Source organism: Elaeis guineensis, chromosome 1 (genome assembly GCF_000442705.2).
Source record: "Elaeis guineensis isolate ETL-2024a chromosome 1, EG11, whole genome shotgun sequence".
Taxonomy (NCBI): Eukaryota; Viridiplantae; Streptophyta; class Magnoliopsida; order Arecales; family Arecaceae; genus Elaeis; species Elaeis guineensis.
In genome coordinates this window covers 151,749,800-151,821,888 of record NC_025993.2, presented here as the reverse complement: position 1 = coordinate 151,821,888, position 72,089 = coordinate 151,749,800, and the positions used below count along the sequence as shown (strand labels likewise).

General features: G+C 37.0%; 4 protein-coding genes across 5 annotated transcripts in view; 3 read left to right on the top strand and 1 right to left on the bottom strand.

The window, feature by feature from the left end:
• LOC105033444 (probable phytol kinase, chloroplastic) overlaps window positions 1–2,620 on the bottom strand; it is a 4,131-nt gene extending 1,511 nt beyond the window's left edge. Inside the window, 2 exon segments of the mRNA XM_010908263.4 lie at window positions 2,238–2,356; window positions 2,359–2,620. Coding sequence (XP_010906565.2) covers window positions 2,238–2,356; window positions 2,359–2,533 — 294 coding nt within the window. The 5' untranslated portion in view covers window positions 2,534–2,620.
• A 10,561-nt stretch (window positions 2,621–13,181) lies between these two features.
• Window positions 13,182–20,288, top strand: LOC105033443 (PI-PLC X domain-containing protein At5g67130). The gene is made up of 8 exons (XM_010908262.4): window positions 13,182–13,505; window positions 13,595–13,717; window positions 13,827–13,964; window positions 14,088–14,186; window positions 14,310–14,613; window positions 19,439–19,662; window positions 19,742–19,825; window positions 20,040–20,288. Exons 1-8 carry the CDS (start codon window positions 13,413–13,415, stop codon window positions 20,217–20,219), a joined length of 1,245 nt encoding a protein of 414 aa, XP_010906564.1. The 5' UTR covers window positions 13,182–13,412; the 3' UTR covers window positions 20,220–20,288.
• Window positions 20,289–41,916: 21,628 nt separating this feature from the next.
• Window positions 41,917–42,910, top strand: LOC105033442 (ethylene-responsive transcription factor ERF011). Its single transcript, XM_010908261.4, has one exon. It carries the CDS (start codon window positions 42,086–42,088, stop codon window positions 42,572–42,574), a length of 489 nt encoding a protein of 162 aa, XP_010906563.1. The 5' UTR covers window positions 41,917–42,085; the 3' UTR covers window positions 42,575–42,910.
• Window positions 42,911–45,931: 3,021 nt separating this feature from the next.
• LOC105033441 (CBS domain-containing protein CBSX1, chloroplastic) lies at window positions 45,932–68,725 on the top strand. 2 transcript variants are annotated; one of them, XM_010908258.3, is made up of 9 exons: window positions 45,932–46,253; window positions 48,845–48,932; window positions 49,012–49,076; window positions 56,387–56,435; window positions 62,882–62,934; window positions 67,753–67,868; window positions 67,957–68,014; window positions 68,092–68,206; window positions 68,375–68,725. In XM_010908258.3, exons 1-8 carry the CDS (start codon window positions 46,050–46,052, stop codon window positions 68,170–68,172), a joined length of 714 nt encoding a protein of 237 aa, XP_010906560.1. In that variant the 5' UTR covers window positions 45,932–46,049; the 3' UTR covers window positions 68,173–68,206; window positions 68,375–68,725. The 2 variants fall into 2 exon arrangements, with proteins under 2 accessions (XP_010906560.1, XP_010906559.1); XM_010908257.3 differs by having other exon boundaries at window positions 68,372–68,725.
• Window positions 68,726–72,089: the final 3,364 nt, after the last annotated feature.

The following is a 72,089-nucleotide window of genomic DNA, read 5'->3' as shown; positions in this document are numbered from 1 at the left end:
TTCCGTGCGAACCGATAAGGCAGAGAAAAGGAGAGGGAGAAGAAAGAGAGGAGGGGGAGAGAATGAGAGGAGAGGAAGAGAGGCCTCCGACGGCCGTCGGAGGACCCAAGGGCGACCGAGGCGGGAGGAGGGCGGAGGCTCTCCTCTCATGCAAAACAGGGGTTCACCTCCGCCCTCCTCTCATACGAAACAGGGGTTCGCCCCTGTTTCACAATTTTTTTTTGGGTTTTACCATGCGAAGTTGGCAATTGCCCTCCTCTGGCCTCAGCCACCCTCAGATCTCTCGGCATGGGCTCACTGGCCATTAGAGACGTTGCGGCGATGGTGCTGTCGAACAACCAATAAGGCTCTCCCCCTCTCTCTCCTTCCCTCCCTCTACCCTTATCGAGCTCAACAAGATCTCGAATGGCCTTCAGCAGCTGCCAGAAGCCTTATCTTTCCCTCCCTCTCCTTCTCTCCCTCTCTTTCTTATCCCTCCGTTCGAGACGGCTGCTGTGCCATTTTGTATGCTGGAACCAGATCGATACGATTCGGTACAGCCTGTCCAGTTCGAAACGGTTCAAAGAACGGTGCATTAAACCCTCAACTACAATGGTGCATTAAACCCTCAACTGCTCTATAGGCCAAGGGGATAAAGCAAAACTATGATTGGCATTTGTTGAAATACATTATCTCAACACCATTGACAGAATTTACCATGTCTTGGTGGCTCTTGTCGAAGAAACTTAAGAAAGACCACTTCAAGGCGATCTAACTTCATAAGAAGAGTATTAAGCTTCAAGTGTCTCCAGTATTTTGTTCTATTTTTGTCAGCAGCTGCCTCTATCAACAATATCTTCATGAAAGCATCACTTGATCATATTTTACAATATTACCATACCAGATCGTATCCTTTTAGAAAAGATATAAATGATGTACACCAATACTTTCAAATTAGCAAGAATACAACATTCATAAAGGTTATCAAAACCCCTGGATATTGCAGCATTTATTGATCAAATATTTTGGTGCTGTAACCGCCTACAACATGTTTAATTTACAAATAATATTTAAAGAAAAATATATAGGTAAATTATGCATCAAGTTTGTGCCTTTCTGCTTGGCATAAGTAATTAAATTCTCAAGTGCTTCTTTCATACACAATACCAACACCTAGACTGAGAACCAGAAAATGACATTTGGAAAGAGATCTGTGCCAGTGTCACTCACTAAAGAAGGACATTTTAATTTAATGGAAAATCTTAGTAAGTCGGTAATTATCATACTAGGTTAGGAGGAGCCTGTGGTGCAGGGTTGAGGTGATGGACACATACTTAGGTATTGCACCAGAGTACATGCCTGTGCTTGCTCTTGAAGCAACACCAGCTATATATATGGCACTGGAAATATTCAGCACATGATATATCAAATATGTTATGTTTCCAATAAATGTATAAGTGACCAACAGAAATCTTAGAATGACAAAGTGCTTATAGAGAAATTAGTGAGTCCAGCGAGTCACAGAGGGCACTCTCCAGAATTTAGCCTTACAGATGCATGAATCACTAAGTAGAGTATCGGCATGAAGAGGTACCTAACATGACGGAATCAACCACCAAGGATTCATAAAGCCTAAACCAAAATAAGTACTAACTCAAGGTTCATGGTTTCATTGCCATGGGTCATAATAAATACTGATATACACAAGAAGGCTTCTTGGTACATGTTTTTTATAAATGGAACAACATCAAACATTAGCTTATGGAAATCAGAGTACATGGCTAGAATATTAATAGGATAACATTTTGAAAATTAGTAAGACAAAAACACAATGCACAAATATAGTGTAATTCCTCAAACAAGTTAACTTGACAGCCTTAACCTCCATCCTAGTTCACTGCAAAAAAAAGATTAGGATAATTGCACCAAATATAACTGTGGATGCAGCAAGAACAAAGCACTTTCTTCATTTCTACACATTACTTCTTTCTTCTTCCAACTCTTTCCCAGTGTCTCTAATCACCACATCAAACCGAGCCCACTTCTCCACACAAAAAAAGAACTCTCTTAAAATCTGTTTTCTCAAAAATAAAAGGCTAATATCTAATTAAGCTCCAACAAGTCCGCTACTGAACTAGCAAATCACTAGCAGCAATTCAGAAAGACCTATTACTAAAAAAAGCAAACTTAACCAAATTTATAAGTTGCTATGCCATTAAAAAGGAGACAAAAAGGTAAAGTGGAGGAGAAACGAAGACCCGTTCGATGAGGTTCCGCTCGGTGAGGGTATCGAAGGCGCGGACGAGGGAGTAGGCGCCGGCCAAGACGAGGGCCGTGGCCCCGCTATCCTGCATCAGCGCCGCCTGCGCGGGCGCACGCCGCGCGGGCGGAGAAGGCGCGCGGGAGGCGAGATGGGCGAGGCTTTCCGGAGGAGTAGGGAGGGAACGGAGGAGAACGGGGCGAGGCGGAGGTCAACCGGGAAGAGAGGCGTTCCCCGGAGAGCTCTCGAGCGGAGGAGAGGTCGGGGAGAGGATACGGCGTCCCCCGACCACATCGCTGTCTCTCTCTCTCTCTCTCTCTCTGTTTGCGTGCTGGCTGAGCCCCCGCATAAACTACACCACTCAGAGAGCCGTTGGCCAGCATCGTCCTTTTTTTTTTTTCCTTCGCAAAGCCAGCATCGTCCTTCTTGTCAATTTTTGTTTCCCCCAATTTAGAGAATAGATCCGTGAACATGATACGGATAATATTCATTGAATTATTTTTATATACGAGTCAATTCTAATATAAATAAAAATTTAGAGGATCAAATAATATTTATATTTATTTTTTATATTCATCAAAATAAAATAAATATAAATATAAATAAATAACTATCTGATCTATAATCTAATGTTTAAATTTATCTATAATTTTATATAATTATATATAATATCTATTAATATTTTTTAAAAAATATAATCATATAGATATGTTATTAATTGATTTATCATCTATTTAATAATATTTTTAATTTTTTAATCATATAATTTGATTATTTAATTTATATTTATAATTATATCTATAATTTTAATATCTTAATTGTATTAAATTTTTACATCAAAAAAATATTTATATCTTATTTATATTTATCAAATATATATATATATATATATATATATATATATATATATATATATATATATATATATGTTTTGTTTGTGTTGTTGTGTGTTGTGTGTATTGATATCTGATTTGATATCAACCATAAGATCCTATGTTTTGTGTAACTATGTTTGACCATTATTAACAGATTAATGGCTATCACTAACACCATAGCTATACACGGTGCATTGCTGTTGATAACTGTCCACAGCTTCTATATTTGTGATGTTCATGAGTTGCAAACTTAGGAACCAAAATATCCTACTTTGTAGCTTGATGTTGCCTTTGAGTCCGGCTGATCTTGGGGGAAAGAAAAAATCTAAAAAAAGTAAAAGGATAAAATGAAAGAACTCCTTGCATGGACCAGAAGATTATATTTTGGATGGAAGATAAGCCATTAAGCGTCATTCTCCTAGCGCTATTCATCTATATACACTCGTAGTCATGTAATGTCCAAGCGTACCAATTGGCTCAAGCTCAAGTTTTTACCATGTAGACAGCTCACCTACCTCACATTTATTAGTCTTCCTGAATCAAGCGGTTATTGGCCATCTACAACAGGTTGCTCACAAAGTCATCGTCCTCATTAAAAATATGCATAAAAGTTGTAGAAGTTACTTATCCATTAAAAATATATAAGTTTTTTTTTCAATAAATCAGATACATTACATCAAATTAAATATAAATAAATATTGATAGGTAGAAGATAAGATATTTAAAAATCAAATACGAAGATTAGCAGACATAATATTGATTCCATATGGCTCACAGCATAAGACACCATCCAGTCAGCAATACTATTAGCCTTTTCTGTAAATACGTGAGACGTCACTAGAGAATAATGATCATATTATTTTCCAATAATTCTACAACAATAGATACAGACTATCACCAACAAGAGATGGATGAGAAAGTCATTGATAATTGTCATAGAGTCATCCTTTAAATAAGTTTACGAAGCCCTTAATGTATTTATAGTATAATTCAATCTATCCCAAGTTGCATGCAATTCTTCATCGGAACTATGGTTTTAAAAATTCTAATACAATCTGTTGCTATGAATTTACCATTAGCAATCTAATAATAAATTCTATTTTATAAGAAGTATATTTTTTTCGAATATTATCATTAAAATAAATTTTGAAAAAATAAGAAGGTGGTAGCTCCCAAAAGAAGTATGTCACTTGAGAAGGCACGGAAGCTGCAAAAAGAGAGTCACCTAGTGCTTCTGCCAGTAAAGATCCCTCTATAGTCTATAATAGTCAAGTGAAGGGCTTGAGCCTACATGGAAGCTTTTAGAAGTATCAATCTAGTACTTTGTCTCGAACCTTAAAAGATGCAATCATTTATTGCCAATCAAATATCGTAAGTAATGTGATAAATCAAAATCGCTTCCTTCTTTTATCATTACAGAAAAAATCTCCTTAATAGCTTGTAGAAACTTATCTAGGGATTGGGATGAGAGAATAAAATGAATTATGTAATGAAGCTTGTCTCCATATGTAAGATGCTACTCTATATCAAAGAATCACATAAGATAAAAGATGACTCCACCTCTGGAGAACATATTACAGTAACTTATGAAATCTATGTCGAAATATTAAAGTCTTGCAAGGTAGCTGATACCATGCTGATTTTCACATAAATAGAGAAACTCTGGGATGAACTTCTAACTTCTAAACCTAAGAAGCATTCTAAACTGATTGGGGAGTGATAGAAAAACTCAATAAAGATCAGATTCCTTAATAGTTAAACCAGAAGATACACCCTAATCTAACCCATCTCTAAAATTGCCATGAGGTATAGGAATAGAAAAAATTCCCGTCCATTAATTCCTCCAAAGAAAGTTAGACAAAAATTAGTTGATTTCACTTTCTTTCATTCGAAATACATGTTTTTTTTTTTCACCATGTTGTTTAACTCTATCTTAAATAAGTTGCAAATTACAGTTTTGGTGTGAATAAAGTGCTCAATTAAAAGCATGATCAAATGAAAAGAAAGTAATATTTGAGATATTGGAGTTAGATTGGGGATTAAAAGGCAGAAGGAAATGGTAGAATTAGCTCCACCGGAGGAGTATCCGAGGATGAGTGTGAAGGTATGATCATTTAATTCAATATATAATATTTGTAACAGCAACAATTTCAATTAAAGAACTATAATAGTGAAATCTAAGATACATGTCCTCTTGACTGGAACAGAAAAGGAACCACCTTGAATTTTTATTACATACAATCAAGAAAAAAACATGTCCTCTTGACTTGAGCGTTCATGTTTATGAACTACAAAATGCTGAGAGCATCAACTGATTCAATTAATAAAGTTGCTAAGAATGAAGTACCAGAGATCAAAATTATAATTTTTAATTAGGTAAATTATGTTTTTATTCTCAGAATTAAGTCGGATTTTCTTAAAAAATCCTTGAACTATAAAAAGTTAAAGTTTGGTCTTTGTACTTTTTGAACTGTTTTAATATGGTGGTTTCTCCGGATTGCAATTACTTTCTCTCACAAAAAATCTCAATTGGTGATAACCAGTGAAAATGTTGGAAGTTATTGTAAATCAAAATATATGGAGTTAAGTTATCAGTTTTTTATTTTTAGGTTAATAAGTTGTCAGGTTTTGATTTTGGGATCATAAGTTGTCAGTTTGTTTTTGTGGAGTTAAGTGGATGGTAATGAGGTTTGTCCATTTTGCATTATATTGCCTATATAAGGCTGCCTAATTTTTATTTACAAGTAAGTGAATAAAATATATTTCAAAATTTGTGAGTTTTGAAAAGAGTGTGGAATAGTCTGTAGACTCTTTTATCATTGGTATCAAAGCTTAGTTTTTTCCTCCCTTTCTCTATTTTTCATAGCCTCCAATATCCTTGTCAATTCACAAGTATCTAAGTTATCGCAAGATAACTATAAGAGTTGGTCAATCCAGATAAGAGCTTTATTTGGTTCTCAAGATTTATGAGAGCTAATAGATGTTGGGTTCACGGGACCCACGCAGGAGGAAGAAGCAACCTACAATGCTGAACAAAAGAAGACTCTTAAAGAGCAAAGAAAGAAGGATAGTAAGACTCATTTCCTACTTTATCAAGGGTTGGATGAGTGTACCTTCGAGAGAGTTGCTGAAGCAACAACGAGCAAGAAAGTATAGGAAATCCTTGCTACAATTTACAAAGGAGTTGAACGGGTTAAGCGCATTCGTCTCCAATCACTAAGAAGCGACTTTGAAGTTGCTTAAATGTGAAGAAAATATTTCTGACTATTATTCATGATTAATATAATCATGAATAAAATGAGGAGAAATGGAGGATAGATTGAAGATATATGAGTCATGGAGAAGTTATTCTGCTCCCTCTCATCAAAGTTCGAGCACGTGGTGGCAGCAATTGAGGAGTCAAAGAATTTGAAGGAGATCTCAATTGAGGAGCTTTTGGGATCTCTCCAAGTTCATGAGCAACATATGCAAAAGAAAACTATCTCCATCACTTTGGAATAAGCACTAAAGTCAAAATTGACTCTAAGTGATTGAGGCTCACATGGTAGAAGCCGTGGTCGTGGAAGAGGCAGGGGACGTTGTCCCCAACAAAGAACCACTCAAAATCAAGTGGAGTCCCATTGCTTCAAAGGCTGAGGATGAGGTAATCGGGGTAGATTCACATCTGGACGTGGGAATATCAAGAATGTTTAGTGCTACAACTATCATAAGTTTGGACACTATGCATCAGATTGCTGGCACAAAATCGAAGAGCAAATCAATCTCACTGAAGGAACAAATAATGAGGGTAACATCACTACCCTTCTTCTTGCTCATGATGATTCAAATGTTCGAAATGATGTTTGGTATCTTGACTTGGATGCTAATAACCACATGTGCGGTAAGAAAAAATTTTTCATGGAACTCACAAAAGGAGTTCATGGAACTGTGAGTTTGGGAGATTCTTCAAAACTCCTGGTTAAAGGCAAAGGAAAAATCAAAATCTATCAAAAGAATGGTAAGCCCGAGTATATTTTTGATGTTTACTATATACCTAGCATGAAAAATAATATTGTTAGCATCGATCAATTACTTGGAAAGAGATACACAGTACAGATGGAGAAAAACCATCTTTGGTTGAAAAATGCAAATGGCATTCTCATAGCTTGTGTTAAGATGACAAAGAACCACATGTTCCCCTTATATCTAAATACATAATTTGAAAAGTATTTTCAAGGACTCATTGAGAATAAGTCATGGAGGTGGCATCTTCGCTTCGGCCATCTAAACTTTAATGGCCTAAAGTTGCTTTCTTCAGCCGGCATGGTACATGGCCTATCAGCAATTGATCCACCAAATCATATGTGTGAAGGTTGTATACTTGGAAAGCAACCACAGCTTCCTTTTCTTAGTGGAAGGTCATGGAGAGTGGAGGCACTATTACAACTTGTTCATACTGACATCCGCAGATCAATTGAGCCGTCTCTTTGGAAGGTAATAGATATTTTATTACCTTCATCGATGACTTCAGTAAAAAATTATGGGTGTACTTTTTAAAGATAAATCAGTTGCTTTCACTACATTCAAGTATTTCAAAGCTCTATTTGAAGCAGAGAGTGGGTATAAACTTTTAATTCTCCATTCTGACCGAGATGGTGAGTACACATCAAATGTATTTCAAGATTATTGCAAGGAGCAAGGCATAAAAAGGCAGCTTACTACTGCCTACACACCACAGCAAAATAGCATCGCAGAGAGAAAAAATCGGATCATCTTTAATATGACAAGAACCATGCTCAATGAAAAAGGATTGCCAAAGTAGTTCTGGATGGAAGCCGTGGCATGCTTAACTTATTTACTCAACTGATGTCCGACAAAGATAGTGAAAAATATAACACCTCAAGAGGTATGGAATGGTTACAAGCCTAGTGTGACACACCTAAGAATATTTGGGTGTATTGCATTTGCTCAAATACCTGGCATAAAAAAGAAGAAACTTGATAATCATAATGAAAAATGCATTTGTATCGGATACAGTGAGGAGTTGAAGGCACATAAGCTCTATAATCCACTAACCAAAAAATTAGTGGTTAGTAGAGATATCATCTTCAACGAAGGTGAAGCATGGAACTAGAGTATTGAAAAAACTGACGTAAAGCAATCTGTGACTGATTAATCTGATGAATCTTCATAGGAGTTTCAACCACTAGCTTCACCAACATCTTCTCAAACATCTCCTCAACAAACTACATCTTCTCCTGGAAGAGATCTTTCATCTTCTGGGAAGGATAGTAGTAATAGATCGGCCATCATCAAGGTCCCATCAAAATGAGAAGCCTCAAGAAAATTTATGAGTAGATAGAAGATAACGATGAGCTCAATTTTTTCTATTTATATACAGATCACAAGCCTCTCAGTTTTATAGAGCCAATGAAGAAGAATATTGGCGATTGACAATAGAGGAAGAGATTTGAGCCATTCAAAAGAATAACACCTGAGAGTTGACAACAGTTCCACAAAATCATAAGGCAATTGGTGTTAAGTGGGTATACAAGATTAAGCACAAAGTAAATGACGAACTTGATCGATACAAGACGAGGCTTGTAGTGAAAGGCTACGAACAAAATACGGCATTGATATGAAGAAGTCTTTGCCCTAGTTGCTCGATTGGATACGATGAGATTCTTGATTTCTCTTGCAGCTCATCATAGGTAGAAGATATACCACCTTGATGTCAAGTTAGCATTCTTCAATAGTATACTAGAGGAAAAGGTATATATACAACAACCAGAAGAATTTCTGGTAAAAGGGCAAGAGAACAAAGTTTACCATTTGAAGAAAGCTTTATATGGCTTGAAGCAAGCTCTACGAGCCTAGAATGCACAAATTATGAATATCTTCATCAAAATGGCTTCACCAAATATCTTTATGAGCAGACGGTCTACATAAAATAAAATCATCAAGGCGAAGTTCTAATAATTTGTCTTTATGTTGATGACTTACTATACACAGATAATAGTGCTGAGATATTTGCAGAATTCAAGACATATATATTCAATGAATTTGAAATGACGGATAATGGATTGATATCCAACTTTCTTGGCATCGAAGTGAAGCAGCAACAAGATAGAATTTTTATATCCCAAAAGAAGTACATGAAGGGATCTTGGAGAAATTCAATATGAGTAACTACAACCCAATGAACACCCCAGTAGTCATAGGAATGAAGCTATCTAAAGAAGGAAATGAAGGTTTTGTGGACTTGACTCTTTTTAAGAGTCTTTTTGATAGTTTGAGGTACTTGATGATCACTAGGCTCGATATCGTTTATAGAGTCAGGCCTGTAAGTTGCTTTATAGAGATACCAAAGGAGTCTCATTAGAGCTACAAAGAGGATTCTAAGGTATGTTAATGGCTCTCTTAACCTTGATCTTTTCTATGCCTATGGTGAAATTGCACAACTAATTGGTTATTCAGATAGTGATTGGAGAGGTGACCAAGATGAGAGGAAAAGCACCACAGGATATGTTTTCTATCTTCGATCAACTGTATTTTCTTGGACCTCCAAGAAGCAAGGAGTTATGGTCTTATCTTATGTGAAGTAGAATATGTGACAGTTTTATCAGTCATTTTTGAAGCAATCTGAATATGGAATTTGTTAAAACAGTTGTTTCATGCACAAGAAGAACCAACGATGATATATGTGGATTACAAATCGGCCATAAAGCTTGCAAAAAATCCAGTTCAACATGAGAGAAGCAAGTACATTGACACTCGATTCTATTTTCTAAGGGATCATATAAAATAGAAAACTGTGGAATTAAAGTATTGTCATTCAATGGAGCAAATAGCCGATATTTTCACCAAGCTATTGCCGATTAAATCCTTCAAATGATTAAGAGATATGCTTGGATTGAGAACGTTTTAATTTGAGAGGATGTGTTGGAAGTTACAACAAATCAAAACATATAGAGTTAAGTTGTCAGTTTTTTATTTTTGGGATAATAAGTTGTCAGTTTTTTTTATTTTAGGATAATAAGTTGTCAGTTTTTTTTGTGGAGTTAAGTAGATGGTAATGAGGTTTGTCCATTTTGCATTGTATTGCCTATATAAGGTTGCCTAATTTTTATTTACAAGTGAAGAAAATACATTTCAAAATTTGTGAGTTTTGAAAAGAGTATGGAATAGTCTGTAGACTTCTTCCATCAGAAAAACATCTGACGAAGATGATGTGGCATAAATAATATAACATGTGAATGATGATGCGACATAATGGATTGAAATTTTTATTTTTACTGATATTGCATAGGTGATGATATAACATCTACGGTGAAATTTTTTCAAAGTATCTAATCATCAAGTGACATATCAGTACTCATAGATGATATGTGTGGGTGATGATGTGATATTTACTATGAAATTTTTTGAAAGTGTTCAATTATCGAATGATATGTCAGTACTCATAAGTGATATGGCATGGATGATGATGTGGCATCTATCATGAAATTTTTTAAAAAATCCAATCACCGAGTGACATATTAGCATGCACGCATACGTGACATGGCATGGGTGATGATATGGAATCTATTATGGAATTTTCTGAAAGTACCAAATCATCGAATGACATGTCAGCACTCATAGGTGACATGGCATGGGTGATGATGTGGCATCTATTGTAATTTTTTTTAAAAGTGCCCAATCACTGAGTGATATGTCGTCACTCATAGATGATGTGGCATAGATGATGTGGTATATGGATGATGACATGGCATCTGATGTAAAATTTTTTTCAAAAATATCCAATCACTGAGTGACACATCATTACTCATAAGTGACATGGCATAGATGACGTGGTATATGAGTGATGATATGGCATCAGATATAATTTTTTTTCAAAAATTTCCAATCATTGAGTGGCATGTCAACACCCATAAGTGGCATGGCATAGATGATGGGGCACATTGGTGATGGCATGGCATGTATTGTAAATTTTTCCAAAAATATCCAATTACTTAGTGATACGTCAATACCCATATGTCAAGTCATCATCCATACCACATCATCATCCATATACCATAAATTATATTTTGTATTATCTAAGTTTCACAAATATTTTTAAATGATTCTTATATTTAAAAAAAATCTCTAATTACATCTTTTGATTTTTCTAGTGTGATTTAATTTAACCTTTCCAGTATGATAGCAGAAAAGGTGATGATTTTGATGCAAGATGAGTCATTGCATGCATTTAAAAAGTCAAAAATAATAGCAATATCCAAAATAGGGAGTAAGGTCTGGATCTGAAGATGGTCTCAAAGCAGATTAGATTCAGAAATCTAAAAATATTATTGTGAACATAGCAGCGAATAACAAAAAAATATGCAAACTCGGCATTCTCAATTTCACCATTGTCGAGTTTGCTACCATTGCTAAATTTCTCCCTAAAAAAAGAGTAGATCAATAATCATGGACTATACACTAAGGATCTCAGGCATTTATTCCAACTGAAGTAAAATAGATCCCATAATTAGGATCTTAGCTGTTGCTATATAGTTTCAAAAATCTCTAATTAGGTCCCCTAATTTTTAAATATGATTTAATTTAAACTAATATAATTTTCATAGTTAAAACTAATTCAAAGAGATAATACATAAACCAAAAAATAAAAAAATTATTTGATAATATATTATTATATTATCGATTTTACTCTATTTTCAATCATACTCTTAAAATATTCTCTTTTTCTTCTTGCTTTGAATCAAAATAGATATAAATATATAAAAAAAAAAAAATTTATTATCATGACTCGTATATAACACCCCATTATATGTATATAATAGACATAAATATATACAAGGCAAATATAGAAAGTTTAATCTGAATCTAAGAAAAATAAAAAATAAAAGAGGATAAATAAAAGAAAAAAAATAATTTTTACTTTTAATTCATATTTTTTCTTGGTTTGCCTATGCTACTCTAATCGGAGTAAATGATTGAGATCCTTAGATGCATAGTTTGCAATTACCAACCTCTTTTTTTTGCAAGAAGAAATTGGTAGCAGTAGCGAGCTTGGCAATAATGAATCTAAAAATATCGAGCTTGTATACTTTTCCATTGTTGCCACTATGTTTATAATAATAGTCTTTAGGTCTTCAAACCTAATCTGCTTGGAGATAATCTCCAAGTCTGGATCCAGCTCCTTATTTTGAATATCATTGCTATTTTCGTCTTTTCGAATGTATCCAATGTCTTGTTCTATATCAGAATCATCATCTTCTTTACCATCGTACTGTAAAGATTAAAATAAATTACATTTGAAAATCAAAGAACCTAATTAGAATTTTTTTTTAAGTATAAGGACCATATAAGAATATTTATAAAACTTAGAGATAAAAAATATAAATATTATATATGGGTGATGACATCATATGGGGTGCAGTCGATTGTTGATGTGTCATTTATGCTAAAACACCTATGGGCGCCAACATGTCAGTCGATGATAGGATATTTTTAGAAAAAATTTTACATCAGGTGTCACGTCATCATACATGTATCATATAATCTACGCTACACCACCTATGAGTGCTGACATGTCCTTCAATGATTGAATATTTTTGAAAAAATTCTATTGCAGATGCCACATCATCTATGCTGTGTTATCTTCGTTAGATATTTTTCGTATCGTAATCATTATTCGTAGCTGAAATTTTCGATGAAAGAAAGTAATCAGAATTGAAAAAATAATTATATTAAAATAAATTAAAAATATATTGATTAAATTTTAGTTTTTTTTACGGTTTATCAATTATTTAAAAAAAATCCAACCTAATTCAGAAGCTAGAAATATAATTTTTTTTTAAAAAAAAATCTATCATATGTCTCTCTCCCATCTCCCCATCTCCCATCTACTCAAGCCAGCTGGTTCCATTTGTTGGCAATTCCTTTAATTTGGCGGCCGACTCAATTGCTGCAAAACGGCGAGAGCTTTTACCCATCCTTGTAGTGCACCAATTCCTTTTTATTTTTACCGTTAAACAAATGAAGGCTTTAATAAAAAGCGAAAAGGAAAAAGAAAAGCAGCAGCGACACCTGGAGCTCGGTCCTCCTCTTTCCGTCGTCGCGTGCGCCGGTAACCGGGGAGGGGAGGGGGCACTCCCGTCATTCCACCGACTTGGAGGAACCACCCGTCCAGTCCCACCACTTTCCTCTTCCAGGCCCCTCCCCTGTCTCCCGCCCTCTCTCTCTTTCTCGTCTGCTCCCATCCCACTGTTAGTACTACTTCTAAAAAGCAGTAGGAGCGGCAGAAGCGAGGAACATTGATGATGATGGATCCCAGACTGCTCTTGTTGCTGCTTCGGATCGCACTTCTCCTGCCTTCTTCCATCGCTTCCTGCTCCCCTCACAGCTGCCAGGTTCCACCATTCTCTCTCCTCTCTCGGATCTGAACTAATTCTTCCGCCCCCCCCCCCCGCTCATTTCGATCTGATCCCCCTCTCTTTAGCTCTTGGACCCGTGTTCGACGGCGGATGACTGCGCCTCCGGCCTCTACTGCGGCAACTGCCCCGCCTCCGGCAAGACCCAGCCCTCCTGCACCCGAGGCCAGGCCACACTTCCCACCTCCATCGTAAACCCTCCCTTTTTAATCATTTCTTGCTTGCCACTTAGTGAGTGAGTGAGTGAGTGAGTGAGTGAGTGAGGAAAGAGGAATACGATAGTAACTGCTTGGGTTTCAGGTGAAGGGGTTGCCGTACAACAGGTACGCGTGGTTGGTGACTCACAACTCCTTCTCCATCGTCAACGAGCCCTCATCCACCGGCGTCCAACGCGTCACCTTCTACAACCAGGAGGACACCGTCACCAACCAATTGAGGGTATTCCCTTGATTTGTGCTTCGATCGTTGCTCAAGATTTCTTCTTGTGTTGCACGATTCCTAATTTTTCTTTCTTTCTTTTGTACATTTTTCGGTGTTTGTTGATTGATTACATCATGGTAGAATGGCGTCCGGGGTTTGATGCTGGACATGTATGATTTCCAGGATGATATCTGGCTCTGCCACTCGTTGCAGGGCCAGTGCTACAACTTCACTGCCTTTGTAAGTCCAACTCCATTTCTTTTCTCTTCTTGAATGCTTGGTTATGTGAGGTTGAGGCAAAGAAAGAGCTTGGACGTAAATGAGTTTGGGTCTAGGTTGTTTAACTAGTTGATCTTATGTTAGGAACCAGCAATTAACACTCTGAGGGAGGTGGAGGCATTCCTGACGGAGAATCCATCGGAGATCGTGACTATCTTCATTGAAGATTATGTGCATGCTCCTAAGGGTTTGACGAAGCTGTTTACGAATGCTGGCCTCGCCAAGTATTGGTATCCAGTCTCGGAGATGCCCACAAATGGCAGGGATTGGCCAAGCGTGACAGATATGGTGGCGAAGAACCGCCGACTAATTGTCTTTACTTCCGTTGCTTCGAAGGAGGCTGATGAAGGAATTGCTTACCAGTGGAGGCATATACTGGAGAACGAGCGTAAGTTCTCAGAAAACTTGCTGTCGACATTTGATGATTGATTATTCGTACTCTTTGTCAAATGTGGGTTCTTTACATAATTAATCACCATTGATGAGTAAGAAGCAACTGCAGACTGCACAATGATGATCTTTTGACATGCCAATGTTGCATGATAGATAAACACTGCTTTGTTTTCCTAGTCATGCGCAGACTGCATGATAAGGTAAAGAGGTTTTCATTCTCACATGCCATGACCTGGATAAGCTTCCTGAACTAAATCAGATGCATCTACCATGGTATTATTAGCATCATATGATAGGGGTGGGAAGGATGTACACAACCTAAGCCATCTATGTAAAATTGATTGATTGTAGAAGCAATCTCTATATGGCTTGATCAGTTTCCTGCATGAAATGAGATGCATCGATTATATAATAGTCAGCATATTAAATTTGAGTGCATAAGAAGAGTGGGAAGGATTTAGATATTCTCGGGCAATTACATGAACAGGATTTGTCATAAAATAGTATCTGTACTGCTAAAACCAGGTAGAGGGAACATCAGTAAGAAGGGCTGCATGATAACACAACAAATATAGGATCAAATTGTCTAAACTCTCTTGACCAAAAATGCCAACCATCAAGCTCAAATAGTTTTTCTATGTTCACTTTTTGGAAAAGCTCTCCTGAACTTTTCTCCCTAATGTCGTGTAGAATGCCCCCCATTCTTTATTGTAAGCCTATCAACAGCTAGAAGTTTAGGCTTTTGCTCTTCCCTGCTTTCTAAAACTTAAGTTTTCTTTTTTTCCTTTTTTTCTTTTTTCTTGTGGTAGAAAAATTTAAGTGTTGTTTGGAAAACATCACATTGTACTTAACCTTTAAGGCTCATGCAACTCCATATCCTTGGATGCCAGCTACATTTAATGGTCAGTCCTTCATTGATGAAGTCTTTGAATATATTTGGAAGTTCTTTGTCCATTCTTTAGTTAGACATGTGATAGCAACATCTCTCCATCTCTAGCACATCCTTCATTACCAGGCAGCCCTTGTAGTTATCATCAAACCTCTGTTCTCCCTTTCTAATTCTGCTTCCACTTCCATCTATCAGATGTCTTCCAATTGTCCAGCTTTGCACTTGCCAAAGTTCTCGAAGATGTTAAGTGACATGTGAAGCTCTTCTTTGAAATGCTTCATTCTATTAACTAGTCTGAGTGGTTTTGCTTCTCCTTTGATCTCTGCCCTCTAAAATTTTAGGTTAAATAACACTGCAGAAGGGTCATGTCTATTGGAGGTCTGCCCTATGTCTACCTGGAAATCGGTCCCCAGTATGCACCTGACCTAACCCAGTTGAATATTTGGATAGGTATGAGCACAGCTTGACCTAAGGCAGGGGGTTACATATCCTAACTTGGGCTTGCATTGAAATGGCATCTGGATGGATTAGGTTTCAAACATAACCAAATGCAATTTAACTCAACCCGATGAAACCCAGCTTACTAATATATGGAGATTATATGCATAACAAACTCTTAAGATTTGGAAATTACAATTCATTGTTGACATTAGCATTGTAGTGCATCAAGATTTTAAATCACTTTATGTCATTATCAACATTTAGCTAGACTTTAAGCATTGCTGGTCTTTTACATCCCATCATCTACAGCAAAACCAAACCACAAAACTAGTTTAGTGGGATTACTTGTGCTTTTATCTGCTGCAGACAATCATTTAAAACAGCTATCATTGGAAATGACTTATGCGGAGATGCTGCCCAAAATTAATGTAATCATATGTTTTCATTCAATAAATGTATTCTCTCATTGAATTGTTGTAGAAAAGTTTGTTCATGCTCAAAATTATGATTCAGTTGGAAGGCTATTCACTTAATGGAAATTATGCTCAAAATTTAAGAAAGATAGCCATTCTCATTAAATCCAAGATGAGCTCATGTTTCATACTATTAATCAAGCAATAGCTCTAAGAAATTTTAAAATCTTTTTTAAGAAAAGAATCAAATGTTATGCATATGAAGGAACATGTGTGTCCATTTTAAAGATTTATTAGCATGATCTTAGAGTTTCTTGATTTGTATAACTAGTTCATCTTTAGTCCTATATCTCATATCCAGTCTTCTTTTTTGGTATGATTGAGGAGAGAATATGAAAAAGCATGCCCCTATAATGTGAAGCCCTAAACCCAGTAACTGGTATCAATAGGCACTCTTCAGTTGGTCACTCTGAGACTGCACATGTTGATTTTTCAAAGATCAGGCTATTTGTTGCATCTGAAGTTATTTTGTTCTGGTTATGGCTGTAATCAATACAATTGTCTTTATTGTCTCTCTGAATCCAAGATATTTCAGTATCTCTTTCTTCCTTTTTTTCTGATTGAACTAGTCCGTTTCTTTCAGATCCATGTTCTTTTATTTCGCCCAGCAGAAAGATCCATATAAAGTTAGAAATCAGCCTACCTTGTGTTCACACTTTATCTAATAATGGTTCCCTAGTATTTGCATGTAGTTTGCTTGTTCTTCACAACATTTTGTCTTGCTGTGCTTTATCCACCCATTAAGTCAGCAAATCTTCCGTCATGCTTAAAAATGCATTTTCTTAGCTAAGCCAATATTTTCTTCTGGCAGACAGTAAATCTCCTCTATCCTACATGCAGTCTCTCGTATTCTATGTATTCTTTATTCTGTGCATTTGAGGCAAGGAGGTTCACTATGAAGACAAGCAAATCAAATGCTTGTGAAAGGATAAAAAATTTAAGATGAGATGTATTGTGTAAGCAATATCTGGGAAAGCTCTCACTGACAAGGGATGCCTCCCAAGTGAACTGAAAAGAATCTTACCAAGGAACCCAAGTTGTTGGGATAAGGCTTGTTGATTGTGGGTAGACTTGATTTAAGTCTGTGCTCATGAGTATCACAGTATCTGTTTTCTGTTTTCCTTTTTTGCAAAAGTGGCTCTTGATTTTTTTTTCCCCACGAGGAAATACATCTGTTAAATATGTGTTAGCTAATTAATGATGTCAATATCCTCCTCTAGCATTAACTTAATTTGTACTGAGCATCCATTTTCCCTTTTTTAAAAATCATTTATATTTACTGCTCTGTTAGATGTTGCCCTTCTCAACATGCTTAAGCTGTTTGCCATCACCATTCTCCTTGGTTGGTTCTAATCATCGTGCATCAGGTTACTGCATGGGAATGTCCCTTTTCCCAATTGCTAGATGAATTTTCTTGGAAGGTTAAACAGACCTCTAAATTCCATCTCACCTCACCATGATCGGGTTCTAAAATGGTCCCTCCAGATGATGCAGAAGAAAGATTCTTCATCTACGGATTACTGACATTTTGCTGCCATCTTGTTAGAAAGAAATATCAGTGATGCAAATCTTAAAATTATTTTGCAGTAATTTGGCAAACTTCAAATCTAATTCTAAGTGGTCTACAGATTGTAGTATTGAGATGTGATTTTTTGGAGATATGTTAAGCTGATCATAGAAGGTACATGTAATGTATCAGGGATTAATGGCAAAACCTGAAACTATATATCCTTATTTTTACATGGTTATTTTGATGTAGTAGTTACATATTTGCAGTGGACCACTTCAAACATTAACTATGTGCATATGTCTAAGTTCAATTCATATTTCATTCAAACTCAAATTGAAATTAAGCAAGCCAAGATTGATATGACTTGTATGCTTGAAATTAATTTTAAAATACATTTTAAATATCTAATATATACTCATAATATTTTTTAAAAAATATATAATATATAATGTATAATGTTTTTGGTTCATATTTGGCTCAATTCTAGTCTCGATCAAGCTCAAATTGAAATTAAACAAGCCAAGATTGATAATGGCTTGTATACTTGAAATTAATCTGAAAATACATCTTAAATATCTAACATATACTTTAAATATTTTTTAAAAAATATTGATATATGATTTATTATGTTTATAGTGTGTGTATACATACTACTTTTCACTCCAAGAGTAATATCTATATTCAATCATTGAGATAAATTCAATGACTAAATTCGATAGGCTGGCTTATTGAACAATTTGATGACATCATTGTATTATTATGACTAATGGTGTGGTGGGTTGCATGGGCATAGACAGTAGCACTTCCATGGTTTAATAGGTCATATGGGATTTTTTTTGTCTAACAAGCATGGATTTTTCAAGCTCGAAGAAAGCTTGAATTATGTTTGGTTTAAACTTTTCTTAGTTTAACTTGGTTCAAGGTTATCTAGGTGGTTGAGACAGGTTTGTGTTCTTATTAGCTTGAAACTTGGCTCAGTTAGATGCTTTGATCAAACAGGAAATGAACCAATCTTGATCCTGAATTTCAGCCTCAAAATTAAGTTTGGGCCAAGCTTGGTCAGACTCGGCCAAGCAAGCTTCACTTAGTTACACCCCCTAAGTTTTACTACCAGATGGGCTTGGGCCTGACATTATTGAGATTTGGTGCCTCATGACCTCGCAGAAACAAATTTGATGTTAGAAATTATAAATTAGAAAATCAGCTTTTATACATGATTACTAAGACATAAAAAAAATTGAATTCTTATGGTTTTAGGCAAACTTCGTTCATTCAATTCATTTACAAGTAATGCAGAATATAATAAGCATGATATTGACATTGCTTCTGGATTTCAAACCAATATTTGGTATTTTTAGCAAGGAATACTCTTTATCATTGTGTAGGGGACTGATTCTCATTGTTCTTGCACTTTTACATCCCTTCTCTTGTAAGATTTTCTCCCTAGATTTTCACTTTAATGTAATTTTACATTCTGGCCTCTTACATGACCATATGATCTTGGCAGCTGGAGATCCAGGAATCGTACCAGGTTCTTGTCCAAACAGAAAGGAATCACAACCACTGAATTCAAGATACGCATCTCTATTTCTGCAAAATTACTTCCCGACAATCCCTTTCGAAAATGAAGCTTGCAAAGAGCACTCTGTTGGACTTGCTGAAATGGTTGATGCTTGTTATAAAGCAGCTGGAAATATTATGCCGAACTTCATTGCAGTGAACTTCTACATGGTATGACTAAATTACTGCATCAGGAAAGTTATTCAAAGTGAAAAAGGTGCAACTGACTAACCAAAGGACATACTTGCAGAGAAGTGATGGTGGAGGTGTTTTTGACATACAAGATAGAATGAATGGACTCCTATGTGGGTGTAACACGGTTACTGCCTGCCAGGTTTGTTTCAGTGATTGTTGTATCTCTAGAACCCAGAACTTGATCAGTTGCCATATCTATGACAATTGCATCTGCCTGCTGCTGGTTTATGTTGCCATTTCTCCATTATCTAAAGAATACAAACTCTGGATCCTATATTTTTGTAATTGTTTTCTAATTGTCATTAAAGACCTTTCTTGACATCTGTTTAAGATCCGTCTATCAAATTTTGCAGGCTGGGGCACCGAAGGGAGCCTGCAAGAACACTGGATCATCTAATCGAACTCCCACAATTAATGGAGGCACCTTTTCTGGGTACGTGCAGCTGTCAGGATCTGCTTTGAAGTTCCAGTTTTATGATCTGTTGGTGATCAATTTGCTTTCTGCTTTGCTGATGTTAGTGTTCTCATTGTAGCTGATTATTTACATTATGTTATTGCATTGTTTGTTAATGAGCTTTTGCCTTCTGACCGGTTCTCATGTTCATCATTTTGTTCTTCTCCAAAGCATCCATTATTGCATTTCTCCATCATGGTAGTTATGCTTGTAGTTACGAGTCAGCAGGTTACTTGAGGAGACGACATAGCTCAAATACCTGTACGGATATGGAGAAGTCTGATTGTATGGTTACTTGCATCAAGGCAAGAGTATACGGCAAGCTTCACTTTGTAGGCTTGCAAAACCTCGCCAAATAAGCATTATTATGGTCTTCTGAGGAATTGATGACGCTGGATTGACCGGTTGCTGGTAAACACCTGATAAAATTAGTCAGACTGAGTTCCACATAAGCTCATTAAATTATGTGTATGAAACCATTATCCATCTTCCATAATTTTTAGCAAGGGAAACACTTAAAGATTGATTAATTTTGTGATTCACTTACCTTCCAAATATTCTTGTCCATGTTAAAATTGATATTACAAAAAAGGCAACATTGGGGCAAGTGATCCACCCTTGGATACACACTTGGCTCATGCAAATACATATGTTTCATTGTTTTAAGAATCATCCAACAAATGGCTATGAGTTAGATGATGGTTGGTTTACTTACCAAGGGATATTATTTGTTGGGTGACAAAATACCATTGTTGGGTAACCAACCGCGGCATGCTAATGTTTAGTTAAGGCTTAAAGTAGAGTAAGGGAGATAACCTGTTTGTTCCGTGTCATTCTGCCACTTTTCTTGGGGGGTAGGTAGGCATTTTAATATGTTTTAGCCTCATATTTTCCGGGTCACGTGATTGACCTGGAATCAAATTATTTCGCCTAAGACTTTGCTTCCTGCGTAACTATGACGAGAATATTTAAATAAATTATTCACTCTGATATTTTTTTTTTCTCTATTATTTGTTAATTAACATAAAATCTAAAATAATAATAAGCAATCACACATAAAAAATAAAATACAGCGATTTATGCCGTTCGGCTTTTGGCTACGTCTATAAATTATGAGGAGGAGAGATTTCAATATTTCAGGAGATAGAATATAAAAAGAATAAGAAATAATCTCTTTGATGTATGGTTACTCAAAATCCAAGCTATATCAACATCTTTACCAGCTAAAACTAGAAGGTTCATTTCCTGGGATCAGAAAGTACCCTCTTGTTTGCTGCTGTAATCGACTGCCAAAGGAAATTTGATTGAATGATGTGGGACTCATGTACTTTATTCAGATCTATCCAGGTTTGTTTGCAAACCAACAAGGCTTTCCATAAAAAGGGGTTGCAAGCCTACTCCAGATCAAAGCCGACCAAGGGCAGTTTGCTCCGGATAAACCATTATACCAATTTAGCGGACAACCAAGAGACTTTTTGCTGGTGTTAACGGATAGTCAATCGTGACTGAAATGTACCACATCAATCACGTTTAAAAGCCCCTGACATTGGATAACTAAAAGATTTGAGCAGATGATGGACCGAAAGCACGAGCTCTAATGCGGAACAATCTTTCTCCAAATTTTTTGAAGTTGCTGGGGCCAATCATTATCAAACGCTGGCCTGAGCCTACTCCCTAAGCAACATGAGAATGACTGAAAGGAAGAAAGTAAGGGAGAGCGGTCCTAGAAAGGTCGGAGATAAATTGTCCTCCGAGTTCAGCTAAGAAACCCCCCCTTTTTTCCTTCTACCTCTGCTTTGCCTTCTCGACGAAACACTCTCATATCCACGCTACGCTCCTTCATACTCAACGAGCCTAAAAATCTACTTCACTAGGTTCTACATTACGACGGATATTTTTGTAATTCGCGTACATGTTCTTCATCGGAAGTACTTTTTATTTTTGCTGAAAAAAATAATTTCCCCTTTATCTCTACTCAAAATGGAGCAATTTAATACTCTAAAAAATCGATATAATTAGGTGTAAAAGAAGGGAGATCAAAGTCTTCCACTTTGTCAGATGAATTGCATGTGCCCGACACGAGCTTGTCTAATCGTGCATGCTTTATCGAGCATCTTTTGAAATCGTCCTTTTTTTCAAAAGCGGCCCTCGTCCGTTGTGGGGCTGATGTGCCCGATTCATTGCATTCGCTTCTTGCAGCTGGCTCCCAATGTAGCCAACCTGGCCTAACCTTTAGGAGGCGTCTTGAGTGCGCGGGCACACACTGTTGATGCCTCGAGACATAAATCCTATATCTTAAAGCTGCAATCGTAACCACTTTATGCTGGGAAAAAAAAGAAAAAAAAAAAAAAACTAAAATCCCTTTTTTGAAGAAATTATTTCGTGGATCGGATCCATCGTGAGTGTATGTAGGATGGAATCATCTTTAGTGGATTCATTTCGCTCTCGGTCCACGGTGGTTGGTCTAATAATTTTTTTCTAAAATATACTCTTTCTCCCGATAGCCATTTCTTAATAAAAATCTGGTAATCTATCAACGGATCAATTTAGAAGCTCATAAATGGAGCACAAATAAATCATCAGTTATGGATAAGTAGATGAGCTCGATCTCCTCCTTTTGGGTTTGTTTATTGTTTAGATTTGATGTTATACATGCTTGAACCCCTTTGAGATGGTGGAGTGTACATAATGTACGCACAGCACGTTTTTCATATTAGATTTTTTTTTTCTTTTCTTTTCTTTATTTGTTGATTACTTTGTTTCCCTTTTGAGATCATCCAAATTATGCGAATCTGGCTGAGATAATTTTCTATGCAACCTCGCTTTTGCTTTTTTTTCACAAAAGAAAACAATAGAGAAGAGAAAGACAATGAAATCCTATTTGGAAACCAGTCTTTCTTGGATCCATAGTATTCAACTCTAGAGGGCAGAAAGATGGACGCATTAATCAGCATGAGATGGGAAAAGAGAGCGAGAGAAAGGCACAAACGGTGGAATGCCCGCTTTGGATCCTTCCATGTTCAGGGGTTCACACTTCAATTTTTTCCCCTTTGGAAAGACTGTGGAAAGACGAAATTTAAGAGAAGTTAACCTCCCACTTTCGAAACGAGGACTTCTGTCCACACTTCGACACATTATCCATATAAAAAAACTATCGGTTAGAACCATTCTTCCATCTCCTTTCGGATTTTGGACCATCCAATAAAAAAGCACCACAACATCCATACCATTGTTAACATTGATCTTTTTTTTATTAAAAATTTTCAATCAAATTTAAATAATAATGATTTTTTTATTCAAAATTTCAATGACGATCTATATTGATTTTTTTTTTGTAAAATCAAAATGGATGATGTGGCGATTTGCTATTGGATAGTTCAAAATCTAGACGGTAGAACATTTCTAACCAACAATTTCTCGTACATACGTGGCCAAGCACCGACATCATCCACATGTGGCCATGGACCCAAAGGTCTCCATCCATGCCATGGCTCCATCTGGATGGATTGTTTGGGCAATATTAATAAAAATTTAAAGGTGAATTTAAAGCCATGTCTCTTGGAGATGGAGTACATTGATTATTCATAAGCTAAACAAAGCTTGGGCGGTCCATTGGCCATCTTCTGAGGTGAGGCTTGCAGGCCATTCCTCCCTGCTGGGACTACTACTTTTTATTAGCCTAGAGCATCCTGTATTGTAGTTTTTGTCAGCTTATAACATCTTGTCCTGTAGTTATTATCTTGTGTTCCCGCATGCACCCGTTGCTTTCCATGCGTTCCTCAAGTGCTCGGAAGTATTAGATTTCACATGGAATTAAGCTACCTATCTTTTTTTTTTTTGAAATAAATTAAGCTACCCATGTAACAAGCTAAAGTGGGGCAAGTTCCTACATAACATGTGCCATAAGTGGGGAATGATGACGAAACTATGCAAAATAAGGAAATATTATATACTATTATGACATTACTACTCCATCAAATGTTATGCTTTCTTTGCCAATCTATACTCCAATCCAGCAAGTCCTTCTCAGGTTGGAATTCCATTAGCAAGGACTCAAGAAGCATGTCTTAGACGCTATGATAGCTTTGGAGGTATTCCTTCCTCTCCATCCAGCTTTCATTTGCTCACCACCATGATTGAATGCCTACAAATGTTGGGTCATCTCCACTACTTATTCAAACATACCACCACCTCCACCGCAATTACCATCACCAATTCATCACCCCATGGCAGCTCTCTCTCAAGGTGGTCCAAGATAAGTTAAGATTATCAAATCATTAAAGACGTATTTGGTTTGTGACTGTCAATCAAATAGCTGGGATGAGAATCACTTAGTCTTATTCTTGCTATAGAGCCCGACCCTCCCTAATTAAACATGCCCTAAGAGCTACTGAGTACTAATATTCTATTCTCGTTGTCTTTATCTCTATTCTTGAGTCTCCTATCTCTATTGTATCATTCATATTCACGAGACTATTTAATATTCAGAATTGTTATTACCATGGCTTACAAAAAACAGAGCTTGTTTCCCAAACAAAATGGCGACATTGTTTCTTGGGATAGATTATTGTATGCAGTTGGTTGCAAGGAGATATTTTGCAAAGAAATTATATCCTACATCACGTGCACTATGTCGGTGGGCATACTGCATCAATTATGTATCTCGATTTTTGTAGGTTTTACTCATCATACACTCGTGCTTGCACATGGTGAAGGGTATAATTTTGTCTTTTTGCATCAAAAGAAAAAGTGATGGGACCATTGGAAAGTATAAAGCCTGTCTCATAGCTCAAGATTTTAGTTTTACTCTACCATAACCTTTTGTCCTGTTATCAGACCACGCTGTGTCAAACCATCAGAATGGTTTTAAATATGGCAGTGTCATGAAACTAGTCCGTTCTGTAACTGAATAGGAAAGATGCCATCCTTCGTGGCCTCCTCAAGGAAGAAGTTATATGCACCAACACTACTTTCTTGGTACTAAACCTCATCGAGTATGTGCTGGTTATTCTCTCACTCCAAACAAACGTACTCTTATTTACTTCGACATGCTGATATGATGGGATGTAACCATGTTCCACTCCAGTGGCTTGTGGATCAAAAGTGTCTCTTCATGATGGCTAGCTCTCTACAAGCTCACCCTACCAAATACAGGAGTCTCGTTGGATTGTCGGAACGCTTACGTTACTAAAATAGACTTCTCTTATTATGTAGTCAACCAAGTTTTCCAATTCCTCCATGCCCGAACAATCACACACGAACAAGCTATAACCGTGATCATTAGTGCTGTTTGGTATATCACCAATGATGTGATCATCAGAATGATATGAGCATCCGGGTGATATACAGATATTGAGATGATGTATGATCACTATATTTGATATATCATTGAAATATCATTGAGAATAGAAATTCATTGTGTTTGATATATCATTAAGTAGAGATAGTGATAATGTACAAAATACCATAAATAGTCTTATATATTAGTATGTAATAATTATTCTGCAACTTGATTAACATTCTTCATTTACAACTACTCATAAAAATATATAGTAGTAGTAATAACAATAATAATATGTATTATTATTATTATTATAGATATCTATTTTGATTAAGCTATTAAAATGATATTACAATAATATTAAAAATAATCGAACTTAGCTAGGCTTAGCTAATTTTGACCATTAATATCAGGGCTATCCATTGGGAATATTTTTATCCATAAAAAAAAATGAAGAAAAAGAAAACATGAAGGGTTTAGCATGATCTATCGATGCCAATTAATCATACCTGCCTATAGAAATAAAATAAGCATCCATATTATTTAATTAAATCTATCAATAAAAATAATAAATAAATGGAAGTGTTTTTGGAGATAAAAGATCAGAGAAAAAACCATCCCGATTTTCTTTTATAAGGGATGTTATTGAAGATAAAAGATCAAACAAAATAAAGAGATAAGGAGATTTTTTCTTTTCTTTTCTTCTTAATTTAGTGACTAGGGATATTTTTATTCCAAAATAACTTCAGTATATCATCAATATTCGGTGATGTACTATCATCTAGAGTATGTATGGTGATAGCATCCCTGTATAATACAATGATGCTATCATTGAATTTATCACTGGATTCTTGATCACTGGATGGAATTTTGCGATGCCAAATAATATGATCATATCACTTAACTCATATTATTGAGATGATGTGAAATATCATTTCCTACCAAACAGTATCTAAGGATATTTTATGCTCCATCTCTAAGGAATTCTTGGGTTTGTTTTGTTCATTCCACCTGGACCTCCATCTCTTTTTGCCACATACTCGGTTGTTAATTAGGCAAATTGCCCAATTACTAGTTGATCAAGTATTAGGTTCTGCACCTTCTTTGGTTCAACTCTTATGAAACAAACAACAATTCCCAGGTCCAACGCTAAAGCTGAAAACAAGGCATGCGCAGTCACTGCCTTTGAAATGCAAGGCTTATCTTCTCAAAGACTCACGGGGTACTCATGATCTACCATTGATTGTTCATTGCGACAATATAAATACAACCCATATGGCAGCTTATCTGGACTTTCATGCTAGTATAAAATATATTGAAGTTGACTATTATTTTGTTTGCGATTTGGTCGGTCAACTTTTGGTTCTTTTCTTGAGGTCTTGTGATCAATTGGCGGGTATCTTTACCAAAGAGCTCTCTAACTCCAATTTTTTTCACCGACGTATCAAACTCGCTTATCCCCTTGTTAGTTTGAGGGCGAGCGATGAGGAACTGTGCAAAGAAAGGAAATATACTATTATGGCAAATAAACAGAGCACGGCTTACACGTGGATATTCAATTTATGTACAATTAGAAGCATGATAAGTTGCCATTGGTCCTCCTATCAATTCTTGATTACAATTTATACATACCGAATCCACCAGTCAATGAAAATACATATTTTTTCTATTGAGATAAACCGACCGACTCCGACTTTGATCTCCATGACTCAACTATGCATCGGTCGAATAGACAGCTCCGATTCTTCATTGATCGACCAAACTAATTGCGCCGATCTACTGTCGGCTGACCAATTAAGATCGATCGACCGACTGATATTCGACTACCGACTATCGATCAACGACAGACGACTTGATCGTCGGCATAAAAGAACTAATAGCCGATGGTCGCTCACAGATTCTACCGATATATGGTTGGCCAGTCAACTCAGATATACCATAACCGTCATGAATGATTATCGACCGCATATCATGACTCGATCAATAGGAATTAACGATTTACTACGCGATTATGATATGATGATTTAGCGCCATAAAATATGGGACCACGTCCGACGATTACGAAAACCTCATCCATAAAAAGGGATAAGAGAAACAGGACTGGTAAGCCAACTCTGGGCCAAAACTCTGCTATTGTTTACATTCAACTCCGGTTCACCAACTTTCCTCTCCGACTTAGGCATCGGAGGGTCTCCGTCGGACACAAATTTGGTCTGCATGGATGCTATTTTGCAAGTGTTTGTTCCTGACGATAGGTGATGGAAAGTTAGCTGCAACAGATTGGCGCTCCAGGAAGGAGGGGCAACAATTGTATTCACTATGGCGAAAATCAGAGTCCAGCATTCTACTGCAACCGGGTCGACGAGATATTCTTTCCGTCGGAAAGAGGTTCCTCCCCTCCTCCAGTAGCAGAGCCTAGTTTTTCACGTCCTGTGATCACCACGGACGTCCAGATCGCTGCACTCATGCAGCAGATGAATGTCCTCATGGAGACAGTCAAAAGCCTCCAACAGCAATAAACCTAGCAGTAACAGCCACCGACGGAGCAACTGGTGGCACAATCGGTGCCGTCTAGGCACAGCCACCATCATCTACGGTGATCACCGTCTCCTTCTCCGGAGCGACCATCGCGGCTTTCCTGTCGAGATGAACAACGATATTCTCAGCACTCTCGGCGTGCCACTCATCATTCCCGATGTTCCCCTCTCCTTTCCATCTCAATAGTATTAGGAAGGGGAAACGACTGCGAACGCCTTTCGTGTCTCCTTCAAACTCGTCGGGTGGTTCTACCCTCAAAGTTTTCCAATGACAATTCGATGATTATGAACGTAAATTTCAGGAGATCAATCGCCAACTCGCTCAGCTTCAAGTGGAAGGTCGGAAGTTCTCCAACAACTACGACTTCCACACCGTCCAGCTACTTTTTCGGTACATCTTGGACCAATCGATCCCATCTCGATTCAAGATACCTCAGGTGGAGCCATACGATGGATCCACCGATCCGATCAACCACCTTGAGAGCTACAAGGCTCTTATAATGATTAAGGGGGCGACCGACATCCTTTTATGCATCGATTTTTCAGCAACTCTTCAGAAAGTTGCTCGAGCTTGGTACTCCAGGCTTCAGTTGGAAAGCATATATTCTTTCGAGCGGCTAGAACATTCTTTCGTGGCTCACTTCAGCTTCAGTCAAAGGCCATCACAAACTTTTGATAGTCTCTTCTCGATTAAGCAAGAAGAGACCGAAATACTTTGGGATTTCGTGGCTCATTTTAATGCTGCCACGCTTGAGGTCAAAAACCTCAATGAAAATATAGCTATCTTGGCCACGAAAAGAGGTCTGAGGAGATCTCGATTCATATATTCTTTAGATAAAACTCTCCCTCAAACTTATGCGGAACTTCTGGAGTGTGCATACAAATATATGCGTGCAAACGAAGGAGCTTCTGACTGACGCCAGACAAAAGGTAAAAGTCAGAAGAAGAAGAAATAGAAGAAGGGAGGAGCTCTAGCTGAATCAAGTTGGCCATCGTCTAATAAGCGAGCTGCACCCCGACGATGGAGTCTAAGATCGGGTTACGGCAGGTATGACTCCTATACTCCTCTTTTCGCTCTTCGTGCGCAGATCCTTATAGAGATCAAAGGAGCGGAATATCTACGACACCCCTCATCGATGAAAGGGTTATCGAGAAACCACAATTGGAGGAAGTATTGTCGGTTCCATTGTGATCACGATCATGATACCGAATAATGCATCCAGCTCAAGGATGAGATAGAAGTCCTAATTCGATGAGGCTATCTTAAAAAATATCAGAGAGATCCACCGATTCAACCTCCTACTGATCGACGATCTCAACTGCAAATTGAGGAAGCTGCAAATAATCAATCGACTGCCGGGGTGATCAACATGATCTTCGGACGACTGGACAGAGGGGTAGCTTTCGAAGATGAGTCGGTAAAACGACGATGACTCGACAATGTAATAATTTTTTCAAAAAAAATATTCGAAAAATTCAGACTCCTTATGATGATGCTGTTGTTGTTTCAGCAACAATAGCGAACTATGATGTAAAAAGAATCCTCGTAGATAATGAAAGTTCAACTGATATTTTATTTTATTCGACTTTCTTTCGAATGCGACTACCGACTGACCGACTCAGAAGAGTCTCGACGTCACTGATCGACATCACAGGAGATGCTATCATAGTGGAGGGAGAAACTTCTCTTCCCTTAGTTGCTGGGATCGAACCACAACAGAGCACTATTTTCATAACGTTCACGATGGTTCAAGTACCTTCGGCTTATAATGCATATTCGGACGATCTGGGCTTAACGCTCTGAGAGCAGTGGTTTCGACATATCATTTGTTAGTCTGATTCCTGACAAGATTGGAGTTGGAGAGATGCGTGGAGATCAATAACTCATCCGACGTTGCTTCCTTATCTCTACTCAAAATAATAAACTTGAAGGCTCTTTGTCTGTTGACAAATTGAATCAAAGAGAAAATCAAGAGAGGGGTGAACCAGCTGAATAACTGATTTTTATCCTGTTAAAAGAAGAAGATTTCGAAAAAATGGTCCGAATTGGATCACAATTATCCGACTCAGAGCAGCAACAACTAATAAAATTGCTCAGAGCCAATGTCGATATTTTTGCCTGGTCGGCTACCGACATGCTCAAGATTTTTTCAAAAATAATAACTCACTGACTTAACATCAAGCCAAATATTAAGCCGATGAGACAGAAGAAACGATCTTTTGCTCCTGAAAGATAAAAGGTCATTGATAAAGAAGTCGACAAACTTCTCACAGCAGGCTTCATCAGAGAAGCTACATATCCCGACTGGCTTACTAATGTGGTAATGGTAAGAAAAGCCAATGAGAAGTGGAGGATCTACATCGACTATACCGATCTGAATGTAGCTTGTCCGAAGGACAGCTTTTCATTGTCGAAGATTGACCAATTGATTGATGCGACTTCTGACCACTGACTTCTGAGTTTCATGGATGCTTTCGCTGAATATAATCAAATCTGCATGACACCAAAAGATGAAGAGCACATGACTTTTGTGACCGACAATGGCATGTACTGCTACAAAGTAATACCTTTCGGTCTGAAAAATACCGACGCTACCTATCAACGGCTTATCAATAAGATCTTCAAGATACAGATCGGACGGAACATGAAAGTATATGTGGATGACATGTTGGTGAAGAGTCTCCAAATTTCATATCATGTTCGAGATCTGGAGGAAGCTTTCGACACACTTCGATAGCATCAGATGAAATTAAACTCGACTAAGTGTGCATTTGGAATAACCTCCAAAAAATTCTTTAGATTTCTTGTTTCACAATGAAGAATCAAGGCTAATCCCGAAAAAATCAAAATTATTATCAATATGAAGCATCTGAGTTCAAAAAAAGAGATACAGTAATCAACGGAAGGATTACCACACTCAGTCGATTTATTTTAGGTCGGTCGAGAGATATTTGTCATTCTTCAAAACTTTACGATAGACGAAGGATTTTTCATGGTCAGATGAATGCCGACAATCCTTTGAAGATTTAAAACAATACTTGACTTCTCCACCTTAGCTCACAAAATCAAGGGTCGGAGAGACATTGTATCTCTGTTTGGCAACTTTAGTAGAAGTAGTTAGTTCGATGCTCGTCCAGGAGGATGGGAACCGAATCCATCGATCAATCTACTATACCAGTAAAGTACTTCATAATGCCAAAATCCGATACTCAAGGATGGAGAAAATGATCTACGTCCTAATCATATCGGCATAATGACTTTATCCATACTTTCAAGTCTATCCGATTGTAGTTCTGACAGATCAATCACTGAAGACAATCTTATATCGACTTGACACGTCAAGTCAGATGGCAAAGTGGGCAGTGAAGCTTGACGAGTTTGACATTCAATATCACCCATGACCATCCATAAAGGCACAAGTTCTAGCCGATTTTGTCATCGAATGTACTATATTCGACAATAAGTCAGAAGATATAGATGACAACATAATAAAAGAGGCTACGACTCTCAAACTTGACTTAAAGTCAACTTGGATACTGCACATTGATGGAGCATCTAATGCACCAGGTAGTGGAGCTGGCCTTATACTCATGAATTTCGAAGGGGTAGTCATCGAGTACGTCCTTCAGTTCAACTTTAAAGCCTCAAATAATCAAGCTGAATATAAAGCACTTTTGGCCGGCTCGAAGATAACTAAAAAGCTTTAGATTTATAGTTTGAAGGTCTTCACCGACTCACAACTGATCGCTGGATAGGTCAAGGGTAAATTTGAGATCCGCGATCCCATTATGATGAAGTATCTTCAAAACGTGAAAAATTTTACGGTAAGCTTGAAATATTTTAAAATATTTCACATTTTGGAATCGAAAATGCTCGAGCCGACATACTTTCACGATCGGTTACTATCGCTTTTAACTCGTTGGATCAGATATTTGTTGAATGCCTCGAACAATCGAGTATTGATAGAGTTGAGGAGGTATTACCACTCACTATCGAACCAAGTTGGATGGATCCGATCATTCAATACCTAACCGATGGGACCCTTTCTGTGGACTCTTCAGAGGCTAAACGACTCCGATGGACGGCCTCTCAATATGTAATAATGAATAGTTATTTTTACAAAAGATCGTTTCTCTCCTCCTGCTGAAGTGTTTAGGACCTACAGATGTCGACTATGCACTTAGAGAAGTGCACAAAGGGATTTATGAAAATCACTTGGGGGTAAATTTCTAGCTTATGAAGTTCTGCGATCAGAATATTATTGGCCTACCATGAAAAAAGATGCAGCGAACTCGTCCGAAGGTGTGAACCATGTCAAAAGTATGCAAATATACAATATCAACTGGCTAGTCAGCTGACGTCGATTGTAGCACCATGACCCTTCATACAATGGGGGATTGACATACTTGATCCTTTTTCTCCGGCATCTGATCAGAAAAAATTTATAGTGATCGTCATCGACTACTTTACCAAATAGATAGAAGTCGAACCTCTAGCGCAAATCACTGAAAGCAAGATAGAAGACTTCATTCAGAAATTTATTATTTATAGATTTGGTTTGCCACACACTATCATCATCGATAATGGTCGACAATTTGACAACCAAAATTTTAAAAAATTTTGTGTGAAGTTCCATATTACGCACAAACTTATGTTGGTCGGCCATCCATAGTCAAATGACAAAGTGGAAGTAACTAACCGGACAATCCTACACGAGCTAAAAATTCGACTAAATGAAGCCAAAGATCTCTAGGTTGAAGAATTATATCCGATCTTATGGCGTATCGAACGACTTCCTGTATACCGACTGAAAAATCCTCCTTCAACTTAGTTTATGGGATAAAGCAATGATACCACTTGAGATCCGATTGCCGTCGATAAGAGTGGAGCAATATAGTGAGCCGAGAACTCCGAACGTCAGAGAGCCGACTTAGATCTCCTTCCAGAACTCTTACAGCAAGCTCAAATTCGGATGGCTGCATATCGACAAAGGATAGCCCGGTATTACAATACAAGAGTCAAGCTGAAGCTCTTTCGATCAGGAGATTTTATCTTAAAAAAAGAAAGGATCTTACAAAATATTCGAAACTCTTAGACCGGACGTATATCGACTAAAAACTCTTGAAGGATCGACGATTCTCAGAACATGAAATATCGATAATCTGAAGATATATTATCAATAAAGTCATCGATATGTACATTATTTAAAATACAACCAAAATTTCAGAATCACAAGTCTTTGACAAGTTTTATCAATTACTGGCTATATATCGGCTTTCATTGCCAAAGTCAAGCTATCTACTGTACTTTGACCCGAAGTTTATCTCAGCCTCCACTATAAAAACTGAAGAACAACTGCTTCGGTGATGACTGTATTTCAATTCTCATGCAAAAACTGACATACCGACTGTAATCTCAACCGACATCGACTACATAGGCTTTCACCGTAAAAGTCGAATCGCCGATTATACTTTGGATCTCAATGTTGGCTCTCCATTGTAAAAGCTGACTATCGTCGAAAGACTAATATGTGATTTAGTCCCAACTAAGTAAACGAAAAATGCTAAAACGATCATAGTCAGATTGGAATTATACTGACTAGGCTACGATCAGTTGAGGGATATTCAGCTTGCCATCGATTATCAGATAATTAGATATACAAGCCTGACCAAATATCGGCCATGGGATATTCGACCTACAATCGTTATTCTAATTTCTATTAAGTACGTCAAAATGACTACGCGACTGATGGACATTCTACAAGTTCTACCAAATGATCGGGTCACCGATTAATGTTCGATGGTTATTCTACATTGCAAGTATTGTGAACAAGTAAAACAAGAGCCTAAACTTAGAAGAAAAATACTTTCATTCATTGTCAAAAAAAGAGTTACAAAATTGGACCGAAGTCCGATTACAAGTATCAGATTACAGAAATAAAAAAAATGAAATACACCGACTAAGCTTCATCATCATTTCTATTCTTTTGCTCAAGTGTAGCATTGTCGACTTGAATGATTTCGGGTCCAATCGGTGCTATTTCTTGAGTCGGAGTAGCTTCTTCTTCAGCAACTCCATCTTCTGATCTTGGAGGAATGTTGCTGCTCAAATTGAGGCTTGGATATAATTTTTCGACCGCATCTTGACCGTCTTCATATCCGATGCAGTACGAAGCGAAGCCACTTTTGAGGATCTCTTTCTTGAATTCTTTCGAACCTCGAAAATCCTTGACTGTCCGACCCAATGCTTCTCTTGCCGACTTCACTTTCGCTTTCATCAAATCAGCATCGGCTCGAGCAGAGGATAATTTTTCTTTGGCTAGTGTCAATCTTTCTAGGGTGGTCCAATGACGTCCATGTTTGACTTCAAGTTCTTCGACGCATCCATCTTGCTCTCGTCGAAGTCAGTGGATAGAATACTTCTTGCTCTTGACCTGTGACTCAAGAGCTGAAATAGCCCTGTGAGCCGACTTAAGTTCGACCCCCGATGATATCAAGTCCTCAGTTAGTCAAAAAATCTCCTCCTGAAGTTTGGATTCCTGCTCTGCCGCCAACTTAAGTTGTTCAAGTGCAGTCACTTTCACAGCATCAACGGCTGCTACCTTATTCTTTCATGCACTACGGATGTCGATGAACTTCATATAGCCGGCCTCTAGATCAGACATGTCGTGGATCAACTGTAAACAGAGGATAATTCAGGTTAAAAAAAAAGAAAGAAAGTTTATCAAAGAGAATTACCCCGATGATTGTCAGATAAAAGGATAAAAATATCTCGACCACCGATCGTTTCCTTCGATGCTCCCGATCAGTCGGAAGAGAGTCGCCTGGCACAGTCGCTTGGCCAATACAGATTAACCTGGGTTGATTCATCGACGGACACTTGAAGGTCGAAGTGCACCACATGGCCCTCTGATGCTGCATCATCCATCGACACCACCGGAGCTTTCCCCTGGTCTGTTATCGACGGCCCCATGTTTGAAAGTGAGGGGAAGCTTGAGCTTGACTGCACCCAACTGAAGGAGCAACTGGCGTAACCGCAGATTGTTCGGGCTCCTTACCTCGGTTCGAATCTCCTCAGGTGGTGGGACTACTAATGTTGTTTCGGTAGTTTTTCTCATCGTCCTTTTCTCGGATGATGCAGCAGGCAGCACTATCGGAGCTGACAGTGCCAAGATTGGTTCAAAAATCGATGCTGATGGGGCATCGAGTTCCACGATCAATGTTGAAACATCGATTGGAGCTGGTGCTTGATGCCTCTTCGACGGTCGCGAAGGCCCGACCTTAGATGCTACCCTCTTTTTGACAGCGTGCTGACGAATGTCGGCATTCGACACTCGTACCCTCTGCTGTATGGCTGCAATTACAATGGAGGTCAGTACAATTCATGAAGTAAAAAGAAAGTCAGAAATAACTGACCAACTATACTATCCCTAGACGAGGAACCGAACTAAGACCGACATCATAAAGGGCCTGTTCGATGACAAGCTCTTTCTGTTTCGGGACTTACATGTCTTTCAGCCGGTGAAAGTCCTCCTGGTTGTCAACCTCTACTCAGCTGTTGTCGTTGGGACTGGTTGTGGATTGCCCCAACGAGAAGAAAAACCCCAAGGAAGAGAAGAAGAAGTAAAAAAAAATTGGTTCTTCCATCCATGAATAGACGATGGAAGATCGATAATAAAAGAAAGATCTTTTCGAAGGTTGAAAAATCACCACCCTCGGGCCTTCGGATGAGATTGGAGGACGAAGAAAGCCCGAAAAAGAGAAGGGCAGGACATGATCGGCAACATCTGATACAATAAAGCAAAGCTAATTATCAGTCGGACCGAGTTCGGTGCCAGCTGAGTTGGGCAATGTCTGTAATAATCTAAAATATTTGAATAAATTTCAGAATCAAAAATCGAAGATCCGTCTAAAAATCTTCGACGTAGAAGGCCACTTGGTCCAAAGGTGGGTTATTCACCCGACCATCGGCCCCAGGGGCAAAAAATTGAAACTGCTCCGGGATACAAAACTGCTCCCGAAGTCGTTCAACGTTTGGTTCCGAAAGTGAAGAGGCCTCCACATCCGAACTTGACTGGATTCATCAGTCGGATTCTCTGACCGATCTTCCGAGAAGGAGAAGTCCTAGCCATGAGAATGACTCTGAAGAAGACAGAGACTTTAGAGGAAAGGACTCAAAAGAAAGACGAAGTTGACCTAAAAGTTAGGAGCGATAATCTTGGGCATTGGGGCAACAATCCGGCAGAGTCCCAGCACCAAAAATAGTGAAAAGTAAAAATTTGACTAAGAGCGACCCTTTATATAGGATCCGTCAACGACCAAAATGAAGGCGGTCAAATCGAAGATCTACCAAATGACGACACGTGGCAACATCTGGATCGACCATTAATTGGACGGTTCGACGCACCTGCCCCAAATTGAGCCACGTCACCCCTATCCGCATGAACAATTCTGATCCAATAATATTCGGACACGTGGACAAATCTACTTGTCAGAATCATATCATCCGATGTCGAATCGACTTCTTGAAATAATGCCTGATACTGACAATTGATACTGAATCATCTGATCAGTGTGACAGACAACTGTACCTTCCAACATGATAAAATAGTCGATCATTCGTATCTCAGAGAAAATGATATCAAAATCGGAGCTCGATGTGACAGAACTCTCTTCATTTAACGTGATAAATCACGTGACAGTTCACACATCGAATCACTTTGGACTTGAGAGTGGGGGGCAACTATTAGGGTAAACCGACCGACCCCGACTTTGGTCTCCATGACTCTGATTATACATCGGTCGAACAGACAGCTCCGATTCTTCATTAATCAACCGAACTAATTGCGTCGATTTACTGTTGGCTGATCAATTAAGATTGATCGACCGACTGATATTCGATTACCGACTACCGATCAACGACAGACGATTTGACCGTCGGCATAACAGAACTAATAGCCGACGGTCGTTCACAGATTCTACCGACATATGGTCGGCCAGTCAACTCAGATATACCATAACCGTCATGAACGATTACCGGCCGCATATCACGGTGCGATCAATGAAAATTAACGATTCACTACGCGATTATGGTCCAATGATTTAGCGCTATAAAATACGGATCCATGTCCGACGGTTATGAAAACTTCATCTATAAAAGGGATAAGAGAAACAGGGCTGGTAAGCCAACTCTGGATCAAAACTCTGCTATTGCTTACATTCAACTCCTGTTCATCAATTTTTTTTTCTGACTTAGGTATCGGAGTATCTCCTCCGGACATAAATTCGGGCTGTATGGATGTTGTTTTGCAGGTGTTCGTTCCCAATGACAGATGACAGAGTTGACCGCAATATTTCTTGGTATCTCTGATGGGATCGGAGGAAATAGTTCAAAGGTTTTCTTAGAGGGGGATTTGAGATCATTGGAAAGTATCCACGTAAATACATAGATTCTTAGTTACTGCATATAATCTATTTTCTTTTTTGGATAACTGATTCGATCAAAACCCAATCCATAGTCATACCAAACATATGACTTAGCAAAAACTAATAGAATTAGCTTTTGTATATTTGACCATGTAAAACTCTATCAGCCAATAATAATTACTATCTAACCATCTATTTAAAACATTTGGTGAATATTTGGAGTTTTTTCTTATATATATTTTTGGTAACTCCATACTTTTTTAATAAAATGTTATATTTAAGATTAGTGTTGGACATGTGCGACATACATAACAGAAGGCGTGCATATGATCGTGGAAATTTTTATACCAGCCATGATTAACACCTTACCCATTGGCATTTTCAGAATTAAATTTGATATATCTTAAAATTATTAAAAACTAATCATTTATAGTCGGTCATGTGGCAGCATTATAAGACGATAAAGACAAAGGAGTTGCTTGGGGTTGCTCTGGAAGACACGGACCCGCGAGATAGAGCCACGATCTTTTCCATCGCAACAAGACACGACGGGCACAAAAGGCCAAATACGACAAGTGAGCGGCGTTCAGCTGCCTGGTCCCAAGCCTAACCACCGACCAAGCCTAGCTAAAGCATATAACCAAAATCTAGGAATAGCAATTTATATCCCGATCCATTGTCTCGATCCATGAATAATTTATTTTAAATAAATTTAAATTTTATATAAATAAATTTTAATTATAAATAAATTTAATTTATCTAAATTAATTTATTAAAAATTTAATTTTTTAATTTATTTAATTTATTTTGACTATTTAATAATTAAATTGGATCATAATTCAACCCATCAAATTCAGGTCCATATAATTGATTTAAAATATATTTAATTTAATCTATAAAAATTTATTTAATTCATATAATATGTTTGATTTGATTTAATTTATTTAATAAATAAATTATATAAATCAGATAAATTATTTTTTTATCTAAATTTTTGATCTATTTAATAAATATATTAAATTTGAATTGATCAATTTTTGATCTGATCTACCTTAATCCAATCTATATTTCATTCGATCCGGTTTAATTATATCTAATATTTAAATAAAAAAATAAAAAAAATTCTGAAAGCCAAATGGCATATATTCCTATAAAATATAATTCTTTGCGAAGGTTTCGTCCGGCCTGGCTCTCTTCACACATCACCACCACCATGTCCATCTCCCCTGGCCTCAAAATTACCGCATCAGTGTCAGGTTCCAAGAATTTGGCCCCTCGGATCGCTTTCCCAAACCAAACTTCCGGTCTCCAACGCCGTGTTTTCGTGAAAAGACCCCCATCCTATGGCTTGAGTGAGATCTCGGAGCCCACAAAACCATTTCCTCCATTTTGTCCGCATGATAGATGAGATGATATCTAGGTTGACGTCTCCTGTGCCCACGCGTACACAGATGTCGTTTGATAATGGAATCAGATTTTCTTCCAATATCATTCCCTCCTAGCATCATACTAAATAATATTTTCTGAGTTCATGAGAAATTCTTGAGCCATCTTTAGTATTTGTTGACTGTTCTTGGCCCTCCAAATTGCTTATTTGATCACATGAATGTTATATAGGTTTATAATCTTTGTTACTTCTATTTTTAACCATTCATCATGCATATACTTTCTCTAAGCATTTTTTTTGTCTTTGGAAAAAAAAAAAAATCTGAATGTTCGGCTCAAGAGAAATATGTTCTTAAATCCTACTCATCATCGCTTAGGATTAACCATACTTTCCAAATTCCTTGGTCCTTGTAGTCATATTTCCGTAGATGTAATGTAGAAAGAAAAGAAGTGCCCACTTTTAAGCTTTTTCCCTTTTTCTTTTAATGTATTTTCACCTTTTATTTGATCTCGATTTTTTCCTCAAGCAGGGAACATGTTATGCTTGACGTCGGTACCTATACAGCATGGACCAAGTAGGGCACATATTGGAGCACCCTAACATCCATCAATTCCCAAATTACCTTAAGATCTTCCGGCCGAAGTGGTTTAAAAGTACCAGCCATTATAGTATTTTAAGCTTTTCCTGCATCTCAATAGTTGATGATGCAATATATAATTTTCGAACTCAAAATATCTGATTGTTAAATAGATGATCATGACATCATATCATCCAAAGACCTCTAATATCCAAAAGCAGCCATTTTGAGCACTATTTGCCTCCGAACTTAGTTTGGACTAACTAGAATTCACTCTTTGACTATTATCCTGAAGTAGAGTTTACGAAGTAAGTTCAACTTCAATTCACTCCTGCGTATTATCTAGAAGTAGAGTTCATGAAATAAGTTCCCCACCTATCTATTAAAAACAAACCAAGCTAAACCCTTATTTATTTTTGTATATAAGCAAATTATTTTTTATGTTATGTCTAAATTAAAGCCGGCCAATAAGTGTCTGCCACATGACCACCATCCTACCTAAATCAGGCTAAATTTGGCCCCAACTAATCTAATCGAAATCAACCTACCAAAGCTTATTACATAGCCCACCATTCCGGAGGTGGTTAAAAACTGTCCAATAAAAGCCATAGCTCAACCTACTACTTAACGATCTTAGCCGTTAGCATTGCAAATTAAATAGCTGAGATTCGAGATCAATTGAGATTCTCTTCTAATAAATCATTGATAAATTTTTGTGAATTTCAACGAATTGCACCAATAAATAAGGCTGCCCAAAGGGCCTCCAAATATATTAATCTGAGGTCTAATCTATTATTGAAAGATTTTTCTCTAAGATCTCTATCCAATTAGACATCGGAGGATCATGTCGAGCATAGCAATCTCCACAACTTTTCTTTCTCCAACTCGGAGATCAGAAGCGGGCTCAAGATAATGTGGTTAATCTAATTAGGAGCTTTACCACCATCACTAGCTCGTGGTCAGGCCAGATTTCAGCAATAATAATTTATATATAAAAAAAATATTTATGGCTGTTTATTTGTGCAGTGTTTAGTGCCCACGCTACTCTTTAGACTTTTCCACTGCATGCATGCAATGGCGGAAAGCTGAAAGATCAACGATAGACTAAAAGACGAAAGGCGGTAAGAAAGAAATAATTAAGATAATGAAGAATGCGCACTAATAATGAACACGGTCCAAACAAACTCCTTCCAATTCCGTTTCTTCCGCCGCTTCTCCACCACGCGCTGTTTCCTCGCAACTCCGGATGCCACCGACCTACTGCGGTTTGACGTTCTCCCGTCAACCCCCTCTCAACCGTCAGATCCCCGTATACCAACTCTTACGGCCTCCATCTCGTCCGTCCGTCCGCCCGCCCGCTCCCACCGCCTAACGCGCTGCCGTGACCCAAGCGGAAACGTCCACGTCGGCGGCCGTCACGTGCCGTCGGGCCGCCACGTCGAGACAAGAAAGCGGCCGCGTTAGCCCATCCCCTGCTTTGTCGGCGATGGGCCTTCGTGGCGCTCTCTCCGATCGACACCCGCCATCCGACTCTCAGACTCGCGTGTCCCCTTATCTTCTCCCCCGCCCTTCCTCTATCTAACGTCCGTTATTTATTTGTGACGGCCTTTAGCACAGTATACGTTTGGATGGTGACAAACTTATTACACAATCATAACAACAGCCCTTCTCGCCCTTCCTCCATCTAACGTCCATTATTTATTTGTGACGGACTTCAGCACGGTATACGTTTGGATGGTGACAAACTTGTAAGTAATACCTGTTATTCGGTAATTACACAATCATAACAACAGCCCTGATATAATAAAAGATGGGACATCATTTGACGTCTTTGATCAATAATCTAAAGAAACTGGTAATCATCAATTCGAAGCACCGTCCAGCCGAAAGACAGTTTACTATTTAATAAAACACATCATCAATCAATGATCTAAATAAAATATTCTTTTTTAATTCAGATCGCCGGCCACTTAAACGACAGTTAGGGTGTGCACCATTTTTATTTCCGTCTATTTATTCATTATCATAACTAATAGTATTGTTATAGTAGGTAGTACTCCTATTTTGATATACTCGGACAGACACTGATGTTATTGTCGGAAATAAAAAAATACAGGCATTTAATTATTATGATAAAAAAAAACTGCTGGTGATCTATTCGCCTATTATTTATTATTGTCCTTCCAGGTATAATTCATACATCTCCACCAGATCACCGAATCATTGTAATATAATATTTCTATATTTATTTTATATTTAATATTTTTCAAGAAAAATATTATTTGTACGGAATAATCTTTTAATTTATATTAAAAATTTATAGTAGTCGGCAAATAATTTCTTGCAAGCGGTTTGTACTTTTCCTGTAAGTCTGTAACTGAATCACCCCAAGGCGTAATTTTGTCGCAACAAGACAAAGCGACAAATAGCATCATCATTGGAGGTGGCCGTTACGACGAACATAACGGCGTTACAGGAACATTGTCCTCTCCTTCCGACCTCCTCAACCTTTTGACTCGCCCTTCCTCCTCTTAAACTCCGCCGAAGCCCTCCCTCCCTCCCTCCAGAGTCGGATAAGCTATCCAACAGTAATCGAAGCACACGTGCTTCCACTTCCAACGTTATATAAGTACCCACCCCCAATAGCACATGGAAAACAATTATATAGCAAATAATATATAACTGGGGAGAAAGAGAGGGAGGGGTCTCTCGGTTCCACCGATCGACCGAGATCGAGATGGAGGGGGAGTCGCCGTCGCCGCCGCCAGCGAGGAAGGACGGCAAGGAGCGGCCTTACCGGGGGGTCCGCATGCGGAAGTGGGGCAAGTGGGTCGCCGAGATCCGCGAGCCCAACAAGCGCTCCCGGATCTGGCTCGGCTCCTACTCCTCCCCCATCGCCGCCGCCAAGGCCTACGACACCGCCGTCTTCTACCTGCGCGGCCGCTCCGCCAGGCTCAACTTCCCCGACGACATCTCCGTCGACGCCGACGCCGACGCCGACGCCGCCATGTCCGCCGCCCTCATCCGGAAGAAGGCCACCGAGGTCGGCGCCCGGATCGACGCCCTCCACGCCACCGCTGCCGCCGCAGCCGCCGCCGCCTCCCCGGCGGCCGGAGCCCACTCTCTCGGCGTGGAACGTCGCCGCCGGCCGGCCTATAAGAGACCGGACCTCAATCAGAAGCCCAGCCCCGAGAGCTCCGACGACGACTGCGAACTCTTTGGCTAGTCGGTTGGGTTCCGAACCTCCTCAAATCCCAGGCTCTCCGATGGGTGATGAGTTTATATAAATATAGCGTTTTATTTCTTTTTCTTTGTTTAGAACGTTAGATTAGACTTTTGTTTTATCTTTAGGTTTTTCTAGATGGGGGTGTGGAGACCTAAGGGTTGGATAGAGGAGAAGGGAAGCAGAAGGGAAACGGCGAACCATGGATTGGGGATCGGTTGTTGGGGTGTTGATGATGGGATGGCGAGATGAGGGGAATTCTATGTGTATGTGTAAATTAAAGAGGATATCGACAAGAACAAATCAAAGAAGGTAATGATCATAGTCTTCTTCTTGCTATCTGGTACCTTTAAGCTGAAGGGATGATCAAAAAAATTTTGTATATTTTGATCATTCTAATGTTTTTTTTTTTTTTTTGGGTAACTTCCGTTCTTTATCTTTTTGTATGATGGTGTCTGCAAGGAGATAAGCATAACCTCAAGATCTCATTGAATTTAATAACGGAAAGAATTCCTCAAAATTAGTCAAGTTTGATTCGTAACACATGTGACGTCTGATGCTGAACAACTTGAAATTTTCGTGTTTGTCAATAATTCTATCTGGTTCATGGTGTAAAAGTATTGGAACCTATTGGACTCTATGTGCTTTGAGATAAGACACAGATTGAGAACCACTGCTTGTCTCAATCTTCTTTTGCAAAATCGATTACCATATTATATGAGGCTAGAAACATGCTTGGGGAGAGTTGTTGTTATGTCATGTCCAAGTACTTCAAATTTTTGATTGCAACAGTGAGTCCGTGGCCTCCCAAGTCAGTTGTAGTTCAACTATACGCTGCACTCTTGATTTCTCTTTCAATCAAGAAGTTTCGGGCACGCTACAGAGACATAAGAGACTGTTGGGATGTGCATGTCCATCCAAACATTGCATGTAAGCATGTCAGAGTTTTCAATATCAGCTTTGACATTGCAATCATGATTTCTTATGTCAATTTCAGTCTGAACCACAATTTGTACTCAAAAACCTTTTCAATGCAAGAAGAAGTAAAAATTTTGTTGGTCATGCATGAGATGTGCTTGACCAATCACTTCAAATTGCAATGCTAGTGTGACTATAAGGATTATTGATTGATGTCCTACTATGCTAAGATGCAATGAGGTGCATCGAGGAACATGACAAAAATAGTAATAGCAATGCTTTTGCAATTTTGGTATGAGTAGAGCTTGTCATGTGGCAAGCTCGGCTCATGACATTGGCAAATAAGGGCTCCATTAGAACTTGTTAAGGATAGCATAGAGAGAGGGATCCACCATTAATATAGTAGCGTTTCAATATTTGGTTTCTACCAACTGAGGCTTGAATCCGGATTTTTTTGGTTGGTAAACAAAAGGGGTACGAGCAGCAAAGTCTAAAGTTAAGTATGAGTCTCCAACCACCTCTAGGCTTGTTTTTTTTTTTTTTTTTCCTTCTTGTTTGGACACGAGAGATATGATTCTAGAATTGTAAATGATGCTTTCAAAAAAAAAAAAAAAGAAGCCATGCATAATCTCATGCTACTTTTATTTAAATAATCAAAAACTTTGAGCAAGTTCTCTAATTTTAAAAGAATGAGTTGCACTCTCTCCATTCATGTTTGGATTGAAGAGAGTTTGTTAATTAATCATGTCCTTGTTTAGTATGATAACCATGTTTGCATGGTCCCATTGTAGTACATTGGTCCCAAACCATGGGAGCTTGGCTCATCATGGACAAGGTGCCAATCATGGACGACCATGATCGGCTAATAAGCCCTCTCCTACCTGAGCACAGGCTAGAGAGGGTCCAAGTTTTTTTTTTCTTTTTTTTTTTTTAGAGAGAGAGAGAGAAAATTAATATTAAATAGACAATAATATAAAGAGTTTTTTTTTTAAAAAAGTGCATTATTTGCTTAATAGAAATAATGCTATTTTATTGAAAAAAGAAAAGAAATAATTCAGGGAAAGAGCTGATTGTATTGTATTAAGTCATTTAGAAAAGGAGATGTTTATGATGAGGGGAGAAGAAAATTTTAGTAGCATTAAACTTGGGAAAAGAAACCAGCGCAACAAGAAAGAAAGATATATACACCTTTATATTTTACAAAAAAGCTAGACTAAGAATATAATGTCCATATCCCTAACAGTTGAGAAATTATTACATGAACCAAGTTCAGTGGACCAACCTAAATCCCGGGGCGCATGTATGGTAGATAACAAGCCCCCCTCATTTTTTTTTTGGGTAATGAACATATAAAACTTATTCACAACGACAGAATAATATACAAAGATGACATAGTCACATGGTAGAGCATGTGTTGCACATACAGAAGTAGCAGTAGATCTGTCAACAAAATAGGAATTCAAAAACCCAAGAACAAAAGCCCAAGAAACCAAAATTGTGATCCAAAAACCATTGAGACACTACTAAAAAACTATAGTACAATGGAATGATGTAGCCCTAAAATTGAAAATGGAATATATTGCAGGAATTGTAGCAATAATTAAAACCAACATCCAACAACAAAGAGTCCAGAACAATGCCAATGCCTCGCATATAAGCAATAAGAGTAGGACATATCAGCTGCATTGTTGACAATCAGGCGCCAAAAACCGAAGAAGCGTCATAGATAACACCGAAGAAGAATAATATGCCCGAGTAAGTGGAATGAAGAAACAGGCACCAAAGTACTGAAGCATAGGGGATTGAACGGTAGAGACAAGTTGTGCAATAATGTAGAGTTAATGTAGATATTCCTTTAAGACAAGCAAGATGATGATGAGAATGGCAGGATCCTTGCATAAGATTTGGAAATATAAGAACAAGCACCCTGTACACATTGGTGTATAATGCTGTATTCCAGAAAAGCATTGAAGCATGCACATAGTATATAAGATTCTGAAAGCATAACGTAACAGGATCCTTGCATAAGATTTGGAAATATAAGAACAAGCACCCTGCACACATTGGTATATAATGCTGTATCCCAGAGGAGCATTGAAGCATGCACATAGCATACAAGACTCTGACAGCATAACGTAACAGGCATCCCTCATTTGATATTGAATCATTTAAATAAAAGGGGGTAACGTGGCGAGTTTGAGTCATCCGATGGGGCAACGGATCTACGGATCTGGTTTATCTAATAAATAGAGCTAACCAGCAGTTTGGCCCAGCCTAGGCCTAACCGATTTAAAGATCTAGCTAGCCTTACGCGCCTCGGGATGGCCCGGACCAATTCCAGCCATGTATGTGCGTGACCTCGTGGCCTCATGTGGCGCGCAGAAGCAGCGTATCTTTGAGCATCAGATGGCCGCTGAAGCCCGATGGAAATATCTTTCTTTGAACCCACTCTCCCCTCCTTCCCTCTTCCTTCGACGAGGGAGCGTTGTAAAAACAGGGAGAGCGAGGGCACAGTGGGAGGCGGAAAAGGCACGAAGGGAGAAGAACAGCTCAGAAAATAATGGATTCACTCGTTCTCTCGGATGCCCTTCTCCCCTCTTCTTCCTTGGGTTTGGCGCCCTGCCTTCCCCTTCTCCGCCGAGGAATCCTTTCGACGCCTCGCCTCGCCATCTCACGGCGAACCCTCAGAGCGGGTCTCACGGCGGCATCCGGCAGGCCCTCCGCCATGGCCAAGAACGGGGCCTTGATGAACGATTCTACGTCGGTGAGTCATCTTTGTTCGCTTCTATCTTTCTTGGAGAGTTTTATTTGTCCGTGTTGATAATTTCTCGTTTTCTTCTGCTGGAAAATCGGTTCTTCAACTTTGGAGTGATCACTGGCTTCTAATTAAGCTTATTGGACCGCATTTCTTGGAAATTATCTTGAGTGCTTCACGCTTGAATAGTGGTTCTTGGACGTTAGAGTGACTGTTTTTTTCTTCTAGTTTTGCTCAGTGGACTTCCTTTCTTGATAACTACCTTGAGTGCTTAACGTTGGAATATTGGTTCTTGGACGTTGGAGTGTTTGTTTTTTTATTCTCGTTTGGTGTGTTTGTTTTTTTTCTCTCGTTTGGCTTAGTGGACTTCCTTTCTTGATAACTAGCTTGAAGGCTTAACGTTGGAATATTAGTTCTTGGACGTTGGAGTCATGGTTCTTGGACATTATATTGAGTGCATAACAGCACTTTCTGTACTCAATATTTGGTCTTGGGGATGAGGGAGATTTTGCGTTCTTATTATAATCTTATTGTTTCGATGATAGCACTGGATGAATATGCAACCAGGCAATCATTTTTGTCCACATGTTAATTAACATAATGTGTTGTATGATGGTGAGTCCTAATCCATCCCAGCTTTACGCAGCCAGCTTATCTGTATCAAGGTATTATTAATATGATATTGCTATTCTTTAATACTAGCTAGAAGTCTAAATTTACCCCAACCCACTTTTTGAGCAAGAGAATCAGATAAAGTCCAATCCTTAAGTTTAGCCTTTTAAATTAACAGAATCTTGGCTGAGGGAACTATGCAACTGTTAGAGGTCTTGTAGCTAGGTAATCTGTCTTTAGCTATGTGGTTTAAGGAGCTCTGTCATGGTAAAAACAATATTGTAAACAAAAAGTACTGGTATATGGTCAAGGATTTTGAAATGATTAAGGTTCATAATAAGCTGATACTTATGTGCAGCATTGCGAATGTGTTATTAGCCCTCTAAATCCTCATGTGATGCACGAGGGGTCCACTAAATTGAGCCTATGATAGTTGATCGGTGGAACACTAATTTTTTTGAGAAATGCAGAAAGCATATATATGCAAGGATTCAAGTAATTCCATGGGCCTAGAAAGAATGATGGTTAAAATGTACACCGCCAATTGAGTTGAAAAGTTGATCTTACAGATTTAGTTACAGGAATGAGAATCTTGCTGATTGGAGCGCAAGGAGAAGATCATGGTCAAGGAAGGTAATTGTCGTCAGTGCCTAAATGCAGTGATGTAAAAGAGGGTTGTGGGTTGGTTTACCAAGAGGAAGTAGCAAAGCTGCTTAAAAAAATTTGTGCCATCACAAGTGCATCATAAAATCAATATTTATCAAGTCTGTTTCCTAAGAAGACAAATAGCTTAGCAACTTCATTTCAATGGATTGTATTTATTTCTAACTTCTTTATGAACATTGTGTATATAAATGGGATTTAATATGGATCATAGAATCATTCGTCATTGGCAACTGAATAAAGACTGTAGCATCTTTTTAGTGATCTTTGTTTCTATGTGTCTAATTATGAATCTCTGTAAAATAATTCTCAGATGAGAGGCTAGTGAAGAGAATTTGGTCAAGGGACTTTTTTGGGACCAAAATTTACTTATTTCCTTGTCGTTTGTCTGTGTGATTTTACCAAAGTTGCCGTGTGTGGAAATAAATGCAAGAAACGAAACATAAGCTAGAGATGGAAATTCTGCTCAAAGAAAATCTACATGCAGAAAATGGGAAACGGCAACATAGTATATGTAAAAGATTATTATAAAATATGAAAAAGTAACCCAGAAATCAAAGGAAAATCATAGAGAAGCTAGTCATCTAGGAACCCCTTTTTATTGTTTATCATCTTTCTGTCTCTTTCATAACACAGAAATTTTATATCTCCCATGGCAAAGAGGTGCGTAATCAAGTCTTTCAAAAGAAGGTAAATACCAGTATGACACAACTCTCGACAAAATTTTTTTAACACAACTACTATAATGTTCTTGTGGCTCACTTTTTTAACAGCATGGGGGGCTTTGGTGAAGTTGCATATCAAGTGGGTAATTTTTTTCTTTAAAGAACCTTTCCTTTTCTTTTCTTTTTCCTTGTCCATTGAATCCTCTTATTGACTTATCTTTATATCCTATTTAATGAGGGACTTGGTGAGTGGTACAGTTGAAGTAGAATAACGTTGGACCACTATAAATAGCCATAAATAAAGAATTGGTGACTTACGCAAAATAAGAAGTTTCTTTCCCCATGAGTTTCCCATGTGAAGCTCATCTGTTTTCAGCATGCTTCTTGATGACTATATCTTCTTATCCAAATGTGATGTGGTGGCGGACAAGAGACACTTGAGTTCTCTTGGAAACTTGAATTATGCTTTTCACAAAACCTGCTCTGCATCCATTTCCCAATTCAGTTTCTCAAGAAACTCCAGTTGGAGTCGGAAACGTATTTCCCAGCATCTATGGATTCTACAAATTGGCTTTCATTTCTCATTTTAATCTGCACATGTTGATATAGTATTGTTAAGCTGCTGCCTGTAGTGTTGTTTCTTGGTTTGTTGGTTTGCAGCAAAGCAATGGCGTTTATACAGTTGGAGATTTTATGACTAAAAGGGAAGATTTATACGTTGTAAAGCCTGCATCTTCGGTTGATGAAGGTATTGAATGGTATGTTGGTTTGTATCTTTGTACATTTAATTAGTTGCTTACGACATACATTCATCATGATGTCAACAGCATTGGAGATGCTAGTAGAGCATAGGATAACTGGCCTTCCTGTGGTTGATGATGACTGGACGTTGGTGTGTACCTTTTCCTTTTATTTATTTTCACTAAGTTTTTATTTTCTTGGTTGCTTTAATATGATGGATATGAAACTTTTCTGTGGTAAATGATTCCATCTTTGAACTTCTTCATCACTTTAACAATTGTATTTTCTATATACTTTACAATCGACATGATTATTATGGTTGTAAATACTATTGTTCTACAGATTTAGGAACTTTTTTGTTTGATTTTCAAAATCTCCCACTTTCCTCCTCCCTTCCTCTCTGCCCCCCAACCTGCAGTGGTGGATGAACAATATCATGATTCATGAATATGCAAAACTAAATGATTATGTTAAGAAAGTGATGATTCCATTTTCCATGTGATATCATTAGAATTTGCAGAAGTAAACTATTACTTTTATGTTAAGCTTGAGAGAAACAAGAAAACCAGATTGTCATTAATGGAACTAGATCTTGACACATGCATAGCACATGGAGACAAGTTTTTCCCTTGAATATCCATGGGAGGTTGGTGCACTGATTCTCTCTTTCCCCCAACCAAAGCTCAAAGAGAAGGTGTGGGGTGTGTGATTGAATTTGACTAATAAAGATGGATAGGAGTTGTATGTATTTATTCTCCCCTTTTATAGATGTTTCTCTTATTGATAAGGCATGATTGTGATTTTATTTTATTTTTCATAATACTAATCCTCCTTTTTTTGGATTCTCAACCAATGCAATAATCACAAAATAAAGTGATTTTAGTTTTCCTCTCATTCTTGATCATGTGAGACACTTGAGATGGTTCAACATCTGATGGATGGATATCTTAAATGAGTTTTTGTTATATATAATATCAGACGGTATATGGAAGAACCTTGGATATCATGAAGACTAAAGGACCAATGCCACAAATAATGTTTGTGTTGTTCTGCAGTAGTTGGACTGATACGGTATATATTGAAAGGAGAATAGATTGACAAATGAACACATGCAGTTTGCAAGTCTGCTCACATATGTTTGTCTGTGTTTATTTGTTTGTGAGAGACAGAGAGAGGGTGACAGAGAGAGAGAGAGAGAGAGAGAGAGAGAGAGAGAGAGAGGTAGAAATTGAGTGTTGTAAATGTCTGGGCGGTTGAGGTAGAGAGTGCCATAGATATCCATGGTTTTTGCAATAAGATGTGCACTTCGCTTTTCGTTTTCTTTCATTAACTTTGGATGGCGGTATGTAATAGCTGGATTTCTCTTTTTTTTCGATTTGATCATAGCCATGCACTATTAGTTTGTTATAGGTAAGTATGGTTCTAAAACTTAGTAGAGAAGACCCACTAACAACCACTTTAATATAATTAGTTCACTAAGCTGGAGTACGCTGAAATTCATGATCAAAATGCAATCAACTCAATCGGACTCTCCCTTTAGATATCAAAGTACCAAATCTTCAACGTCAACTCTAACAATTGCCTTCAAGAATGTTATCAAAAAAGGGCTGCTTCAGCACCTAAGCAGCCAGATAAATGACTATGCAGTGCAGGCCCTGTAGGGTGCCTCACCACATGAACAAATCTAACATAAATATTTAGCAGCTTTTTTAATTTGCTTAGCTTTTGAACTCCATGTGAAGACTTGAATGGTTATTTAATTTGCTTAACCACTTAAATGGTTATTTGGTAGTTGGTTTGAAAATTGTCATGTGAAATTTTAATATCCATGATTATTGATGTAATGATTGTACAATTTAACATATGCAAAAGTTATAATTTGTTCTTTTCTATGTTGTGTTGAGCGGTTTTAGGTAGTCCACATCCTAGAATTTCTTTCATCCAAGTATACATTACATTAAAAATACTAAGATCAGAAACATTAATTTGGGGGGACCATTTGTTGTATGCAGAATCATTTTATCATTTTAGGTTGATGTGGACAAGTAATAAAGGATGATGCCAATGTATGGATTGATTGATAATTTTAATGGCTTAAAAAAGTAAATTATGATAGTTTTCTTCTTCTAAGGAGGGACATCTAGAGAAAAGTATGTTATTGAGGGGTTTCTTTGCATCTTTGAGGCGTTGTAGAGCTACGTCTGAGTGGTGGGTGGCCTATTATAGTATGCATTCCTTAACCTTGTTATTGCTTTAAAGAAAGGTCGAGAGAGAGAGAGAGAGAGAGAGCAAAAATAGAAGTTTTTGGGATTTTTTTTATTATATGGCTCAATGGTCAGATCAATTGTATTGGCTCAAGACTTCGCCCAAAAAGACAAGTTGAAAGGTGTTATTTGTATTCCTTGATCATGTATAAGTATCCAGTATTTATCTAGTGCATAACTAATGTAAGATTAAATTCATGCACACACGAATCCCACATACCCTCCTCTCGTTTAAGCTTTAGCATCTTTATCAGGATGTAGGTCCAAACTTATTCAAATCCAATCCCAAATACCATGATCAGACCATGATGTGCCTAAAATAGGCCTATGCTACAACGTCCCCTACTTCACATAGGCCATGGATTGGGTCCGCTTTGATACCAACTCTGTCACGACCTAAAACCAAAATAAATTAATGTTCTGAGTGTGGCTTATAATAGTGCAATGACAATCATAATCTACAGTTTTCAGCATTACTTAAAATCTTTCAAACTTTATTCCAACAGCAAAATATTATTTGAAAATACTTTCAAAGTTGCTATGACCTCAAATTGTAAACATAACTAACCTTATGTTTGGTTGGCATCATGAGAGGATGGGGTTGAAAGTACAAATGGCCTCCATTCACCGTTTGGTTCAAAAAATTTTAGAAAGAATTGATGAAAAGGAGGCATTGTCGGATTGTCCATTTACCCTAGAACTAATTCACATCTTCCTAACTTGGGAGGATGCAAGGAAGGATGGACGGAGCATATGAGGGATGGATTTTTGTATTAACAAAATTATCACAAATTAATTTTTTGACAAAATAATAACACTTCTTCACTTTTTCATTCATTTTAGTTATATATATTTTTATTTTATTTATACTATTAATCCTATACAATTAATTTTTTTATAATTATTTTAATTTTAGTATATAATTTATATTTTTATACATAAATAATTATAATTTTTTTCTATTTTTTATTTATATTTACTATTTTTAGTTAACTATTTGTATAAAATTAATTAACTATTTAAATTAAATTATAAATTAATTATTTATTTATATTAATATATTATTAAATTAAATTAAATAAAAATAAAATATTTATATAATTTTTGTATAATTATATATTATAAAGATTATAAGTTCATACAATGCTCTATTTCTTAAGTATAAATAAGTATTATAAATTGATAATAATAAATTTTTTTATCAAAGAGTAGTTTAATAAAAATATCATATAAATATCATCCATCCTCTATTTTATTCCTCCCATATCAAACAGAGGAGAGAATCATTCCCATCCATGCTTCTTTGTTTCACCAAACACATGGGAGGATGGATGGAAGATTCATCTATCCTTTCCCTCATCCATCCTTCTATATTTATCCTTCCTCTAATCCATCCTCTATACCAGACAAAGGTTAAAATCTTTACTACAAAAGATATCTCAAATTCTAAACTCTAACTAAAATTCAGAATTATCTCTCAAAGTTTGCAATTAAGCTGAAGCAAGTAATAGTCCCTTGACCGTAAAGGTCATCAACATAAAATAAAGAATAATATGAAAGACTCTTCCAACATCATCAATAAATTAGTCATCCATCCATCGAGCCATTATTAAAAGACTAACCTTTATCCTCAATTTGTAATAATAAATAATGAGAGCTCAATTGCCTCATAAGTAAACATTCATGACATATCAAATAGCTTAAGTTATGAGGTAGAAATTTGATTGCAAAAAATAAAATAACATGTATTTACTAATCAAATCAAGGATGAGATATAAAATTCTTATAGAGTGAACGGAATTCCATGACAAATGGATGATCATCTGGAACGACTCAATATCCCATCTAAAAAGGCTAGCTTGAAGGTATTTATTTGGATTCCTTGGCCCTATATAATTATCCAGATCCCCTAGCATAGAACCAATGTGAGGTTAAAAATATGCTCATGCGGGTGCTAACATACTCCTTCCTTTAATATATCATGTCCTTATTGAGGATCAAAATCCAATCACAAACATCATGATCGGATTGTGGTTAATTCCAAGGTTGCAGTGTCTCCTAGTTACATATGGGTTGTGGGCTAGGTCTACTAGATATTATTTGTAACAATCCAGGATCTCACTGAAAATGATTGCTTAGAAAATATTACTTGGATTCCTGGATCCTGTATAAGCTCTAGCATTCCTTCTCTCATTTAAGCTCTAGCATCCTCGCCTAGTTGAGGGTGTAAATCTCATCACAAATGCCATGAATTGCTTGTGGTTAGTCCAAAATGGGCCATGCTACAGTGTCCCCTAGCCCATACAGATCATGGACACGGTCCACTCTAATACCAACTCTATCATGATCCAATCTGATGATGAAATCATAATCCATAAATTTCAACATTCTCTAAATTATTTAAGCAGTAAAATAATATTTAAAAATACTTTCAAAGTTACTACAACCCCAAACTGCAAACAGCTACGACAAAAGATATTTCAATCTCAAACACTAAAATTTAGAATTTGTCTCTCAATGTTTACATTAAGCCTCAGCAAGTAATAATCCCATGACCCTAATGTTTGGCAACATAAAAGAAAGAATAAACTAAAAGACTTTTCAAATAGCTTCCAATATATTAGTCATCTATCCCTCATGAGCCATTATTAAAGGACTTACCTTTATTCTCAATCTTCGATAAACACTGAGTCTGTTCAACCTTCCACTAAGTAAACATTCATAACATATCAGAGAGGCTTAAATCGGAAGATAGAAGTTTGATAACTAAACAAAGAAAATGGCATATATATATCAGAATCAAATCAAGGATGAGATATAAATTTCGCACAAGTGAACTAAGATCAATCACAACCGGATGCCAACAAGTCAAGTGTTAATTTAATTCAATTGAAGTCATAATTTCACCATATTACTAAAGACAGAAATATGTCAAAACCATACAGGCTAAATATAAATGGACTCCCTAACAGATGGGGCACACAAACTCCCATGGGCACATAATTTCCCCTGAGCAGACACACACATACAGAATAGACTCCCCAGTCCCCACTGAATAGGTGGACACAGCATTGGTACCAAAAGCTAACAACATGGCTCCTGTTAACTAGGACAATCGTCATGTAATTCTGACCTTGACACACACAAGTCATATATTTATATCACATCAAATCATGTAGGAGCCATAAGAATTTTGAGACATATGGAATAGTTCCAAAAATTAAGTGTTCGCTACAAGCATTTTTTTACAGTATAATGAGATAAAGCATAGTCAAAGGTACATGAAAAGGTATGTCATGACTCATGAGTGTCTACTTATCGCTCATACTCCTCTTGTAGACCAGCCACTAATAGCTTCCAAATAAGCTCAAATAGTTCTCAATTAAGTTCTAGAAATCATTTACAATTATATTTAATAAATAGCATCCAAATTGCCTGCCCTAACTTTGACTAACTTGTTTTACCACTTGATAGCACAGTCCCTCATTATGATAACCCTTAAATTAAGGCTTCCTATGATTCAGAAATAGCTCTATCATAATCCCAAACAATTCCTAGGTCTCTAGACAATCAATGTATATGGTAAAAATGAAGAAATCTATCATTACTACAAATCTATCATTGCTGACAGGAAAGAAAGATAGCTATGAAAGTTTGGCCTAGGATTGGAAATTTTTACTTTAATTAAATCTGGATATAGGCCTTCAATCTTTGAAAATTTGGGTCTAAAATTCTATATCTACCCTGGGTTTAAAAAAAAAAATTGTAATTCAGCCTTCAGGTATACTGCCCTGTAGATAGATATAAAAATAATCCCTTAGAGAATTAGATCTTGCTAGTTTCAGATTAAAGTTCTATATGTTGAATAAATACATTAAAAGAAGCATAAAACTTAAACTTTAGGGCAACCAACAGAAGGATTTAATTAAATACATTCACTATTGTCTACAACAGGTACCAATCTAATCTTTGAAAATCCTTATGGCTGAAACTCCTTTTTTGCTAAAAAATTTAGAAGACTGGTCTCCTAAATAAATTATGAAATGATGCATACTTTAATCAGCAAAGTGCCCTACAAGATTTTCTTCTTCCAAAAACCAAGATTTTGTCCTTTCATTTGAATTCTTTTCAACCTCTATTCCATCCTTTTTTTAGTCTTGATAACTGTGCATTCCTTCCTTTTTTCTTTTACAATGCAGTAGAGAGAAAGATAGGGTTCTCTAGGGTTTGTCTAAGTCCAGCACTCATGCAAAATATTTAAAAGTTTGGTCGGATTTAAGGAGAGCCCATTAACTTGTTATGAGCTGCTATAAGATGTCTGCACAGCAGAGCCAACTTAAATACATAACTTGATAATTTTAAATCCAAATATGCCAAAATCACTACTCGTTTCGAAGCTCTCAAAGTCTACTTTAATATAAATTTGTTTCACTCAAAAACACTGTATGGTTTTTGAGTTATGGTCGATTAAAGCTTGCTGGGTCGAATCCTTGGCATGTACCACTAAATCTTAAGTTTTCATCTAATGCCGCTATTTCTTAGTAACATTAACAAGCACAAAATTAAATACATTCACATAACAATACATACAAATAAAATAAATAAAATATAACATTAGATTGAGAAATGTACAAGTTCTCACGTCAATTAAGTTTTTTTAGCTGAACTTAATGAGAATATCAGCAATATATTTAGGTTGGTTCCATTCTCGTTGATGCAAACAACAAATAATGAGCATTTAAATTCTTAATCATTTCCTTGAATGATGTGAGTTCTGCAATGATATCATGAGAGTTGCTTATTGCAATCTGTCATGATAATAATAATAATCAGCGGTGGCGGCAACAGCAGTAGTAGGTGCTAGGTGCTAGTTGACCAATCTGGTTGAGTCTCTGTTGGTTGTAAAGGAGATGTGGGTTCAAATCCCACCTTCTTGAGGGTATAAGAAACTCTACTTATGTGCCATTCTATTTCGGGTGTTTTCTCATGTGGTATAAGGGTTTTGGAGTAAAGTATTATTTAGTCATTACCTTATAGCTTTATGAACTCTGTCAACTCTAGCTTTGGAGTTCTCATTCGTTTGTTTTCATTATTCAACTTATCTCGGCTTTCTTTAACTGTTCTATCATGTTAATTTCCCATTGTCTTTACATTTTGAATGATTCCTTACAAATGCCTGTTTTTTCCCTCTCTGCAGGTAGGTGTAGTTTCAGATTATGATTTGTTAGCACTGGATTCCATATCAGGTTTCTATCAAACCTTCCTTGATTATTGTGGCTCTTTTGTTGGTAGTGGCATTTCTGTCTTTTGCAATAAAGTAGGCTGGTCTACTTAATACCATATATCATTGAACATAAGAGCATGCTTTTCTAACCACCGAGTTGGTGAATGACAAACTTGTTGAATTTGCATTCAAAAAGATAAACTCTTTGAGGTTTCTATCAGGAGCATGTCTCTTCATTCATCGAGTATTCTCTTTTATTTCATTTTGTCGGTTGGAAATTCGAACTCAATGACTAGTTTCTGCATTGATTTCTAATGTCCTAGTTCTTCGTAAACAGTGAATTACTACATTATTCATGGGATAAACATTGAATCTTTATCTATCCTTTTTTTTTTTTTTGCAATTGTCACATTCAGAATTCTGGCAAGATTTTCTATTGAGAAGGTTGTCAAAATTTGCACCTAGGTGTAGACGCCCTGAGAGGCCGTGTGGCCTAGGCGATGCTGTTTAGGCAATTTTATCTAGAATTAGTATAAACTCCATATAAAAATGAAACTCTCTTGTCTCTTCTTTTGGTACTTTTGTTTGTTGGTTGTTTGTCACCTGCAAAAGCTATATGGGAATGAAAGTAACACAATTTGTTACTTTGCTAGACCCAAAAACCCTAAACTCACTCAATCCATCTCTCTCTCTCTCTCTCTCTCAATGCATGATCGGTCAAAGAGCTGCCTTCTACTCCACTAGCTGGCACCCTCCTATCCAACATCTGTGGGTTGTTATTGGATGTACGCATAAAGTATCTTCTTGATGGAAAGGGAACAAGTTGAAAGGTCATCTTGTTGCCAAAATCTATACACAAAGACAATGGGGTAGATTATTTAGAAATCTTTTCCCCTGTGGAATAATTAAATTCTATTTGGGTCACTATAGCTATTTCTATCATTCAAGGGTGACAATTTTTCCAACTTGTTTTCTCTTTGGTGCTATGAGAGGATGGAACCATAAAATCTCAAGAAAAAAAGAACCAAAATTATATGCATTTATTCAAACTAGGTGTTAAAAATGCCTTTATTCATCATTAGAAAGAGTGTTATGTGGAGTGACAACATGGACATATTTCTTAGGTTGAGTCACGCAAGGTGTGCAGACCAAGGAAAGTAATTTATGGTCTAAACTCTAAAGTATAATCATTGAGCTTGGTTTGATCAACTGGATGTTGAAGGTGTTTGGGTTTGAAAGAATTCAGTTAGACAATTTTGCCCTTGTTAAACATGGCACATGAGATGTGATCATTGTGGTTGTGTATGTATATTAGGGATGCAATTGAGTCGAGCTGAGTCGAGTAGCTGGAAGCTCGATTCGATTCAAAATACTCGGACTCGAAACTTGTCTTGAGATTGACCGAGCTTTAATATCTCAAGCTCAAGCTTGACTCGATGAAAAATAGGCAAAACTCGAAATCGACTCGACTTGACTCAAATATCAACCGAGCTATATTCGAGCTCGAGTTCGAGTTCGAACTCGAAATCAAGCCTTAGCCTACTAATAATATGTATATTAATATATAGATTATAAATAAAAATAATATTATTAAAAATATATATATAAATTTGAGTAGGCTCACGAGTTTTCGAGTCGAGTATCTTGCTACTCGAACTCGACTCGAAAAACTATTTGAGCTATTTTCCAGTCGAGCTACTCGAGCTTGATTCAAGTTCGATATTAATTGAATGGAGTCGAGCTTGAGTAGCTCGCGAACAGCTCAACTCATTTGCACCCCTAATGTATATCTTAATAACTATAACTCTATAAGTGACAAAAAGGTCTTGGAAAAGTAAGCAAGCATCTTGAAGAATACTTTTATATTAATGACTTGGCACCTTTGATGTGTGTTATTCTTTATGGGTAAGGTGGCTGCATACAGAGGTCGTCTTAGTCCATCATGAAGAAGGTATATGTTGGACGTTTTGACAGAAACTGAGATGCTTGGTGCTTAGCCGGTGGATACTCCTATAAGATCCAAATATAAAGCTTATATTGGATGAGGGAGACTTGTTCAATGATCCCAGTTTATAGAGAAGAATTGTAAGGGAACTTCTCTACTTGACTATCACTAGACCAAACATTACATATCCTTGAACCTTCCATTGATGGCAGTCATCTGTACACCGAAGTAGTTGAGAAGATGACCAAGCAAAAGAGTCATCTATAAACTCACTGAAAATGTCCATTAAAAATTTTTCTAGTGTTGATTGGGCTAAATCTTCTTCAAATAGAAGGTCTATGAGATGATATTATACTTTGATTGGAAGACAGGAAGTGACATGGAGGAGTAAGAAACAAGGAGGTGTGGCTAGGTCAAGTGCTGAAGCTGAGTGGTGCGCATAGTTTGTGAGAATCATGTCTTGTCAAGACTCAAGACAGAATTTATATAGCAAGTAATCATGTTTTTCATAGTTGAGTAAAAAGCATTAGACTGTCACATTATCAAAGAAAATGTAGAGAGCAAACAGAAGGTTACTTCATTTATCAAAATAAGGAATCAACTTCTCATAGATCCTCAAGCCACCATCATGTTATTTCTTCCATGTTGGGCTTTGGAGATATATATGCTCTAGCTTAATTGTGAGTGTTAAATATGACCTTTCATTGTTATGAGTTTTATTTTATGGGCCCTGGTCATGTATAGCTGCCTATATTTGATCAACCCTTTAGTATAGGGTTATTTTTGTGATGTGGATTACTTGGTTTTTTTTTTTTTTTTTTTTTTAAAGAGGAGGATGCATGCTTCGATTTTCTGATCATGCAATTGTTCGCTTCTCTTTTCTTCTTCTTCTTTTTTTTTTTCCCTATTCCTTAGAGTCCAGATTAGCATCCTTTTGGCTTTTTCAGATATTTTTGCAGCTAAATAAATGGACTTTTGGGTCCTTACACTGCTGCAGTAGGGGCCCCTATCACAAGGACCACTCGGCTGCCTTGACAAGCTTGTCTATTGTGCTTTCCGTTCTTGCTTTATAATTCTTGTGGAAATTGATGGTATTGAAGATTTTCAATTGTTTCTTGTCAAAACTATGTTGTTAATTTACATATTTGTCAAAATTACCTTTATAACAAGCTTTTTATTGCAAATAAAGTCTGGTTTTTGAGTTCAAACAATATATGTTAACCAACATAGTGATTTGAGAAATTTTACAAGGGTAAAATTTTCTAACATTTTGAATACCTGGTATATAATTAACATCAACTTGATACTGAATTAAGGAGATGATAGAACATATTTTGACGTTATTCTCTTTCTTTTTTTTGGAAGATTATTTTCTTCTTAATCAAGGTTCGCTGTACCGGTACCGGACGGCGTACCGGTCCTGGATCGGTACGGTATGGTACCGGTACCATACCGTACCGACACACGGTACGCCTAAGCATACCGGTCCGGTATCGGTACACAATATTTTTTTCGATTTTTAATTTTTTTTTTGGATTTTTGAAGTTAATAATTAATAAATACAACTTCAATATGGCATTATATTGCATATTATTGACATATTTGGGTTCAATTTGGAGTTAGGTTGCGGTACAAAGACTCTTGATCCAAAATTTTAAATATATATTTATTTACATTATATTTCAACTATGTCATCTTAAAACTAAAGAAAAAATATATAAAATATGCATTAAAATGTATCTAAATATTTAAATACAAAGCGCAATAACTAATATACGAACCTTAAGATGTACTCTGCATTTAATTTCTTATCGAGTGTCTGTGATGCTCGTAGATGTCTGGATCATCAATATAGTCTGAAGGGATATCAGTCCAACCCTCTAGTCAAGCTGCACCGTACTCTCGAATATTCATCATCCCATAAGGCATCCTCTCTGGATTGTAAGACATCTCAGACCTCTCGTTAAAATTCTGACTCTGAGAAGTATCCTCGAGATGATGGTACGGTTGTGGAGGAGTCTATCCAAATATGTCAGTAGCAAAATCTGATCCGTAAGATGCTCCAAGCTGCATATGGTAGTAACCACTAGAAGATGATGCCTCGGATGCACCATATGCATATGGATCATAAGGTGGCTATGGATAATAGGATCCATAATGCGAGGATGATCCAGATACATCCATGGACCTTACTCCACATGCAAGATCGTCCGTAGTATATATATATAATGAAAATATATGCAAGTATAACAAAACACGATAGTTTAATGATAATTAAAATAATTATATATAATTTTAAAATAATTTTAATAATTATTTTAAAACTTATAAATTCAAAATAAATATGTTATATGCTTCAAATAATATTTTTAAATTAACTAAAATATAACATTATTTTTATATATTTTTATTTTATAATTAAATTTTTTTAATTTAAATAATTAAAAAAATAATTTTTTTAATTTCAAATATTTGAAAAAAATTTGAAATTAGATTTAAGTAGCTTGAATCATTCTAAACATGATTCCCAAACTCTAATTTTTTTTCTAAAATTTAATTTTTTTTTAATTATAAATAAGTGAATATTTAAAAATATTTAAAAAAATATAATTAACGAAAATTAACAATTTTGGTGTCATCGTGTAGATCTTTCAAAGATCTATCACATATAATTAAATCATACCAAAATCATAAGATTTGGGCATGATTTTCTTCTATTTTTATTTTACCTCATTTTTATCCTATTTCTAACAACAAAAATAAAAAAAAAATATTTACTAACAAAATAACAGATTATCTTACCTCCGGTCAAAGATCAGCATCTTCTCAAATCACTCCTCTAATTTCACGAAATTTTGCCTTCTTTTCTAATTTTTTGGAGGTCTCAACGATTAAGTTGTCCACGACCATGGGTGTTCTCTGAGAACTCTCAGAGAACACCGGAGGCCTGGTGCTTATTAAAGCACCAGGCCCTCCCCCCCATGTGAAGTGGGCCACACCCATTTCTCTCCCCCCTCCCTCCCTCCAACCACGTGAAAAGGCCCCCACCTTCCCCCTCCCCCTTTTTCTCTGGGCGGTACGGTTCGGTTCACCCCGAACCGGTCCAGAACCGAGCCGTACCATCTGGTTCCGGGCGGTATGGGTCCGAACCGGACGGTTCGGTGCGGTTCGGGGTCTTTTTTCGAAAAACAGGCCCGAATCGGACCGGTAAGGGACTGGTCCGGCTCGGTACGCCCCGTATCGGACGGTTTGGCCCGGTACGGTGAACCATAAATCTTAATATATTATTATTTTCTTCTTGTCTTAGTTAACAATTTTTATGACAAGCTAGCAACCATAACCAAATGATGAACATTATGGATCTCTTTAATCAGTGATATCTAACTAACCCTATGTTTCTTATTTTGCTAATAACATTATATGTTTCATCATTCATCAACGGACCTCATACCTTCCAGGTCTCATTGTTTGTTGTACTGTAAGAATTTGATGGGTTATTCATGTATCTTATCCTATTTGTCCCTTCTATAAAATGATCAAGTAGCATTGACCCTTTATGGATCCATATAGAGCACAAATTATATCTCTTTGTGGTTGATGTTGAAATACACAGGTTCAGACATTTTCCCTAAGGATGGGGCTCGTTATAGATGTACTTTTGGATCTATTGACCTCTCACACGTTTTCTTTTAAAAAAGTGTGTTAAATTTTTATTTATAACTAGTATACCTTTATTTCTTAATAAGGAAATAATTGCATTGTTTTGCCTTTAAATGAAAATATGTTCAAAAGGCAGACCATGATGTTTTTGATGGCCAATGTACAATAGTAGTTTGAGTGTTATTTCTTTTTAACTAAGTAATGCAAATGAAAGAGAGCAGTATTCAGTTAATGGATCAGAAATAACAGGCCTGTAATAAGATGTATTTGTAGAAATATGAACAAAATTGGAAGCATTTGAAAAGAAATAAAAAAAGAAAAAGAAAAGTGAAAAAAAGTAACTTTTTAATGGCTGCTTCTTTCAACTTCTATATATCAAAATTTGTTTAACTTTGCCTTCATCCTCTTTGTCTAGATTCTAGACCCTTTCCAAGTTAGGGGAACCTTGGAGGATGGGACTCCAATTTCAAAGTATGAATCCTAGACTGTAGGTAAGAAATTCAAATTTGGAGTATATGGGAAACATTGCTTCTTTATTCATTGTCCAAAACACTGTCCTCTTTAATGACATTGTTGGAAAATGTAATAAACCATGTGCCTTAACCATAAAACAAAATAAAGATGGTAAGGAGTCTCCTCTATTTTTAGGAGTAAAATCTTCGACAATTTTCTAACAAATCCTAGAAAGTTGTACAAGTAAACAGACAGCACGTCAGTATACTTTTCTCTTCATGTCAAGGTACCATTTTTCTATATCTTTTAAGATGGAAATGTCAATGCTTTTATTTATGCATAAAAACAGGAATGGAAGTTTGACTCATTTTAATACTATTATAATATCTTGTTTATCTTTTTGTGCTTAGGGAGTGGACAGCCTGATACAAGCATGTTTCCTAAGGTTGACAGTACGTGGCAAGTATGTGAGAATTCTTTTGTCCATCTCGTAAATTTGTTATTTAGTATTGATTAATGCGCCTTGTGTTGTTAATTTGCCTTTTGTATTTCCTATGACACGTGATTTTGACCCATCAATAGTACAAGAAAAATGCGTGGTTCATGAGAAGAATTAACTTGCTTTAGCATAGGCTTTCCCAATTTCTAGCATGTCTTTGATAGCTTATTATGTTTTTATCTCATATTATTATTCCTTATGTGGTGGGTTGGAGAGGTGGTTAGTGATACTAATTCATAAGTGGTAAAATCCTTGGTGTCTTCTTATTGGCATTGAGTGTATCTTAGACACAATAAAAGTAAGAAAGGATAGAAATCATTGTACATTGTACAAGTTGATATCTCTGCGCTTACCGAGAATATCGTACTGTACCCTGAACCGGTACGCGGTAGGGGCAGCCATGCAGGGGTGGGGGTTGGGGTGGGGGGATGCGTATGAGTTTCAGCATGCCAAACTGACCCTATATCAGGCATACCAACATTTTTCCACGATGTTATCGATATTGGACAAACCTTGGATAGAATTAATGTTTTAACAGCTAGTAAAATTGGTGAATCTTGAGGTACTTGACCTATTCATTGGTATTACATGGTGGAAGCTTTATTTACCTTTACCAGTTGTCTTATTTGGCATACAATATGTTTTTAACTTGATGATGGTATTGCTCCAGTTGGACTGGAAAGATGCCTCATAGTATATGTTGCATGAAGCTAAGCATGATTAGAAGTGAAAGTTTGAGTTTATATGAAATGATTGGAACCAAGTACTTTGTGTGTGTGTGTGTGTATGGAGCAAGTTGCTGTAACTAGCTGATTCTGCTGATAAAGTGCTTCTCTTCAGAATGTACCTGTGGAGCATCACCAATGCTTTTGTGTCGAGGCTATGCCCTCCACTATCTTTTTTGTGGTGAGAAAATAATGACTATTTGCTAGAGAAGTGTAAAAACTGGATGGAGAGAACAATTTGTCCTTGCTAGCAGATTCCACTGGAGTATTTCTGTTTATAACATACTTGTAGAGAATGCCAAGCACTTTGCAACAACTCCATAGTACCTCCCTGTCCCGTACATCTACTCTTGGTCTCAAAGCAGTTTGTTCTGGAGTCCTCTTCCAACCCCATATCTTATGCTGCTAATAGAAGTCCAAAGGACCTCCCCACCTCTTGTGATCCTTTCAGATAAGTCCAGAACATCATGCAAGAGAATTAGATTTTGAGGCAAAGTTAAAGGCATCCACCTATTTTGTATAGAAAACAAGGTGGAAACGATGTTGGAGAAATGGATCCTATATTCCAATAAATTCTGAGACAAATTATTCTGCACACATCTAAGTGACAAGATTGTCATAAATTTTTCTAATGATAAATGACCACTTATGATTAAAATTTCCACATACATCAAATCAAAGATTTAATTGGCATGCAAAATATCCTTTCAAGGTTGGTTAAACTTTAGGTAAGTTCCTAATTAAGTGGTTGAAATTGTTGACCATAGATGGGACATGGGTCATCATCAAAGAACAAGAACTTGCCAAGTATGATAATTATGATTAAGGAATGCATACTTTTTCACGAGCTCAAGATCTTTCAAGAGGGTGCAATTGATTTAGAAGCATATTTGGAATTAGGAGTGCATCCAGTGAATATGCTTTGAGAGTTGTGAGTGAAACCACCAAATAAGTTTTAAGAGTTTGGATATAGACTTTGCAAGAAGGGGGCTGGTTGCAAGAAATGGAGTTGGCACAATTTGAAAGTTACCTATCTATGTTGGATTTTATTGAACTAATTTTGTTACTACTGGAAATTTAAGAAGTTCCTGGAATTTATGAGGAGAGTCTGCTGTAAGTTGTAATTTATCATCTGATGCAAGCTGAGATGGTGGACTATTCAGTGAAGAGGAGTAGAATAGGTAGTGGGAATCACTCTGCCATATGTCACATGGAACCATACATTAGAAATAGCAAAGCATAATAAATTATTCTCGAAATCTTCTGAAATTCTGTAGCTTCTATTTCTAAAATTTTTTGATCTAAAAGGATCACCAACCTCAATGGGGACCATTTTAACCACTACGGGTATCTAGAAAGATTAACAAATTCGATGTGGACCACTTCGGCCATTATGAGTATGTAGGAGGATCGCTAGACTTGATATGTATCACTCTGGCTATTATGGATATTCAGAAAAATCATCAAATTCGATGTGGATCACTTTAGTCATTATAAGTAGGGTTGGATAGGGTCCAAGAGTAAGATCCATCATATCAGGGAGCTGAATCATGCGCCTAACTTTAGGAGGTATAATTTGGTCATACAACATTCAATTAAGATGATTTCTTTTTGAAGTTGTATATCTTTTCTAGATTTACCGCTATGGGCTAACTCCCAAATTTTCATTTTTTGGGCCCTAAAATGGGTTGGTCAAATCGAAATTTTTCTTTTTTAGAAAAGACTTTGACTTGATGTTATCTTCTAGCCTGTGAAGAATTAGATAGAGCGACAGAAGACAAAATTGATGTAGAAGTTGAAATCTATCTTCTGTGTAATTTTATTAATTTTTTATGATTATTTATTTTAGTTATGCTTTTGATTTTTTTTGGAGGTTTAGTTCTTTATATAAACTAAAAGAGAAATCCAATCCAAATTGTAGAGGCATGGACTTCACTACTACTATAAATAGTGGCTATGTATCTCGGTTTATGATGTAAAGTATTAATTAAAGAAAAAATGACTTAAGCTCTACTTTCACAATTCTTCCATCTTGTTCTAAATTTCTTTTTGATAGATACGAGTTGAGTGGGTTGAGAAAATTCTTCATTCTCCCTGATCAGATCAAGTTGGTATCAGAGCTATGCTTTTATCCGGTGGAATTCTAACTTGATTTGATTGGATTGAGTTCTCTACATTTATGGAATGCTTAGTTTGTGGTCCAGATGCATGAGTGGTACAAGCAATTAGGAGAAGGGCTATCCATACTTGAAGTATGTTGAAGGATAAAGATGAATATGGTCGCTAGTTTTATCTCGATGGATGATGAGAATGTATGTGTCATCGAGATCGTATCTTGATTGGCAATGCCTTCAACACAAGCATTAGCAACTCCTGTAGGAAGATGTTTTCTACGTTTAGAGATTAAGATCTACATCTAGCAAAGAAGATCAAGGATAGAAACCATCTACAAGTAAAGCCAAGCGGTTCAACTATGAGGCAAGGAAGTATTTTTCCATCTTTAGTTCTGATCTAACATGAGCTAAATCCTCTAAACAAAGGAAGCTTTGATCCTGGAGGATCACCAAACTTGATGTGGTCACTTGGGCCAACACGGATATCTAGGAAGATCATTAAATTCGATGTGAATTACCTTAGCTACTATGGATATCCAGAAGGATCACCAGATTTGATGTGGATCATTTTGGCCACTTTAGGTATCTAGAAAAATCATCAAATTTGATGTGGATCATTTTGGCCACTATAGGTATCTAGAAGAATGGCCAAACTTGATGTGGATCATTTTGACTAATATAAATAAGGTTGGACAGGGTCCACAAGCAAGATCTGCCATATTAGGAAGTCGAACTGTATGCTAAACTTTAGGAGGCCATAACTTGATCATATGACATCTGATTATAGATGATATTCTTTTTTAAAAAAAATTGGATATCTTTTCGAGATCTACAACTTTGGGTCAACCCCCTAAGAGATTGAATCGGATTGAATTTTCATTATTCGAGCCTTGAAATAGGCTGATCCAATCAAAACTTTTCTTTTCAGGAAATATTTTAATTGGACATTATCTCCCAATCTGTAAAGAATTAGATGGAGTAATAGAAGGTAAAATTAATGTAGAATTCGAAGTTTGGCCTTATAAAATATTTTCTTATTTAAGAAAATCAATAAATGACAAAATGACAGAATCACATATTTCTAAAATTGATATGGCCCCATAGGTTAGTTATTGTTGAAAATCAAAAAATGGCTTTTGCTTTCAGATTGGTTTTAGGCACATCTGAAATATTTGGATTTGGTTTTGGTGTTCAGTTTGAAACTTGAAATCTTGGAATTGGAGAAATGATCTCTCATGATTTCAGATCATTTTACAGTGGTCTTTCGACATGGTGACAAGTGTCAACCTCGGGCTTGGTCCTAGGTTTGTGGCCATTTTTCATCTTGGAAAGTTTATGAGCTTGCATTGTAACCCAGAAGGCCAGTTGTTGAAAAGGGAAACCTATCTTCTTGGTTACACTATTTATGGTTCATGCAACTGGGGAGCAACCCTACAAAGTTGGCCTTACGTACCAAATCTGGATGATTAGTATGAAGACAAGGTCAACATGGGAGCTGCACTGATCCCTGAAGCAGAAAGTTTATCAAAGTAGAACATGTTCTATCATAAAAAAAGACAAAAAAATAAATAAATAAATAAGGAACTCACTCCAACATGCTGCTATCGTGTCAAGAGATCTAACTTTAGTGGGATTCTCATTAGATTGTGTAGCCTTTTTTGGGACGCCTTTCTAGTTCAGCTCAGCTACTTTTGCCATGCAGGATTACCATATGATTAGTTATGTATGGTTGTGCTTATTTTTAAATGGTTTAATTTTCACTACAGAATCCAGTGAGATTTATTGGTGGAGTAAGATTGTACATGGGCTTATAATTGGCATTATTTTCCTCCTTGTGCACACCTCTTAATTATTATGCATAGTTTTGTGCTGAATAATTATATGGTAATATATTCTACAATGTGCTCCAGACTCCTGATCTCTATATCATTAATTTGCTGCAGACATTCAAGGAGATCCAGAAATTGTTAAGTAAAACTAATGGTAAAGTCATCGATGATGTGATGACACCTTCTCCCCTTGTGGTTCGTGAAACAACAAACCTTGAAGATGTTGCAAGGTTCTATATGCTCGACCATGGTTTTAACAATTAAATTGTACAAACTAAAAGCTGATCTGAATCGATGTTGCTAATAATTAAATTGCAGGCTATTACTTGAAACAAAGTACCACAGGTTTCCTGTTGTTGACAGTGCTGGTAAATTGGTATGCAACTTGAACCTCTTTGTATTCAGTTTGCACATGTTCATGTACTTTGTTCTGATACATTTTCTATATTAAAGATTGGTATTATTACGAGGGGAAACGTCGTTAGTGCAGCACTCCAAATAAAACGTGCTAGCGAAAAGAATTCTCAGCTATAAGATGGGATGAGCTTCAAGCATTCACCATCAGGAGGTCATGCAACTGGTCTATTCATCCTATTGGATTTCTGATATGTTAGGAGATCCATTGCAAGCATGCAATAAAGAGGGATTATGCTCGCCCCACATCTTAATTTATAGCATAACTTTGTTTTCTGATGTACATATGATTGATTATATATGTGTTTCTTTTTTTTAGAAGACACTGAAGTTCCGACTCCAGGTACTCAGCTATTCTTTTGGATGGGCAACCGGATGGTGGAAATATGTTGTTTTCAAAGCCATGAATGAGAAGCAATTTTCAGTTGTGCTATTTTTTATGTAAAATTTTTCATGTCATTCTTATCATCCAATTTTCTTTCTGTCATTAGCTATATCTCATCTTGATAGATTCTTTTGGATCAAGCAACCTGAAAGGTACTTTATGTGGGGTTATTCTCTCAAATACACTTATCGTGCAGTTAAGCTGTTGCTGTCTGTAAATGATCAGTTTGAGTTTAAGTGGAATGACTTGCAGGCAAAGCAAATAAATGATAACTGAGATGTTTTGCCCCATTTGTTCTTCATAAGGCATTGCAGTGTCTATTGAGGAATATTGAGAGCTAAACCTGTCAGTCTTTGTGGAATTCAATTTCGGATCTTGATGCCCCGGACTGGGCTATCTTATGTTATTAAGGCACGTTTGGTGTTGCTTTATGTATATGTTGTACTGTTGCAGCCTTCAAAAGAATATTTTTTAAAAAATAAATATTTGGTAGTATCAACTGAAGAGAGCTTCTGTAGCAAAAAAGCAACACCAAACATGGCTCAATATCTGCTCTCGCTTAATATTATGTTTGACACAAGGGGGTGTGGAGTCTTCTGGAACAATGATAGCTTAAAATTAAGTGCTTAGAGCTTTTTCTGAAGCAATATAGTTTGCTCCTGGGAATTTAAGTGATTACCTAAAAATGGAGAGCTGTAAGGACCCGGTCCCTTATTTTATTTGTATGAATTTTAAAGTATCAAAAAAAAAAAAGTTTTTGAGCCTCACGTGCCCATCTTTCCTCCATTCCAATCGGGATTGGAAATCTAGGGCTCGTCGGAGCTCTAGATTATAGCATTAAATCTCTCCCCTTTTCCTCTAAGCATCTTGTGGTAGAAGCCCCTTCCATTGTCGTCATTCTTAATCAAATTTTCTTTGATCTTTCATCGAAAATCTTCATCATATTGCTAAGAAATCTTGTTGGAAATTATGGTAAGGGGCCTCAAATTTCTCTCTCTACTTTGTTTCGATTCTTTGGCTGTGATTGTAGTGGGTTGGAATTGACCAAGTGTCGGATTTGGGTTGGTCGAGAGTACTCCTTTGTTTCTTTCTTTCTTTTGTTTCTCCATTAAGTTGGCCGCCACTATTGGATGCGATCGTGCTGTGGTTGCCGAGGGTCGAGGTTGCAAGGGGGTGGTATAGCCAACATGGGTTGCCATCGGGGGTGTGGTCGGGCTTAAGATCTTCTTTTTTTTCTTTGTTTTTCCATTAAGACGAGGAAGAAGAAAAAAATAAGAGAGAGGAAAGAAATTTTTTTTTTTCTCTTTCCTCTATTTTTCCTCTCTCATTTACACTCTTTCTCTCTCTACATTCTAATGGACCAATGGTGGGTCCAGGATGTCTTGTGGATTTGGATTCACCCTAGGAGAGGTTATAGATCGATATTATGCGATTAAGGGTTCTGACCTAGCATCATGCAACCATCTATTCTAATCCTTAGTGATTTTCCATCATGGATCCTTGATGTTACGATTGATCTGATGTTGAGGCTAAGCTCTATAAGAGAGCAGATGCCTGAACTAAATGATTTTGGGCTGAACACTTTACTCCGAGTTCGTAGGTGGAGTGGGTTGATGTTTATGGTATTTAAGTCAATCATTGATAGAGATAAAGATTCTTCAATATGATCATCTACATATTTATAAAAAATTATATATTTGTGTCTACATAATGGTTGCATATTTTGTATATATTCGCATGTGTATTGTGCATTGATAAATTAATGATGAATAGTTTAGGATTAAATGATGTATAATAATAGATATTATAAAAAGTAAGGAAAGTCATAATTTAACATGATTGATGGGTTGTGGGCGATATCTAAGTTAGTCAGTCATGCAAGATTCATGATGTATATGCTGGATCAGTCTCAGATTAGGATGCGGCATTATTTTGGCTTGCCATGGGCTGGAGTATGACTATGACTAATGTAATGTCGAAAATTAAATTATGACTTTAATAATATGGATAGAGCATGGGCAGTGTTTGGATTGATTGGTCATGCAAAAAATAGTGTATGTACTGGATTAGCCTTTGGCTATGGTGTAGCATTATGTTTGATCTATCACAGACTGAAGCATAGTTATATTAGTCTAACATCAGAAAGTCAAATTATAATTTATATAAATGAAGTGTGGAAAAAAGAAGAGTACGTGGATTAGTCAGTCATATGTAACATATGGCATATCAGCTGTAGACTGAGATATTTTGGCCTGCCATAGATTGGAGAATGGTTGTGACTGGTCTAGTATCAAAATCAAATGAAGATGATAAATCGTATTTAATTAATAGTATCTAGACTATCCATACGTGTGAAATGTGGTATTGTAATATCAGCCACGGATTGAGATGTGGTTATCAGCCATGGACAGAAATATGGTGTGTATTTGACCTACTATGGGCTGAAGCATAGATGAGTCTAGTCCAATACCAGAATAATAATATTGTCTAAATCATAGCTGTGTTAATCAGTTAATGATAAGTAATCTCATTGAATTACTATTGAATAAAATTATTTATTTATGATATATGATATGTTTAATAGGATTATACGTGATGATATTATTTAACTATCAAATTGATGATGTATGAACCTTATTATTTTTCTATCAGTTATTGTTGTGATAGATTTTTGACCTCAGTTGGGGCGACTACAGCTAGATGGAGATCGCGAGCATTATGGGACTTGTAAAACAAGTTTTGATTAGAATTGGCTTTGGTGGGGCTCTCCGATGCTTAAGTCAGAAAGTTGAAATAGAAGAGGAGCACGAGAGTGACAGTATATATATATATATATATTTTGAGGGTCCATATGGTGTCTTCATTTATAGATAAAGGTGAAAGCCGTTTAGGCGATTCGTTCTGACTGATTCGGATGCAACGTGGCGAGATTTAGGACCGAGATTTTCAAGTTATGTCTGCCTTGTTTGCTTCGGAGCTAGCTGGGCCACTTTGAATTTGAAAGAGGCATGAAATTCTCAGATGGGATCTGGTTTGATTAGTGAGCTTCGGAGTGGTAGGTGGCATGGCCAATGGACATGATGGTCACTCTAATGTTGGTGGATAAGATTGGTGATCGAAGCTAAAATCAACCGTCAAAACCTAGATTGGTGGCCGAAGCTAGGATTGATGGCCGAAGCTAGGATTGGCAGCCAAAGCTAGGATTGGCAAGATTTTCCATCAAGAAGCCCCATCCAGAAGGATTAGTCAGAAAGTAAGGATCAGTGAGATCCGAAGTTGCCAGAGCCTTCCACTGTTTCATTATGTACTGAGTGACCTCTTTCAGTATAGCTTTTCTATAATTCTGGAATGACATATCTATGCTGGGATTATACTTATTCATCTTCAATAGTGCTGTGGTGACAACCTTGTATATTTCATCACGTGTCTTTCACTAGTTCATGTCTTCGACTTGGATAATATATTATTCCCCAACACATGTCCTTCTACTCTTGAGTTTGAACCAGAGTGGATTCGGATGAAGAGTATACATTAGTTTAAGGCTGCTGAAGACATGTCTTGTCATAGTTAAAACGACACATCTGTCACTGTTGGGTGAACAAAGGGTCATGTCAGAAGATAATCATAACTCAAAGAGGAGACGGTTTGTGAA

Coding starts and splice junctions, on each gene's coding strand:
- LOC105033443 (XM_010908262.4), top strand. CDS start 13,413: ATGATGATGGATCCCAGACTGCTCTTGTTGCTGCTTCGGATCGCACTT. Junction 13,506..13,594: donor GCTCCCCTCACAGCTGCCAG/GTTCCACCATTC, acceptor CCCTCTCTTTAG/CTCTTGGACCCGTGTTCGAC. Junction 14,187..14,309: donor GCTACAACTTCACTGCCTTT/GTAAGTCCAACT, acceptor ATCTTATGTTAG/GAACCAGCAATTAACACTCT.
- LOC105033442 (XM_010908261.4), top strand. CDS start 42,086: ATGGAGGGGGAGTCGCCGTCGCCGCCGCCAGCGAGGAAGGACGGCAAG.
- LOC105033441 (XM_010908258.3), top strand. CDS start 46,050: ATGGATTCACTCGTTCTCTCGGATGCCCTTCTCCCCTCTTCTTCCTTG. Junction 48,933..49,011: donor TGCATCTTCGGTTGATGAAG/GTATTGAATGGT, acceptor TGATGTCAACAG/CATTGGAGATGCTAGTAGAG. Junction 67,869..67,956: donor AACCTTGAAGATGTTGCAAG/GTTCTATATGCT, acceptor ATTAAATTGCAG/GCTATTACTTGAAACAAAGT.